This window comes from Galleria mellonella, unplaced genomic scaffold (assembly GCF_026898425.1).
Source record: "Galleria mellonella isolate WM207_F2 unplaced genomic scaffold, CSIRO_AGI_GalMel_v1 utg35, whole genome shotgun sequence".
In the NCBI taxonomy this organism is placed as follows: domain Eukaryota; kingdom Metazoa; phylum Arthropoda; class Insecta; order Lepidoptera; family Pyralidae; genus Galleria; species Galleria mellonella.
In genome coordinates this window covers 6,300,303-6,372,391 of record NW_026442082.1, presented here as the reverse complement: position 1 = coordinate 6,372,391, position 72,089 = coordinate 6,300,303, and the positions used below count along the sequence as shown (strand labels likewise).

General features: G+C 35.2%; 1 protein-coding gene and 1 long non-coding RNA gene across 2 annotated transcripts; one reads left to right on the top strand and one right to left on the bottom strand.

Annotated features, from left to right (window-relative positions):
* Nucleotides 1-12,478: 12,478 nt before the first annotated feature.
* On the bottom strand, nt 12,479-43,656 carry LOC113519377 (facilitated trehalose transporter Tret1-like). The gene is made up of 7 exons (XM_026904436.3): nt 43,512-43,656; nt 30,307-30,489; nt 28,762-28,844; nt 18,249-18,293; nt 16,911-17,071; nt 15,446-15,621; nt 12,479-14,066 (listed from the first exon to the last, which is right to left on the bottom strand). Coding segments are annotated over exons 1-7 (1,569 nt in total). The 5' UTR covers nt 43,513-43,656; the 3' UTR covers nt 12,479-13,146.
* Nucleotides 43,657-49,041: 5,385 nt separating this feature from the next.
* On the top strand, nt 49,042-51,655 carry LOC128201121 (uncharacterized). The gene is made up of 3 exons (XR_008253079.1): nt 49,042-49,192; nt 50,381-50,528; nt 50,965-51,655. It is a non-coding gene; the product is annotated as an uncharacterized LOC128201121 (long non-coding RNA).
* Nucleotides 51,656-72,089: the final 20,434 nt, after the last annotated feature.

The window sequence follows — 72,089 nt, the reverse complement described above, 5'->3', positions numbered from 1 at the left end:
GTAAAGATAATTTTATTTCACATCTACGTACGGAACCTTCGATGTGCGAGTTGAATTCGTACTTGACCGGTTTTTTATGGATGAAGACGAAATGGTAATCATACTTGTGCTGGTTTTATACGTTGGTGAGATACCAGTAAAGGGTGACAGGTGAGGCTGAAGTCAGGCCAATATTCAGGTCAGGTCATGTCAAGTCTGAACCTGACATGTTGCATGCAGTCAGTCTGTTTTACTGCATTTTAAACAATCCCTCGTTTCTTGGAACGACGTTTTACTCCTATTTAAATCTCATATTAATTTTGTCAAGTTTAACGCATTTTTTTATAATTCAATAAGCATAGGTTATACGGATACCGATCTGATATCCTATATATTGGGTTCCTCTGTACATTGATGGCGGAAAAATGGTCATTGCTCATTTCAATATCGCCCATATCGGTCAGATATGTTAAAAGTCTGTTATTCGATATTATTTTTTGAATTGCAGATTTCTAACATATTTATTATTGGACCAGTATATAGATATTGTAACTATAGTACATTACTGCAGCGGCCAGCAATTGAACGCATTGATGGACGAACGTGCAAATGTAGGCCGAGGCATACGTGAGTCCATCAATGCCTAGTTGTGGCCAAAGTTTGTATAACACTTTTCTCAAACAATGCGCGGAAATCAAAAACATAATTTTATTTTTTAAGTTCAATGACGAATAACGAACAATAATAATTTTTCACGCGCCATAATGATCCTTTGTTTTTTTTTTCAATAAACAGCTTTATATTTGCAAGCCAGTTCGAAATTTAAATAAAACTTTTTATTAGTTACCTCCTTGGTAGCCATGTTTCGAAGTAAAAGGTCATTCCATTTTTAAATTACAGGACAGATATGAGTTTACATATTAATTTATCTGGCCGCAAAACACGACAGATATGGATTTTCATACAACATTTGCCGGCCGCTTCCTGCATGTATCTGGTCAGTACGGCAATTTTAATTTATCTCGAAGAAGATTGTCAAAATAATGCTCACATTTTCAAGCATGTTTGAGAAAAATACATTTATTATAACTTTGTATGTTAGCACACTAGATTTATAACACTGATTTGGCTTTTGCTGTTATAATGTTGTAATTATTTTTAATGAATGAATAATGAAATTTTGATAGAATCTAGAAGTTTGTCTATAAGTGGGCCATTCCTTTATTTCTATTTCTGAAATCCACACCTACGTACGCTCACTACTGAGCAAAAAGATAGTATAGAATAATATGCTCTCTAAAAACCTGTTGCCAGCCTCCTCGTGTGTAATTTATCCGAGGACAGGATAAAATACGCATTAGAGAATAATATTAAAATGTTTATCCAACATTAGGAGGTAAAACAAATTAATTAGCACCAACACGCGAGCGAACACAAAAGAGTATTCGCCAGAGAAAAACAAATCTGGGGCCCTTTATCCCTTTATATTATCTGTCGCAGTCGTGACATATTTCGGCGGGAACAACATAAATATCAGAGAGGCCCGCCATTATAGTTCTCTGTCAAAGATTATGGAAATAGACGAGGCGCTGCGAAAAAAACTGATGAGTTTTTTTTTTGATGGGTGAAAATGGTACGGTAACCCCGCCTGCGCTAACGGGATACGCTGGCGGAGCACCAGTGAAGGGTGATAGGTGAGAATGAAAACAGGCCAGTTAGCCCATCATGATGAATTCATCAGGAATTAACCATGATAGTTTCTAGGTAGAACCGCGAGGACGTCTATCTGTTTGGGTATATTGCTAGCAATGGGATTCTCAGTCTCCATTACTAACAATCCCTTTCCCCCCAATACTGATGAGTTTGAATATATAGTACATTTTGCTATGCAGAAAAGATTTTACAATAGTGATCATATAAGTACTGCTGTCTGGTCCCGGCATAGAATAGGCCACCCCTTCCTTTCTCGTGGGTGTCGTAAGAGGCGAATAAGGGAGGGCGAGTCATTTTTATCACCATATCAGCTTTTAACTGTCCACTGCTGAACATAAGCCTTTTCTTTGGGGGGGTTTTGCCAGTAGTTACCACGCTTGGCAGGCAGGTTGGCAACCGCAGTTAGGCTTTAGATATGTTTTAAGAGGGACGCTGCTGCCCGTCTCTCGCCCTCCCTTAGTCGATTCTTACGATACGACGGAGGGTGAGTATATGTGTAATATTGTAGTAAGTCGATTACTAGAATATTACCAGAGGAAGACTTTGTACAAAAGTCGATTACTTGGGTACTTCTGTCCCATTCATGTTTCAACCGTGAAGCAGTTGTGTTTGCATGGCTGTGTTTCGGTTTGAAGGGTGGGATATGGCGTGAATTTACTGGGTACGGAGGAATAACACCTGAGTCCTCAGGAATGGCAACGCATGGGGGGTGTCTTGGGCGAAACAGTATACTCTGTTATGTCCACGGTACTGCTCATGTCTATAGGCGACGGTTACCACGTTCCATCAGGTAGACCGTTAGCTTGTTTGCCATTCTAAGTTGTAAAAAAAATATCCTTCGTCAATTTTTCATATAAAATTATTAGAGCTGTCAACCTTTCCACAAACAATTATGAGTGTCTGTAGACGTAATAAAACGTATTTACGTACACGTTTTAATTTAGACTCTTTCCACCAATCGACGTAGCATATCGGTTGTACACCAACAGTTTCGATCTAAGTATTGCCAAGTATTAGAATGTAATCTACCAGCTCATTTCGATTCTATTAAGATTCCCCGCAGTGCTCGTGTTCCGACCGCGTTTATTCTACTTTTATTCTCCCTCTGCACTTGTCTTATCTTTGTAATCGAGCTGGGTAACTCCAATAACCATTGATCCTAGCTATTCCGGCGGAGGTAGCACCCCTAGTTGTAGGCGCCGCGTCGGTGACGCAGCCCTATTCTGAATAGATAGAGTAAATAGTGAAATAAACAGAATCCCTTATAAGTGGCATGAGTGAGACACCGTGAAGGTTGAACTCTGTCTAGAGGTTATATCTTTTTTTTTTAAATAACAATAATTTGTTTTTTTTTATGGGTGATAATGAAATAGTAACCCCATCCGCGCTTTAACGAAAGTGATAACCGTCGCCTATAGACATGAGCAGTACCATGGACATAACAGAGTATACTGTTTCGTCCATAATACCCTCCATGCGTTGCCATTCCTGAGGACTCAGGTGTTATTCCTCTGTACCCTGTAAATTCACGCCATAACCCACCCTTCAAACCGAAACACAGCCATGCAAACACAACTGCTTCACGGTTGAAACACGAATGGGACAGAGGTGCCCAAGCAATCGACTTTTGTACGTCTCCCTCTGGTGCATAGGCTCATTAGCCAATTATTCCAAACACTCACAAGTCATAAGATATTATTCCGCATTTCTCTCTAGTTTAAGCAATTTTAATTCAAGAATAAGTCTACAGCGAAATGGAAAAACTATGAAATGTACACTGAAAAGTGAATGTATTATTTATGGTTATGGAAGAAACTAGGGTGTGACATCGTTACGGGGTCCCATTTGTCTCCCACTCTCTCGATCTGCAGACATTCCGAGAATTCGAATAGAAAATCATGGGACCAACCGCATTGCAGTAACATCGATAATATATTCAGGAGAAATAGTCGAGGAATATCCTTACTAATAATGTTTGAAAGTCAGTATGTTTGTTGCCCCTTGACGGTTTAAAGGCTCATATAATAATCATGGAATTTAGTACATACGTAGTATTTGAAATGAAGAGGCATATAGGATAATTAACAATATTCTACACACCGACGAAATCGTAGAAAAAGCTAGTATAGAATAAGAAAGAAAATCACAAGTACGATCGTAAATTTTTATGATTCTATCGCTGAGTTTGGATTGTCGGGTTCGGGACATATAAAAACAATTTGTCGATACAGCCAATCTTCAATTTCACTGGTTCAATAGAATATCCTAAAAAAAGAACGTTTATAATTTCGATTTCAATGTACAGGATATTATGTGATAGTATTCAGTCCTATAATTAAAGTTAAAATTTAGTTTGTCGATTATATTTCGTCACACTTTACTATTGCTGATCGCTTATTTCTTATCGCTCATCGTTTGTCGTCCATCACTAATCGTTCATTGCTCGTCGCTCATTGCTGGTTACTCAAAGCTCGTCAGAAGTCGATCACCGCTCATAGGCCGTCACTCATCACTAATCTTTCGATGCTTATCGTTCGTTGCTCATCGCACATCACTCGTATTTCATCATTTATCATTTATTTCTACAGAGACAAGTACTAACTAATGATTTACTGTCCACCCAGCACATTCACCCATCGCGGCGGAAATCAAGTGTGTTCCGGTTCCGGGCGATAAGCCGGTTGTCCCAACTGTAATGTCATTATCTGAACAGAAATATGCTTCAGTAAATATATTTTGTGGATCGCAGGCCATATGCACTAACGATGCAACATTCTGAAAGGGGGTGAAATTTCAAACACTTTGGTAGAGTTATAGTTATGAATGGTAAATAATTTAATTCAATTTGGTATTGTATTTTGATCAGATTTATTTTTGAAATGCATTAAATTTGACATGTTTAAAGTATTTATTATTTGAGAATTTGTTATGAGTGTTTTTAAGCTGTATTTTTACAGCCGATAGATTTATAGATTTTTAACAGAACATCAGCGTTATGTTCAAAAGACCATGGCATATAGCTGAGTAACACCATTTTAGTTTTTTTTCCCTTATTATTGTATTTTGTTCATTGTTAAATATTTTGGTAATTAAGTGTGAAATATTCATTTTTTCTTCCTTTGATGGCATTTTGCCATAGAATCACACTATTAATCTAATTTTCAATCTTGGACATCTATTGAGGATTCAGAGAACAAGCATCTAGGGTACAACACTCAGATCCGAGCTAATTTAGAAAACAAACTTTTCTATATTGGCTCGGGTCCGACCGAGAATCGAATCTGGGACCTCGTATGCACAAACTTGCCCACCACTGCGTCACGGAGGTAGTCATCGATTAAACTGAGAAATACAGATTTCTGTAAATCTGTATTGAATACATAGACGAAATTGGCCAGTTTGTACTCACGTAACCTAAACTTAAGTTTTTAAAAAAAATATAATATGGGTCTTGCATAATTGATTGCAGTGTGTCGACATAGAATTAATTCCCGTGGGTGTCGTAAGAGGTGACCAAGGAAACCTAAAGGTCGTGGGATGGGCAGCAGCGTTCTTCTTAAAATATTACCAAAAGTGCGGTTGTCAATCCACTTGTCAAGCGTGGCAAATACTGGCGAAACTTACCTTATGAGGAAGTCTATGCCTATGTTCAGCAGCGGACAGTTAACGGCTGAAAATAATAAAAATAATAATTTAATACCCTAACAATTCACATCATTGATTGATGATCAGTTTCAAAGATCCACCTATGAACTATTAAGATGCTCTCGATATCTACATATTCCTTTAGATCAGAGGGCCTACCATGAAGTGTTTTCTGAAATTTCGGAGCCAAAAGAAACACAAATTTGATGTTAAAATTACATAATACATGCCGTTTGGAAATATTAAAAATGTTAAAATATTGTTCCTTTGGACTTTTATGATAGGATGTATGATGAACGAAACGTTAAATTCCATTTATTGATCCGATTTTGGTATAAACAAAAAACACGACATTGAGTCCGAAATTTCGGAATTTCATTTCATGGTAGACCCGCAGATTAAAGAGCAGTGGTCGAAATTGATCAAAAAATGTACTCCAATTCTGAAGTTTACCAAAATTAGATGGAAATTACGTCGTTAAATCATAAGTAACCTCCTCATGATATCAGATAACAAATTATCACATCAGATGATTGATGGGCCGGCTCGTGCCGGGTCAATATCACCGCACGCCCTCCGGGCCGGTTAATTTAGACTACCCTCTTCGCGTCGCATTAAAATACAATTTAAACCTTCGTTTGGATAATTTAAATGTAACTTGGCAATGATTGCCACTGGAGTCGTCGGTTTGAATACTTTATATTCAGGTGAATTATTTTTATGGAATTTATTTAAATAAATTTATTGTATAAAATAAAATAAGGTCCAAAGGCGGACTTAATGCTAGCAGCATTCTTTACCAGTCAATCTTTGGGGTGTACAGTGAATGATGAACGCGGTACTTCATTATTGGGATAGGGAAAGAGAATAACAATTAATATAATAACCAGAGGGAGACTTTGTACTTAAGTCGTTTGCTTGGGTACCTCTGTCTCACTAGTGTTTCAACCGTAAAGCAGTTGTGTTTGCATGGCTGTGTTTCGGTTTGAAGGGTGAACCGAAACACAGCCATATGGCGTGAATTAACTGGGTACAGAAGAATAACACCTGTGTCCTCAGGAATGGCAACGCAATGGGGGGTATCATGGGCGAAACAGTATACTCTGTTATGTCCATGGTATTTTGCTCATGTCTATAGGCGACGGTTATCACTTTCCATCAGGTGGACTGTCAGCTTGTTTGCCATTCTAAGTTGTATAAAAAAAAAAAACTTGATTTTTTTTAATGGGTGATAATAGAATGGTAACCCCGCGTGCGCTATCGGTATACGCTGGCGGGGCACTAGTGAGAGATGATAGGTGAAGATGAAAAGGCAAGTCAGTTAGCCTATCGTGACGAGTTCAACGATAAATTAGTCACGATATTGATAGAAATGGGGACTAATCTCTCCTTTACTAACAATCTCTCCCCCTAGCGGTACTTGGTTATTGGAATAGGTTAAAGAAAATAACAAGTAATAATGTATACCTATATACAATAAATAATACATACATAAATATTAAGGAATATACATGTATTTATATAATTAAATAGATATATAAAATATAAGTAATGTATAAATAAATAAAATATAAAACATGAAGATTAGCTACTACTGTCGTAATAAGTGAGTGGTGAGTATGGACTCATCTTTTGAACATGAATCTATTTTGAATTTTTAAAATTTTTAATTACTTTTTCTTGTTATTTATAGCACATAGATGTAAAAATAGAATAATATAACTATTTTATTGATTTATTTAATACTTTATTGTACACATTAGTTATAAAAATATGACAGAGGTAAACAAAAGTACAAAGGCGAGCTTAACTCTGATAGAGTTTTCTTCCAGCAACACCCCAAGTGGAAAGGAGCATCAACTATATTTATATTTATTATGTACTCTAATAGGTACCTACAAAACAGATGTGTAATATAGATACATCATTTCTCAAAATGTTTCTAAGTATTTGGAAGTTCTTGGATACCTTCAGGCATTTTAGAATTCAAATAAATTAGATGTTATATTGTATTAATGGCAGTGTTCGTTATGTTCTTATTAAATTAATATTATTTATTACAATTGGATTACATTTTAAAACCTTTTTCTAAATTATTTTAGATTAAAGATAATTTAAGAATTTGTTTTTTATAAAACTTTAGATAGATAGATAGATACTCTTTATTGTTTCCTCCAAAAGATTACAATAGTAAACTTATTATAAATATAAACAATTACGAGAAATAATCACAGTAAGAAAACAATGGGCGACCTTATGGCTAAGAGCGATCTCTTCCAGGCAACCTTTGGATGGAGAGGAGTAATTATAAACAATTTGGTAGGAGGCACGATGAAAAATTTTGTTAGTTTTAGATATGGGAGATGTAATACATATAATAATATAAAAACACATACACACATACTTTAATCGTAGCAAACCAATTATTTTAATTTATAAACTAAAAGTAGGTAATTTTTGATGAAATTTTTATGAAACCGAATCTGAAAGTATATTTAGTCAAATAAAAAAAAACATATAGGTTTATAAACGACATTTATGTATGCGAGACGACGAGTTTCCTATCTTTTTTCTCTCTCCCTCGTCTCCTAATTTTTTTTAAGGCAGTTGAAAATGTAGAGTAACATTGCATTTCCATGACATTGTGTTTTATGTATATAATACATAGTTGTAAAATGTTAATTTTTCTGATATTATGCTCTTTCCTTGAAGTATTATTTTTATAACACATATTTTATCGACATTCCTCTGAATAAAAATGTTTGTGTAGGTAATCTGTATATATAAAATTAATGCCACTTTTCGTTGTAATTTTACAACTCAAGAACGGGCTCACCTATCCAAACCAAATGTTCAGGCTTTGTTCGGACTATTTAGTAGATGGTTTATGTGAAGTTCGCACAAAATCGGTCGAGCGGTTCTTCATTTATCACATTTTTAGTAACAAATGAATTCAATAAATGGCGGATCATTTTGTTAAGGGGGATTGTTGTGTCAAATTCAAACTTTTTTTAAGATGGGGATTGTGCTGTCAAATTGAAACTTTTTTCAGTGTTGACAGTACAAGCATATTGTTATGTCATTCATGCGGTCATTTCATTTTGGACGTGCTTCGATTAAAGCAAATTGTTAGCGATATTGATGTTAAAAATATAAGTTTTTATTATTTCACTTTATAGGTAACGAAGCACGTACCGGGCCGCTAGTATATTATATATATATGGTAACCCCGCCAGCGCTATCTATATACGCTGGAGGGGCCCCAATGAGGGATGACAGGTGAGAATGGATCAGGTCAGTTAGCCTATCGTGACAAATTTAACTATAAACCAATCACGATGGTTTCCAGGGGGAACCGTGCATCCCTATCTTAGTCGATCTAATAGGGTTGCTAATTTTCATCACTAACAATCCACGTATATGGGGGGAAAGGGATTGTTAGCAATGGAGTTTGACAGCCCCATTGCTAGCAATATGCCTTATTAGGTCGACCTCCACGTGGTTCCCCTGGAAACCATCGTGAACAATTCTTGTTGAATTCGTCTCGATGAGCTAACTGACCTACTTCATCCTCACCTATCATCCTTCACTGGTGTCCCGCCGGTGTATACCGATAGCGCGGGTGGGGTTACCATTCCATTATCATCCATTAAAAAAAACACGTATATAACATGTAACATACATATATTGGAGGGATTGTTACGTACAGTCGAACTTATTTATAACTTCCCAGTTTATCAAACTTCTATAAATAGAATCTGTGTATCCGATTAGGGAATTTTATACGAATAACAGACAGCTACAGTGACAGGATGAATGTATTGGAAATTGTGCCGGAAGTTCGTCCACTGGACAGTTCCACGTAACTCGGCATTCAATTGGTCCAATTCAACTCTACTGGATTACCTGAACGTGAAAAATGTCACGGCTGAATCCGAATAATTGGAGTTCTATGCAAATACGCACATTTGTATGGATTTATGAATGTTCACGCCCGGTGAGAATGTAGATAACTAGTTTTTACACGCGACTTCGTCCGCGAATCGATGTATGTTGATTGACTAAGCTAAATAGTTGGTTATGTGCTATTTAATTTTTTTTTTTAATATTTTTATTAAGGAATTTCGCGACTGGCTCTTGGCCACAATAGAATATCAGTGTTTTGCCCTTTTGAGGGCAAAACAATAAACTGAGTTGTGACCATTTTGTGTTACTATGGCACATGTATGAAATAAGGAAATTGTTGTTTTATATATTCTGCTTTTTTGTTTTTCATTCTTTTATCTCTTTTTACTGCGTATATCTGTAATATTTGTATGTTTGTATTGTTATTTGTGTGCTATAAGTAATGCAAATAAGTAATTTATTCTATCTATCTATGCCCATTTTTATTCCATATAATAATAAAAAAATGTTAATTTACTATTGCCTTACCCACTTCTATCTGAAAGGCTGTCTGTAAAAGATTGCTCTAGCGATAAGACCAGTTTTTGTACCTTTATGTATATATTTTAATCTGTACTTTATGCTACTATATTTCACTTGAATTTTTTAATTTTTATTATATATTTTTATGTTTTCTTTTTTATACAACTTAGAATGGCAAACAAGCTGACGGTCCACCTGATGGAAAGTGGTAACCGTCGCCTATAGACATGAGCAGTACCATCAGCAAAACAGAGTATACTGTTTCGCCCATGATACCCCCCATGCGTTGCCATTCCTGAGGACTCAGGTGTTATTCCTCTGTACCCTGTAAATTCACGCCATATCCCATTCTTCAAACCGAAACACAGCCATGCAAATACAGCTGCTTCAGGGTTGAAACACGAATGGGACAGAGGTACCAAAGCAATCGACTTTTGTACAAAGGGTTCCCTCTGGAAACCATCATGTTTAATTCTTGTCGAATTCTTCATGGTGGGTCGACTAACGTGCATTTATTCTCACCTATCATCTTTAACTGGTGCCTCGTCGGTGTATGATGGGGTTACCAAAACTTCCTTTACCATCAGACTGGCCATATGCTTGTTCGCCACCATAGCTGTATAAAAAAAAATATGCCACGATTCACGTAAAACTTTCTTGTGGTTGAAATTATGTCAATAATTTAAATTATTAAATATTTATTTTTTAATTTTATCAAAACGAGATCCGTTCGTTTGTGTTATGAAATCTTGGTATTTTAATTAAATAATTAAACTTAATGCTAAGTACTTAGAGCGATTGAAGACGGTGTTCGAAAGCTTAAGGGGTTTTTAATTTCGTGTCCCTTGCTTAAACACCTAGAATCCCATCTGATGCCCGACTGAATTAACTAACCGAATTCAAACTGTACTCTTGAGTACTTTGTTACGTACTTACAACACTAGTTGATACTTGTCAAACCGGAATACACAGTATATATACGTTATATAGCTTATATATATTATATTTTTATCGTAAAGCAGTTGCTTGCATGGCTGTGTTTCGGTTTGAAGGGTGGGATATGGCAGTGAATTTACAGGGTACAGAGGAATAACACCTGAGTTCCCAATGAATGGCAACGCATGGAGGGTATCATGGGCGAAACAATATACTCTGTTATGTCCATAGTACTACTTACGTTTATAGGCTACGGTTACCACTTTCCATCAGGTGGGCCGTCAGATTGTTTGCCATTCTAATTTGTTTAAAAAAAATACAAAATAAACTAAAGAATTATGAAGAAAAAATCAAAGCCTTTCCTTTCTCAATACCGATTTAAAATCATACCGATAGGCATCTACGGAATCGCGTTATTATTATAGTCACGTAGCGTACACCCGCGCCTTCACGTTACGGCCCTGCTTATCCTCCCAAGATAGCGGCGCGATGCTTGTTTTTCCCATTACTTTTGGTAATTTCCCTAAATATGGCTTACAGCCTGCTTCCAGCCTTTTTGCCTTTCCATATTGCTGTACGTTTCCTGTACGTTTAATGTACGTAAAATATTAACGTAACTTTATATATTAACGTACATATGTGTGATAATTTAAGACTGTAACAGAAAAAAAGAGACTCTACTTTTGACAAAATTAGGCAATAATAATGACAAGTCATTATTATTTTCTAATTTTACAAGTGATTACAAGTAATCACTATTATTATTTTAATAACGGTGATATGTTTTGTGAACACATTTGAAATTAGAATGCGGTTACGTCTTGTAAAAAAGTAAAATTCAAATTGTTGTGAAACAAATTCTACAGATTGACGGTTTCGCATTCTAGCAAATAAATTTCATTTCTATTCATTTTTAAATTGTAGACACATTATTTCAAAAATAATGTGTCTACCAAAAACTTGTCATTCATCGGTGTGTTTAATCAGTTTTAAAACAAGAATAGCGAGGTCGCTAGTCTATATTATTTTTGGCGGGATTAAAATGGCTATTTTTGTTTACGTAGCAAAATATATTTGTACTTTCTTCTATAAATGACAATTTAAATAAATTACAATTATATAAAATAGATTACAAGGGTGAGCGTAGTTATATCAAATAATCTTCTTATTTCTTGAAAAAATTTACACCCACGTTTAATCCGATTAATGTTTCGGTCCGGCTCGAAGGATCAAAAATTACGACACTATTGACGTGAAAAACACCATAGACACCAGGAGTGGAATTATATGAACGCTGCCGTAGATGTAACATTATTTGATAAGCGAACTTCGTCCCAGATCTTATCATTTATCAGCAAACGAGATCACGGCCAGTCGTTTATTTACATAGTAAAAATAATAAAAAATAATTTGTGTGATTCCTACCGTGCCGTTAATGTTTATCAATAGTTCTCGCTTTCCAGTTGATTAATTGAAATTTCTCACCAATTTTTACACTGCTAATAATACAAAGCAGGTGTGCTGCCGGCCTTTTAAGGAATATGCTCTTTTCTTGAAGGTTATGTTGTCACTCAAATTACATTGTCAAATTACATTGCTAATAATCACTTTCCCCCCAAAGAAGAGGGATTCTGTTGCCTATCTCTCCACCATAAGCCCCCTTAGTTGCCTCTTACGGCACTCATGAGAAAGGAAGTGGTGGCCTGTTCTATACCAGGACCACGTGGCTGATGATGAAGTACGAATAATGGTGTTTAATAAGTTAAAGCAATGAGAATAATTTTCAATGTTTTGTATTTTTTATTTATTTTTAAGTGTTTTTTTTAGTAAACTTGACCAATTTTATGTATAAAAATAAATATCTAAGTACATAATATATTAAAAGTATAATAATTTCTTTATTAAAATGTTGATAAATATGATTAGCCTTTTCAATGTCTTAATTAATTAAATCTAAATAACATATTACAACAACTAGATTAACAACGATTAGAATCAAAATTTCTGTAATTCTAACACTAAATAGGTATACCCATTGGTATATAGAAACAAAGAGTTGGAGAAAAAATGGCATATACAATAATTTTTCTTGAAATAAATTTAATTTTCGAATACTCATTTTTCATAGACAAAAATGTCGAAATTATTTTTCTATACGCTGCAACTTTTTTTAAAATATGAAACGCCTAGACACAAAGCTTGATATTTACGATAATTTACTTTTGTTCCGTTCCACGAAAACTACTTATTTCTTTTAATTTTTAATCGAAAACACTTTATAAGTGTCACTTTGGGAATGTGTATGTAAGGTTTGTTTATACCTATGGGTACGCCTCTGTTTTTTAAACTAGTCCAATTTGAAGTAATGTTTCACAGTCGCTGAATGCAGATAAAATACTGATCTCAAAATTTTGACTCGAATCTTTCACATTTGCATCCGTACAATCAAGTGGTGGAAACACTTTTTAATTCAATGATGTGTACATGACTTTTCTGGCCGTCGAGTTCTCTGTGGATCTCCTCTACGCTCTTGCCTTTCGTTTCTGGCACGAAGATGTAAACAAATATAGCTCCAAACATACAGATTATTGCAAAGTACCACAACGTCCAACCTGGTTTGACTTGGTCCACCAGATTTTGGTAAAGCTTCGTCGCTCCAAAGGCGAGGAACCAGTGAACACCGGCTGTTATAGCTGTGGCCCGCCTTGTCACATTCTTAGGAAATATCTCCCTCAACATCAGCCATGGTATCGGTCCTACACCAGTCGCGTAAACGCTCACAAACAAACACAGACAAAACAATGGCACCCATGGATTATTCTCCCATATATTTGATGCTCTCAAATGGTAGTAAGTTGCAAGTAATCCTAAACTGATTGACATCATAGTAAACGAGAGAACTAGTAAAATTCGTCTTTTGATTTGTTTTAAAAGCATAGTTGAGAAATAAGTGGAGGACACCAAGCAAAATCCTAAAATAATTGCAGCGCTCGGCAAATTCATAGTGATGGAGAAAGTTTTAAAGATTTTTCTAGCATAGAATAGAACGGGATAGATGCCGCTCATCTGTTGGAATATCATTAGACTAAAAGACACAATCAGGGCTTTAACTGTTGCTTTTGTACTAAACAATTCTTTGAAAGTGACTTTCGCAATGTTCCTCAAATTTTCCTTGAGAGCCTTGAATTCCGATTCTACATCATTGTCGATGCCTCTGTAATATCTCAGAGCAGCTTTGGCTTCGTTATATTTTCCTTGGGACATCAGATAAACCGGTGATTCCGGGAGGAAAATGAACGCAACGAAAAATCCTACGGGGACGCTTGCACAGAGGAAGGACAGCCACGATGGATTTAATATCATACCTGAAACAAATAAATCATCATTAAATTACAAATATCATACCAAGCTTGCCCGGATCTTACCAGAGGAAGACTTTGTACAAAAGTCGCTTGCTTGGGTGCCTCTGCTCTATTCGTGTTTCTACCGTGAAGGAGTTGTGTTTGTATGGCTGTGTTTCGGTTTGAAGGGTGGGTTTGAATATGGCGTGAATTTATAGGGTACAGAGGAATAACACCTGAGTCCTCATTAATAGCAATGCATGGGATTACAATGGGCGAAAAAGTATACTCTGTTATGTTCACGATACTGCTCATGTCTATAGGCGACGGTTACCACTTTCCATCAGGTGGACCGTCAGCTTGTTTGCCATTCTAAGTTGCATAAAAAAAATCCACACTATGCCGGAACCAGTTTTCTCATCAGCTAAGCTATCACTTCACGGTACATTAATTATTTTGATAACTAAATAGATTAATTAATTAACAGAAAAAAAAACTTCTTTTATTCCATAAATATAAATGCATCTACAAGTCTTCCTTGCTCAATGTTGTAAATTTAAATTTAAAATCAGAGAGACTTGCAATAAATTTTATACTCCTTAATTAAAAATTTTCACGTAAAGAATAAAACGCAGGCTGCTAGAGCAGACTGTTGGCGTAGTAATTATCGTGTTTCTGCTTAAGAAATAGAAGGAGTATTCTTGCCTGTTCATTAAATAACTGCTGGTAATGATTTGTTTATTAAAAACCAACGTTCTCTATTAGATACGGATTCTTGTCGTTGAGAGTAGAATATGGCCTATTGGTATTTCGTCAGATGGTTTAACTGAGATAAATGTTAGACAAATCCATTGGTAGATAGACTTGTATATGATAAATTACAAGACAAAGAATGTTGTATTTTGTAAAGTCAGTGTGAGGTGTTGCTATTTTGAAAATTAAGATCTAAGACTTCGTATCCACAATTTACTAATTTTAAATCATTAAACGTAATTTCTTGTAGGGAGTCAGTGAATAACCGTTCCTTATGTCAGTATATAGGGAAGGTTTATATTCAGCAGTGGACTACTGATGATTCGAATAATGGTAACAATGGTATAAATAATGATGATAATAGAAGAACATCTCAGACGGTTGGGATTCTGAGGCAGCTCACTCCCGGGAAAGATGCAGAAAGCGGTGCTCTTAGATTCTGCCCGCATTGTACGCCGGTTTCTCTCCCTGGGGCCCTGAACCCCGGCCGACTGTGCTTCTGCCGGGGGTTATTTTGCCATCTCCTCTCCTTAAGAGGGGAGATGTGAATTTGTGTAAATATTAATAATGATAATAATAATGCTGAGGAAAAGTATGACCGTGAAGATAATGATGGTAGGAAGATAATTTAAGTATCGATCATAACTTACCAACGATATATCCAAAGAGGATTCCACAGGTCAAATGGACGTGGTAAAAATTAGCCAGAGTAGGTAAAAGTTGCTTCTCAGCAATGTCTTCCACATAAGGCGGGATGCCGACACTGAAAGCACCAACAGCGACGCCCCCAACAAACCGACCGACGTAAAGACCGTACGCATTGGGCCTGCAAATAACATAACGACTTATTATTGTGTACTGTATTACCAAAGGGAGACTGTACAAAAGTCGTTTGCTTGAGTGTCTCTATTCCATTCGTGTTTCAATCGTAAAGCAGTTGTGTTTGCACAGGTTGTTTTGGTTTGAAGAATGAGATATGGCAGTGAATTTACAGGATACAGAGGCATAATAACTTAGTCCTCAGGAATGGCAACGCATAGGGTGTATCATGGGCGAAACAGTATACTCTGTTATGTTCATGGTACTGCTCATGTCTAAAGGCGACGGTTACCACTTTCCATCAGGTGGGCCGTCAGCTTGTTTGCCATTCTAAGTTGTATAAAAAAATAAATAAATAAAATTGTTGAGACTAATTGAAATTGAATATTGAAGATATTTTTACTACGAATATCACCTAATATGTATTTAAAGCTTACTTTTATTAATTTTGTTGGAATGACAAATTGTATTTGACGTGAGTTTTAAAGATAAAAATTAAATTTATTGCGAGTCCGACTATCTTTGAATTGCACTGACACGTAGCAATAAATTATATGAGTATTAATATAATAAAATACTGTATATAAGTCAGGATTATAGTCAGTAAATTTTACATAAAAATTGACACAATTAATACCGTCGCGTACACTATGAAGCGATAGACGCCACCACTTACTCACTTTTGCTTTTACGTCTCAAAGGATTATTTTTTAAAATTTGATTTGGATCGAGGCAATGGTTCATTCATATACAATTGTATTTTTATAATATGTCTCAAATAAAGTTTAAAAATCAAGCTTGTTTATATCAAAATGACCTTAATACCATTTGCTGAAGATTTCAGCACTTAACAAATATTTTGTCCTTGTAAAACATCATGTGTATATTAAACATAATGTCTGGTTGATCAAGAATCATCTGTCTGAATCAAGGTGCTAAAAGGTAAAAAAACCTGCTTAGGGTTTCCCAAGAGATTACAGCACGGGGTTTTTAAAAGAGTGGTAAAAAGGTTTCTGCAGGCAACAGGCGTGTAATACCCCCGGTATTGCAGGCGTTCATAGGTTATGGTAACCGTTTATCATCAGGTGGGCCGTATACTTGTTTGTTACCTCAGTGGTATAAAAAAATAAACAAAAGAGATCGATTTTACATTTATAATGTAAACAATTGATAATGAAGCAGATTTCTCACTAAAGAACGGAACAAGTCTCAATTTTGAGTTTCTTTCGTTCTTACAAATGTAATTTATTCTTCTAGTTGCCTGTGGACCTAAAGAAATTAATTATAAGTACTTACGTCGATGCAATAAGAGTCCAAGACACCACCAATGGTAACGCGAGGTACAGCAATGTCTTCTTCCTGCCAAAACTCTCCGATATCAGTCCAGTTGGCACCGCGCCAAACAGCGCCCCCAGACATAGAAGCGACGCCGTCCATGACGCTTCTGACTCTGTTAACTGAACAAATGTAATTATTTGTTTATTGCTACCCATGCTTAGAGGGCTTACCATGAAATGTTTTCCGAAATTGCGTACCCGAACGAAATACAAATTTGATGTTAAAATTACATAATATTGTATATACCGTTGAAAATATTAAAAAATGTTAAAATATCATTCCTTTAGTATTTTATGGTAAGATTTTTGATTAATGAAATGTTAAGCTCCATTTACTGGGCCGATTTCGGTACGGACAAAAACACGAAGTTGAGTCTGAAAGCTCGGAATTTCATTGCACAGTAGACCCCAGATTCCAGCGTCTGAATTTTTAAGTGTCTTAAAAAGGGAGACAGTCTTTTGATTATAAAAATGAATGGGCATCACAGTGTATTCTGTGATACCTTTGGTGCTTTGATATATACCAATATACTACAGAGACTTTGTACAAAACTCGATTGCTTGGGTACCTCTGTCTCATTCGTGTTTCAACCGTGAAGCAGTTGTGTTTGCATGGCTGTGATTCGGTTTGAAGGGTGGGATATGGCGTGAATTTATAGGGTACAGAGGAATAACATCTGAGTCCTCAGGAATGGCAACGTATGGGGGGTATCATGGGCGAAACAGTATACTCTGTTATGTCCATGGTACTGCTCATGTCTATAGACGACGGTTACCACTTTCAATCAGGTGGGCCGTCAGCTTGTTTACCATTCTAAGTTGTATAAAAAAAATTAGCACTTTACATCAAAGCGGTGATCAGCTTATTTGTCATTTCAAGTCGGAAAGTATCAAATTCTTATAACTAATCTGTATAGAGAAAGAACGAGGGATGGGCAGTAGCGTCCCTCTTAAAACATCTGTGAAAGTCTAAAAGCGGTTGCGAACCCGCCTGTCAAGGATTAAAACTTTTTTTTACAACACAGGGGGCCAACGAGCATGCGGCTCACCTGATGGTAAGTGACTACTGCCGCCCATGATCACCTACAACACCAACGACATCGCAGGTGTGCTGCCGGCCTTTTAAAAAGAAATATGATCTTTTCTTGAAGGTTATGTTGTCGTATCTGTTCGGAAATGCTGCTGCTGGAAGTTAATTCTACTTCTGGCAAAAATCCTCTTTATGGGGAAGGTTTATAAGTTCAACAGTGGACAGTTAACGGCTGAAATATAATAATAATATAGAAAATAGACTTACTGTGAATCTGTGTGTGACATTCGCTTCTGCGCTGATGTTATCGTCCTGCAATTAAAATAGACATAAATAAATGAATATATTTATATCACTATATAGTATAAAACAAAGTCGCTCTCGCTGTCTGTCCGTCCCTATGTATGCTTAAATCATTAAAATTATGCAACGGCTTTCGAAGCGGTTTTTTTTTAATAGATAGAGTGATTCAAGAGGAAGGTTTATATGTATAATACGTGCATAATATAGTAGAGAAACACTGATAATTTTAGAGATTTCTAACGTGATGCGATGTACACCCGTGCGAAGCCGGGGCGGGTTGCTAGTATAGTATATGTATCTATGTAATATTTCATTATATCATTTAATATTTTATTTAACTGTATATTTGTTTTTGTATGCTAAATATATTAATAGTTGTAGCACTTCAGCTGCCCGCTAACAACATACTTTCTCATTGTATTGGGTTGACTGGAAGAGTATGTAATTTACAAGTGCAATAAAGAATATATATATATATATATATATATATATATATATATATATATATATATATATATATATATATATATATACGACTGTAATCCTTCATGGAGTAGATAGATAGATAGATGCTCTTTATTGTTCCCTCCATAAGATTACAATAGTAAACCTATTATAAATATAAACAATTACAAGAAATAATCACAAAACGGAGAATAAAAATGAGAAAACAATGGGCGACCTTATCGCTAAGAGCGATAGTAATAGTCATAGGTATTAATTTGGAGGTGTTAAAATGAAGTGGTAACTCCGCTTGCGTTACTGATAGCGATCTGTGTTACTTACATTCACAACTCATCTCATTATTAAATTTAAAATTTTAATGAAATTTATACTAAATTTTATTTCGAAAGAAGGCGTTTTATGTTTCGCGCAAAAAAACTACGACAAATTAAAAACTTCATTCTTTTGAAATCGATTAAGGAAGAGAGAGAGAGAGACTTTAATCAGACGTGTATACTACTAGGTGATAGGTAAACTTGAATTAACCGTTGCCACCCCAGTGTTGTTTGCGTCAACAAAGTTAAATACTGTTTAAGTTTGCACATCGTGTGCTAACTTGGCAAGTTTGATCACAGTTGGACGTCCGTTTGCACAGTGGTTTATCGTTCTATGTTGATTTTGAATGCAACTACTGTAAGGTACAATTAAATAGTTTAAATAAATACACACATTTATATCGGACACGTTTGCGTCTCATTGGGGTAAGCAGAAATAATTAAACGCCAAATTCTCTGATTCAAACAGACCTCTTTTGCTTCCTCCACATTCATCAATTTATTCATACATGCTCGTTGGTTACGGGTACTTTTAATTTACATACATACAAACATATCTGTCACGCCTGTCTCCTATAAGGGTAGGCAGAAACAATGGAACGCCAAATGCTTCGATTCAAACAAACCTCTTTCGCTTCTTCCACATTCATACACACTCGCCTGTTACAGGTACTTTTAATTTGACCCTTCTTCAGCACGTCGCCTATTTGGTCAACATACGTCCGTCTAGGGCGACCCCTACCGACATCTCCATTCATTCTTGCTCGATAAATCTCTTTCGTAATTCTTCTTTCATCCATCCTCTCCAAATGATACTTTGAATTTATATTGTATTATGGCTCCCTTACTCCCTTAATCATCTCTTGCGACAGCCACGGGAAAGGAAGGGGTGACCCATTCTATACCAGGGCATACACGGCGATTTTTACACTTCACTATTTATTTTACTTCAAGTTTAGGACGATTAATGGATTAATAGAATATGATACAGTATGCAGACCTAGATTTTTGACGTGATCAGGTGTTGGGCGTAATGACAAGTGTCGTCAGCAGTTTTACAAGCGGTTCCAGTATTGCCAGAGTTATAAATTTTGAACTCTGGAACTGCTTGAATTCCTAGGTGACGGAGCCACGTGCGGGTACGGGGCTATGTTCAAAGAGATAAGGCTTGATTGTAAGGACTTGAAGAGTATTAAGAGGCACACTTTATTATTCCTTGCCGTGTGGTCCCGGCAAAAAATAGGCCACCCCTTCCTTTCCCGTGGGTGTCGTAAGAGGCGAATAAGGGAGGGCGAGGGATGGGCAGCAGCGTCCATCTTAAAACTTGAGATATCAAAATCACGTATTGGGATCAAGTGAAAATTGAATTTAATAATTAATTATAAATGCACGAAACCTTCTGTGTGTAAGCGCAACTTTTCTTCGTATGAACAAATTTGATCATTTAAATCCATTGTTCAAAAATCTATGTAAATGTATACGTTTGTGAATGACAAATATGTTTTATTTGGAACGAAACAAAGAGCCAAAGCCATCAGAAAACAATTGAAAAGACATTTGTTCCGTACCGTAACAGTGTTTGGGTTGACTCAGCGGAACAGACCAAGCAACATAGATAATCCGGTATATGTCATCCGGCGCACGTCAGCGTCATTTTAGCTGACGGTTGGTATTCGATCTCTTAGTTTATTGACTTGATTGAGTCAATGAATGAATGAAAAATGAAATTTATTTACTAAATAGCAGATTCTTAATATACATTACAATTGTCCAGCAATATTTACCATTACATAGGTGTGTAAATGATTTTTTTTACAATTACTAAAATAATAATTTGGAGATAAATAATGGTTTAAGGTTAAGTTTGTTTACTTTTTTTTGTCATATTTTCTAACGAAATTTTCTTCAAATACGAATGTATTTGATTATACTTTAATAGCACACATAGAAAACATTTTAATAAAGATAAAGAATAAATTTATTACCTCTTTCTAGTTGAATTGTCATTTCCCTTGATTCGCAATCTTAACTTTTTACTTTTTAAATTTAACTGTGGGATCTTAAAGTCAATAAACTAAATTTCTAAAGTAGGTAGTATATTTATTTATTTTAATATTTATTATATAATATATGTATTATAATAAGTAAGTAGGTACATATTTATGTATGCACATACGAAGTCTGTACGACGAAGTCTGTAAAAAAAAGTATGTACGAAATAGCGGGCGAGAGCTAGTAATTATTATAGTTTTTTTTTCTTTCAATACATTTTATGCATATAATATTTTTGACAAATTTTGAATCAATTTTGCCATTTTTTTTTATCGAAAGGATTTACTCTCATTTATTTGTTTGTATCGTAAACATTACGTTATATTCGTATGCTTTATTTGAAATTAGACAAGGAGTTTTATCATTTCATATAATTAATATTTAAGGAACATGTACAATAAATTTAATAATAAAGTCTAATAAAACATAAGGAATAAAATAAAAAAATAATTATTGAATTGTTTCATTCCAATCGTCATTTATGTCGCATCGTATGTTCGTATTTGTATTTTCTTTTTTATTTCATTTTATGAACAACTAGTTGTTGCCCGCGGTTCTGCACGCGTAGTGTCGTATTTCGCCTTTGAGTTGAAATTTTCAAAAGTCCTCTTTCGGTGGATAATTTTTTCCTTCATATTCATATTAACTGTCCACTGTTTAACATAGGCCCCACCAGAAGGGAGATTTGTCAGTAGTTGCCACGCTTGGCAGTCGGGTTAGTAACTGCAGTTAGGCTTTGACGATGTTTTAAGAGGGACGCTGCTGGTCATACCTTGACCATTATCTCCCCTTAGTAGCTTCTTATGACACCCATGGGAAAGGAAGGGCTTACTTTATAAAATAAACTTATGTACTAAATTTCAGCTTTCTAGACTTAGTAGTTTTGGTTGAGCATTGTTACTGGCTGAGCCAGGATAATTTTTTTTTTATGCAACTTAGAATGGCAAACAAGCTGACGACCGATAGACATGAGCAGTACCATGGACATAACAGTAAGTAACAGTATACTGTTTCGCCCATGATAGCCCCCATGCGTTACCATTCTTGAGGACTCAGGTGTTATTCCTCTGTACCCAGTAAATTCCCGCCATATCCCACCCATCAAACCGAAACACAGCCATGCAAACACAACTGCTTCACGGTTGAAACACGAATGGGAAAGAGGTACCCAAGCAATCGACTATAAATATTCATAAAAATGTTTATATATACCGGTATGTGCCACATAGATATTTTCCTTTCTTTTTCTGCTCTTTTTTTCTTTTCATTTTTTTCTGGTGTATATATAAATATATAAAACCTATTTTTTCGAATTAATAAGCATTTAATTAAATTTTTCTTTGTATAAATATTTTCGTTATATTATTGTTAATATTAAAAAAAAAAAAAGAATGATCGATCAATGCAACGGACAATATTTAATTTTTATTAATAAGTATTCATCACCATCACAGCAGTGGCTATCTGTTCACCGCTGAACATAGGCCTCCCCGTAGACTGGAGGAATCCTCCTGGGTTTCTCCAGTCTACGGGGAGGCTTATCTTGGCCACCTACACACATCTGCATGCACGTAACTATTAGTTACACAGAACCCTGCAACTATAAATAACAAGAGCAATATGAACGGCGTTGCATATCGTACAATAATTTCAAGTTGTACTCTTATAAATTACTGTAGGTACACCATTAAAATGTACCACCACCACCTGCATTGCGCCTCTACCAACTACAACAATATCCAACTTTAAAGTTTAGTTATAAAGTTGAAAGTGGCATAACAAGGTTTATTAATAGTACTGCAATAACTCAGCCCCAGTGTATGTCACTACGCTAAAGTTTGTCGAACTTCGAAAAACTTGAAGCAGCTCGGTTGCCGAGTTAACTTGAACTATGTCTTTGTTCGACAATTAAAGTTATTTGTTCTGGCTTACTTAAATGAAGCTAAATAAGGATTTATACTGTTTACTCGCTTGTAAATATTGTTTTAGACAAGCCCATTATTTATTTAAACTTTAAACGTACAGTAAAATTCTATGTACATTTGGCGGACTTTACACCGGACGGTGTTCTCTACCAGTCAACCATTGGGCGAACCGAGAAATACGTAGGCGGTGCAATTTTAAATAGAGAAAATAGTAATGCAATACTTGATAAATTCATATAATATAAACATACACATAATATATTAAATAAATAAATATATGGGGTTCTTCGAAAGGGGGGTAAAGAGGTTTCTTCAGGGTCGGCAACGCGCGCGTAATAATGGCTTACCATCAGGTGGGTCGTATGCTTGTTTGCCACCTCAGTGGTATAAAAAAAACATACATATATATATTAATAAATACAAAAAATATTACTATATAAAACAGTTAAATAAAACAACTGCAATAGAAGAGCAAATAGTAAATCTATGACTCAAACAGAGTAACCAGCAGGAGATGCTTAAAGGCAAAGTGATTGTTCTAAGAAATAGGTAAGCAATTTGTGTTTAAAAGCTGGCTTGCTTATGGTAGATCTTATGTCTAGCGGGAGTGTGTTCCAGTGTTTAATAGCTTGAACAGTGAAGGAGTAAGATACTTGTATATTTAGTGCGACAATTTTTAAATGTTATATTTACGATTATTGTAAATGTGAAAGTGAGTTTGTTTGTTACCTTATAGCGTCTTAATAGTTTAACCAATCGCTGTGAAATTTGATATGCACGTAATATAATATATGGAATGGAGAGGAAAACAGGCTACTCTTTATCCTGGTCAGTGAACATATCCCGGTCACGCGGGCAAAGTTGCGAGTAAAAGTTAGTAGTATATTATATATTTTTGGATAAAATATTAAAATAGAATATATTGGAGGGGAAATCCTTTTTATTCTTAACTAACGTCCCGTCCCGGCTTCGCTTTACGACACCAATGATAATGGAAGGGGTGGTCCATTCTATGCCGGGACCGCACGGAATTAATATTAACTGTTTGTATCGTATTATAAAATCTTTATTGTATACTAGCAGCCCATCCCGGCTTCGCACGGGTGGGCATTATTACATTTTAAAAAGTGGCCATTAAGGCTGCACACGCGACGGAAACTTAAAAATGGGGTAACTTCTCCCGTTTTCTCAACATTTCCCTTCACTGCTCTGCTCCTATTGATCGTAGCGTGATGAAAAGTATACTATAACCTGCCCAGGAGTATGAAGAATAATTGTACCAAATTTCGTTAAAATCCGTCGAGTGGTTTTTTTCTATAACGAACATACAGACAGATAGACAAAAATTTTACTGATTGCATTTTTGGCATCAGTATCGATCACTAATCACCCCCTGATAGTTATTTTGGAAATATATTTCATGTACAGAATTGATCTCTCTACAGATTTATTATAAGTATAGATAGATAATAATAATAATATACTTTATTACTCAGACTACAATTTGGTCCATTTTGTTAGCAACAGTTTCCTTACAAACTGTGTTAGTAAAACAAAAAAAAAAAAACAAAAAAAAGTGCACCATTCAACTAAAGCAATTCATTTCAATTAAAAATATTAGTTGTTATTTAACAGTTTTATATAAAACTCATATTTTTATACAATTACGTCAAATTTTGAAACGTTTTTTTTTGGGATTTATTTTTCTCGCGATCGCAACACCCGTTTTTATTTCCGAAGCAGAATCTTTTTTTGACAGACAATTCCGCGTTCTAAATTTGAATCTTTTAAAAGTCTACAAAATATTTCGTTGTTATTTTTTGTGCATTTTATTTTATTATATAATTAATGTGAAAGTTTGAAAGGTGTTTAGATGTTTGTATGTTTGTTATTTAATAACGCTTGTATGGCTGAATGGATTTAAATGGAATATGGTACGCGGGTAGGTTATATCTAAGGTTATATCCTTAACACATGGGATACTTTATATACTGATTCACACGAGTAAAGCTGCGGGAACACGGGCGTAACAGAGTATACTGTTTCGCCCATGATACCCCCCATGCGTTGCTATTCCTGAGAACTCAGGTGTTATTCCTCTGTACCCAGTAAATTCACGACATATCCCACCCTTCAAACCAAAACACAGTCATGCAAACACAACTGCTTCACGGTTGAAACACGAATGGGACAGAGGTACTCAAGCAATCGATTTTTGTACAAAGTCTCCCTCTGGTAAAAGCTTTATTCGTGTGATTAAAGTTAATACAATGGTGTTTAATAATAAGTTATCTTTTGGCTATGTAAATAATAGTCTTACATGGTTGAATGCAAAAGTTTAAGTTACTCAGCAAGCTTGGAGAGGGCTATGCTCGGAGTTTATTTGCGTGATAGTATCGGAAATGGGAATATCCGTAAAAGAACCAAAGTAGGGCAAATTGGCTAGCCACATATCTCGACGAACCGACCAACCATGGGGAAGAAAGGTTCTTAAGTGGCGACCTCGTACGGGCAAATGCTGTGTAAGACAACCACCTCTAAAGAGAGTGACTACTTTAAATGCATTGCAGGGAGTCGAAGGATCCAAATAGCTCAGGACCATTCTTTATGGCAGTCTATGGGAGAGATGATGAAGACGATGACCTAAGTAAACAGCTAATGTTAATGATGGTGATCTATCTCCCAAACCACCGCCCTAGTTACGGGACTGCCGTGATCCTTGGGGATCAATTCACAGTTCGCATTATTCATAATAATGCTAGTGAATTAAAATAATACTCCGTCGAGAACGCAAGCTTCAATTCGAAGTCAAGTCCCGTATTCTGGAATGCTTAAAATTTATCCATTGCTAACTTTAACCACGGAATATTTAGTTAGTTTAATCCTTACCAATATTGCTTTGCATTATTTTGAATTTCAATAAATATTATTATTATTGCAAACTAGCTTTTACCTGCGACTTCTTTCGCATGATTGGGACAAAATATCACCTTCACCTTTATATAATACGTGCACATTCATTGTCATCGTCATTGACATCATATCAGCTTCTAACTGTCCACTTCTGAATATAAGCCTCCCTTAGGGGGGGGGGAGGGGGGATGCCTGTAGTTGTCACGCTTGGTATTTTTTTTATACAATTTAGAATGGCAAACAAGCTGACGGCCCACCTGATGGAAAGTGGTAACCGTCGTCTATAGACATGAGCAGTACCATGGACAGAACAGAGTATACTGTTTCGCCTTGCATTACCATTCCTGAGGACTCAGGTGGTATTCCTCTGTACCCAGTAAATTCACGCCATATCCCACCCTTCAAACCGAAACACAGCCATGCAAACACAACTGCTTCACGGTTGAAACACGAATGGGACAGAGGTATCCAAGCAATCGACTTTTCTACAAAGTCTCCCTCTGGCATGGCGGGTTGGCAACGGCAGTTTGTTTTTGGGTGATATTTTAAGAGAAACGCTGCTGTCCATCCCTCGCCCTCCCTTAGTAGGCTCTTATGACACATATGACGCATTCGAGTATTCTGACACTTCCCTATGGTTGACTAGGAGAGAATGCTGTTAGCATTAAGTCCGCCATGTACACATATATGTACTAAGTAATAAATAAATAAATACGGGAAGAAAGGCTATGTGGGTGGGAGGAGCACACGGCTTAGGTATTACTGTGTAAATAAATAAATATGTAAATAAAAAAAAGCTAGTGTTTTTAAAAAGCAAATCACAATTAAATATAACAAAAATATGTTATAGAAGACGTTCAAAGAATTATATTAGTTATATAAAAATGTTAACTAAAATAACAATATCTGTATATATAAGACTTAATTCCCGAAAGGCTAGTCAGTTACACATAAGGCATTTAGTAACCCACATTCATGATAAATAAATTAATTAGCTAATTAATTGATTGATACTCTTTGGGGAGAATCAACAGAATAATAAAGCAAAGCAAAACAAAAACGCCCCTTTTCGGACACACGTTTCATATTAGTGTATCTCCCTAGACATACCACGAACAACTTCTAAGATTGTTCCTATCGAAGTTTCCCGAAACGTGTCAATGTCAGAATTGACTGTCAATTTTCAAAAACAATTAAATATATATATTTATTTAAATTTTTTTGAAAAATTTTCAAAAACAAATTTAAATGATTCAAAGTGACAGCGAACTAGAAATTTAAGTTTGCAATATGATAGATATTTATTTATTTATTTATTTATGCTTTATTGACCACATTACAAAAAAATGTCTGGTACAAAAGGCGGACTTAATACTATATAGCATTCTCTCCCAGTCAACCTTTGGCAAAACAGAAATTTTAACATGCGGTGAAAAAAATTACAACACATACAATAGAGATTATATAAATATACATACATGAATATATTAAACAAATATTACATAAATATACAAATATGTAATAAAAATATATATATACAAATATAAATATACATATATAAATATACCTACTTATAGATTATATACGATAACACAAATAAACAACGATAGAGATCAAAAGTGATGATGATGAAGGTGAACTGCTTTCACAGTTTTTTCCAAAGATATTCGTAGACTTTTCTCTTAAAAATAAATTTGTTAGAAATTTGTCTTATGTCCATGGGTAGCGCATTCATCATGATTCAGCATGGGTAGATATCAGCTATCATCAGATATATATAATCGAAAATTTGGATTTCAATAAAAAAAAAGGGTTTGAAAATTTCAAGGACAAAATATAAGTATGTTTATAATTACTCCTCTCCATCTAAAGGTTGCCTGGAAGAGATCGCTTTTAGCGATAAGGCCGCCCATTGTTTTCTCATTGTGATTATTTCTTGTAATTGTTTATAATTATAATAAGTTTACTATTGTAATCTTTTAGAGGAAACAATAAAGAGTATCTATCTATATGTAGTTCATTATTAATAGCATATTTATATAAATAAATACTCGCAAATGCCACATAATTACACCAATAATCTGAAGCCAGAATAACCTGTATTATAAGAAATCAGCCTACTAAGATCCAGAGACTCAACTCAGACCATACAGAAGTCAGCTAATTCGGAAAATTTCGTTTTATAATTTCGTAAATTGATTATGCATCAATTTATATGTTATTTCGACGTTTCACATTATCATTATTTTCGTTTATCGTGGTTTTTAAGAAGTTCCCAAAGAGGGCTTGACGTCAGGCAGGTGGCCGGTCGTAAAACTAAAAACCAAATCTTTTTGTAACATGGATAAAATCATATTACGCCGACCCCAAATGATTGGGACAAGGGTAGGAAGATGATGATCGCGGTTTTTAAGAAAAACTTACTTTTTGTGTTTAGGGGGGATGAACAAGCATATGGCCCAACTAGTGTTATGCCCAAAAAGTGTTTGCAGATTTTGTCACAGTGAGGAAGGAACGCCGCAGCACTGAATGTGTGGCTGTAGCCCACTCATAAATAAACGATATATCTCCTTTAGAAAACACACTCTACATCCTGAGAAGATAAAAAACATCGCTACAAAAAACATCCTAAATCAATGATAGGAATTAGCAGCGATCTTTAAAAAAAGGCGAGCACAAAAGATCTTGGAAAGGTCGCAGTGCCACAGGTTTTTCTGCTTGAAAAAGTCCGTCTCTCAATAATCATAATAAGGGGAGGGGAAATTCGATGGGACACAGGGTACCTGGGATGAAGCCGACATCACTCACCTCCAACGGTTCTGTCGTCAACAGGGGCAGCGCTGCCGATGACCACGCGATGCAAGCGCCAGCCGCAAACGCTCCCAAGTTCACTGAATCAAATAATAGTTAAAATATAATAATTAGTTAATAGTTAAAATCAATCATTATTGAATGAATGAATGAATGAGTTTACTTTATTTGCATTATACAATATAGGAAATAAACAAGACAATTAATAAATATAACCTTACAATTGTATAAGTATAATAATTAATTAATTATTAATTATATAAAATTAATTATAATAAATAATTATTATAAAAATAATAATAGTTATTACTACAAATTTAGAAATTAGGTAGATGCCATACCAGAGGGAGACTTTGTACAAAAGTCGATTGATTGGGTACCTCTGTTTCATTCGTGTTTCTATCGTGAAGCAGTTGTATTTGCATGACTGTGTTTCGGTTTGAAGGGTAGGATATGGCGTGAATGGAGTACATAGGAATAACATCTGAGTCCTCAGGAATGGCAACGCATGGGGGGTATCATGGGCGAAACAGTATACTCTGTTATGTCCATGGTACTGCTTATGTCTATAGGCGACGGTTACCATTTTCCATCAGGTGGGCCGTCAGCTTGTTTGCCATTTTAAGTTGTATAAAAAAAAGATGTAAAAAATAAATTAAAAATATATGGTTGATACTGAATAACAGCCATATTGGATCAATATCCACATTGGATTATTGAATCCAATATGGTCCAATATAGTATGGACCATATTAGATTCTAATATGCTTGGCAGGGGGGAAAGGGATTGTTAGTAATGGAGACTGAGAATCCCATTGCTAGCAATATACCCAACCAGGTCGACCTCCTCGCGGTTCTCCCTGGAAACTATCATGGTTAATTCCTGATGAATTCATCATGATGGGCTAACTGGCCTGTTTTCATTCTCATCTATCACCCTTCACTGGTGCTCCGCCAGCGTATCCCGTTAGCGCAGGCGGGGTTACGATACTATATACCATAATATACCATACATGCTTGGCAAAATGTGGGCATGTCGAGTTCATCACAATGGTAACAGTCGTAATATCTTTGACTAACACACTTCAGTTGGACAACGTTTGACTGCGACCTAGAGATCCCAAGTTCGAATCCCAGCCTAAATTTTTTCATACCACAAAGGTGGTAAACAAGGATACAGTCTATCTGATAGTAAACGGCTACTGTAGCCTATGGACGCCTATAATACTATTCTAAGGGTATCACGTGCGCGTTGCCGACCCTTAAGAAATTTTAATATGCCCTTTTTGCAGAACCCCATGCTGTAGTCTTTAGGGAAAGCCTCAACAGGATGTTCATTTCATAACCTACTCCAAAGACTACGGTAACTCCGTTTACCATAGGACTTGCTTTACATATATACTTGTTTGCTACCAATGTAGTATAAAAAAAGTATAAATTTTTCTGTTGGTTGTACTAAATGATTCTTTCTGTTTTTATAATACTGAGGTCATCAAATGATGATGGATGATGATGATGATATACAATTAAACACAGTCTCACCTATACCGGTCGCAATGTACTGGGTGGTGATACCAGACATGTCCCGCTTTATGTCTGGCACTGTTTCGATCCGATGCAGTTGTTTTGGTCGGCCATTCTTTTCCGGTATTTCTGGAGGGCTAGGAGTGTCTAAGGAGCCCTCTTCTACGTCCACACTCGAAGAGCTGGCTGGTTGGTCTGGCACTAAAAAAAATTTACAGATATTATATTATTTAAATTTATGTAAATTAATATTATTTATTTATTATATTTATATATAAATTTTGTCAGTTAAGTTTACTAATTATAAAAAGTAGTCGTGTTATCAAAATAGTTTAAAATTGGTGAATTTATGTTTTTTTTTTTGTTGGATGAAAATGGATTGGTAACCCCGCCCGCGCTAACGCTATACGTTGGCGGAGCACCAGTTAGCCCATCATGATGAATTCATCATGAAGAATCAATCATGATAGTTTCCAGGGGGAACCGCGTGGAGGTCGACCTGGTTAGGTATATTGCTAGTAAAAGGATTTTTAGTATCCATTACTACCAATCCCTTTCCCCCCGAATTTATGGTTTAGGTATCACTACATAGTATAAAATAAAGTCGCTGTCGCTGTCTGTCCGTCCATATGTATGCTTAAATCTTTAAAACTACGCAACGGATTTTGAAGCGGCTTTTTTTAATAGATATAGTATATAGTGATTCAAGAGGAAGGTTTATATATATAATATAGTAGAGAAACACTGATAATTTTGGAGATATCTAATGTGATGAGATGTAGTGTGCACCCGTGCGAAGCCGGGCCGGGTCGCTAGTTTAAGCATAAATAAGTGCGTAGAAAACTACATAAAAAAAAAAACAGAAAAAATAAACCAGATAAAATACATCAAAGAAAAATGAGACATGCCGCCGCCCATGATCACCCGCAACACCGACGGCATTGCAGGTGTGCTGCCGGCCTTTTAAAAGGGAATATGCTTTTTTCTTGAAGGTTACGTTGTCAGCCGTTGCGATGAACAAAGAGAATAATATAATTTGTTTATTTAAATATATTATTTAATATAATTGATATAATATTTATATTTAGTTTATATTTATTTAATATTATTATAAATATTATAATTAATTATTTTATTTATAGAATTTAATTGTTCTTATAAACAAGTGTAGTTTATTTATATTATATTCATTATATCAATGAATACTGATAAATATGGATAAAGCGGTCAAGATCATGTCAGATACGCAGTAGGTAATACATGCATTATTTATTTATTTATTTGAAAATTACTCACTACACTTTACAGTCTCCCAAAACGTGTAGTGAGCCATAGGTTTATTTTACAAACTTACAAACACTTATAGTTGGTTTCAGTAGCTATATTTATTTACTGCAGTTTAAGTAAACTGTAGTAATAAATAGCTTACTAAATGTATAGACTTGGGGGGAAAGGGATTGTTAGTAATGGAGACTGAGAATCCCATTGCTAGCAATATACCCAACCAGGTCGACCTCCACGCGGTTCCTCCTGGAAACTATCAAGGTTAATTCCTGATGAATTCATCGTGATGGGCTAACTGGCCTGTTTTCATTCTCATCTATCACCCTACACTGGTGCTCCGCCAGCGTATCCCGTTAGCGCAGGCGGGGTAACCATACCATTTTCACCCATAAAAAAAAATGTATAGACTATACTACCCCTGACTACTCTGATTAGTAGTTCTAGTCGTGAGTATATCTTTTTTAATTCACTCGACATTTAAAAAGAGCTGCTTTGAATGAAACTGTTTTTCAAATTATTTGGAAAAGCAAGTATATTAAAGTAAGTATATATTTACATTATTACATGTATCACATCTCCATTTTTTAAAATAATAGAATTAACATCATGCCTCCGATCAAACTGTTTATAATTACTCCTCTCCATCTAAAGGTTGCCTGGAAGGGATCGCTTTTAGCGATAAGGTTGCCCATTGTTTTCTCATTGTGATTATTTCTTGTAATTGTTTATATTTATAATAAGTTTACTATTGCAATCTTTTGGAGGAAACAATAAAGAGTATCTGTCTATCTTTCTATATTTTTCAAATAAAATAAAATTGGACATAATTTAAAATGTGGAAACGTGTGTATTAAACAATTGGTTATTTGATTAGCATTATTTTGTTTAATTCCGCTACCATTAGTATGTGTAGTAAAAGTATTACAGGCCTGAAGATGACTCGTTTAGAGGTGAAACAAGTATTGCAAAACGTGCGTGAACAAAATAGCAGCCGGAGATTGATGGCTAATACGTAAGGCCGTGGAATTTCTGGTAGTAGAGGTGGTCAACCTTGGAGTGTTGGCAGTCACACACATACTAACGGTAGCGGAATTAAACAAAATAATACTAATCAAATGACCTAACAAATATGATTTTTTGCAAGATAACACTTCGTTCAGTAAAATATTAAGTACCTAATTTTGTTTCGCAATAAGTTGGATTTTGCTTGACAAAGAAAAACTACTACATATTTCAATCGCCACAAGACTAATATTTTTTTATTTTATTTATTTATTTATGGCAACAAACAGTCATTTACAAAATAATTAACAACAATATAATATGGAAGGAACATGGGAGTAAATACCATTAATTATTTACCATAATCATAAAAAAATGATTTACCATAATCAGTGACGTAATATAGTCATAAAAATCTGATGAATCAAAAACGAACCCTACTTTTAGAAGTCATAAGAACAGAAGAGAGTTAATGAAGAGTTATGTTTCTGTTGTTTACTTAATTAAAAAAAAAATGTTTGTATATTGTGTAAATATTTCGTAATTTTACGATTATCTATAGAGAACAATAACTCTGACCGCGTCCATATCTACATGTCACGGCAACAAATTCAACGTCAGCACGATAGAGGTAAACGCACACTACTCCGAGACGACGATGCGAATCGTTAAAAGATTTCCAATTGTTATCGAATAATAATAAATGTATGTTATATATGTTTTTTAAATAATTCATACAATATACCTATTTAGATATGTCACGGCAACAAATTTAACGTCAGCACGATACAGGTGAACGTACACTATTCTGAGACGACGATGCGAATAAAAGCGTTAAAAGATTTCGAATTGTTATCGAATAATAAATAAATGATATGTTTTTTAAATATATTTTTTTTTCAATGGAATTCGAATGGGACAGAGTTACCCAAACAAACGATTTTTGTACAAAGTCTCCCTCAATTTATTCAATATACCTATTTAGATCTATCAACTTTTTTGCCTCGTAAGGTTTATTTAGATATTGTTAGTAGTTAGTTGGTTTTTACGTTACACCTACTATTCTTTATTGTACACAAACATAATGTTGAGACCCTACTATCTAGGGAAGTTTTATACAAGATTAATTTATACCTTCAAGTAAATAGCAAAATTATTTTTAGCATAGTCTTTGTAGACAGTAATTCAAACTGAATGAAGTACGCAAGTGCTATGCGATCATGATTTGTAATTTAATTTGATATAATCGTTTTGTTTAAAGCTAATAGATGTTCGAGAATAATTATTTTTTATTGATCACACTGCAAAAAAAAATTTAGTACAAAAGGCGGATTTAATATTATTCATCTCTCAGTTAACTTTTGAAAAAAACAGAAATGTAATTATGTGGTGAAAAATAATGAAAATAGCTAGAGGTAATAGTTACAGACGTAACTATATTGACTGTCAAATAATATAATATATATAAAGACTGTCAAATAATTTAATATATATATATATATATATATATATATATATATATAACATACATACACGATAATGTATCGTGATACAAATAATAATAATGTATAATAAATATATGTTATCAGATATTTTCATTGTGTCTATTCGTGTGGTCTATTCGGCGTGGATAAGTGTGCATGCACCTTAACCCGCCACTGGTTTTACGTATCTAGATATAATGAAATATTGTGTAACAATTTATTTGATTTATAAGTTTACTATTGGAGTCTGTTTTTATGGGCCAACGGAATTTTATGCTATTTATATTTGGTTCGCGGTCTCGGTATTGGGGTATTTAAAGTAATTCTCCAAGGGAATTTTCTTTTATGCAACTTAGAATAGCAAACAATCTGACGTCGGACGTAACTATCCCCTATAGATATATACAGTACCATGAACATAACAGAGTATACGGTTGCGCCCGTGATACCCTCCATGCGTTGCCATTCCTGAGGATTCGGGTGTTATGCCTCTGTACCATGTAAATTCATTGCTATATCCCACCTTTCAAACCGAAACACAGCTATGCAAACACAACTTCACTCCACGGTAGAAACACGAATGGGACACAGGTACCCAGGCAAACGACTTTTGTAACTCTGGTAACAGCTGAGCTTTTGCCCATAGCTGACAGCTCCGCGCACATCCTAGGGTGGGCACAAGACAATTTTAGGGTGGGCACGATTCACTTGTCCCCTATTTAAATACGATTTTGAGGATCGCTTATAGGCTATTTTTTCTCTTGTAATATATCGCGGTCAAGTGGACAAAGTCGCGGGTAAAAGCTAGTATCTTTATAAATACGAGTCTCTAAACACGCTTGAGCAATGTAACATTTTTTTTTAAAAACTGTCGAAGTCCGAAGAAGGTATTTATGAAGAGAAAAATTGGAAAAGTTGTCCGGAAAAGCGCGAAGCCCCATTTTCCTCTTCCCATACAAAACTGGTCTTGGCTGTCAATTCAAACATGTCGAATAGCTTTTAACAGAACGACATCTGTCGGATCAAACAGTTAGTTCTTTTTTATACCACGGAGCTGGCAAACAAGCATATAGCTCGTCTGAGGGTTAGCAGTCACTGTCTGCCTATTGACGTCTCTAACACTGTAGTTGACTTTGAAGAAACTTTAATATAATATAATAACCTTTTTGAACGACCCCATACTGTAGTCTCTAATAAAAATTTCATATACATTGGTGAGAATTTAATTTACGTATTCTGTCCACTTCTGTTCGTATCTGTCTATCTTATATATTTATATATTCTTTATTGCACTTGTAAATTACATATAATATAGCATTTATAAATATTGTGAGCAAGGGTGGACTTATCTCTGACAGAGATCTCTTCCAGTCAACCCAATACAATGAGAAAGTATGTTGTTAGCGGGCAGCTGAAGTGCTACAACTATTAATATATTTAGCATACAAAAACAAATATACAGTTAAATAAAATATTAAAATATATAATGAAATATTACATAGATACATATACTATGAATAAATATAATAGCTACCTACTTATACAATGGATGTTAAAATAAATGAATATACTACCTACAATAGAAATTTAGTTGAATGATTTTAAGGTTTGACAGTTCAATTATAAAAAGAAAAAATTAAGATTATGACTCAAACGAAAGAAAATGTAATTTCAACCTGTTTTATGTATTATTCTTATATATTTATACATAACATCTCTTGCACACATGTGTCCTTGAGTTATGTATTTAGGGCCTACTGAAAATCAGTGTCGTAGCTTCACACTTGAAACTGGGACATATGCTGAGTTAGGTCCTTTGCACAAACACTGCTACATTCATTTTCTTTCTTTCTTTCTTTATTCTTTATTGTACACAAAAGGTTATTGAAATGTAAAAACAAACATAATAGTGCACAAGGGCGAGCTTATCTCCAATAGAGATTTCTTCCAGCAAACCCAATATGAGAAAACTGACAGTTCATTAGTAGTTACAGTCGTACATGTGTACCAATTGACTTAAATGTTATAGTTAAAAATAAATAAATAAAATATCTTTACAATTGAAAAGACCGATAGGTATAAATAAAAAAATATATATAAGTAAATACATATAAATAGATATATGTATACTATATATATAATACATAAATATAATAAGTACGTACATCAGCATTGTGAGAGGTAATAATTCTTCAGACGTGTTTTGTTTATTATATGTTTCTCTTTTTATTCTAAATTCAAAGTAAAATAGTAATGTCATTATATAATTGTATAATCTTCATTATCATGTAGTTTTGTTATATGTAACATGTATAATTTATATTATTTTTCTTAAAGAGCGATTGTATCTAATTAATTATTGAAATGATATTATTTAAATGAAAAGTTTGTTTAGTGTATGTGTAAATGAATAAATAAAATAAAATAAGTAGCTGTATATATATATATATATATATATATATATATATACACAACCATAATTAGGCTTTGGTGATGTTTTAAGAGGGACGCTGCTACCCATCCTTCGAACATAAAGTAGACTTAGTCGCCTTTTACGAAACGCATGGGAGAAACGAGTGGCTCATTCTATACCGGGACCCCACGGCGAAACGTCTTGAAAACCACACATACAAAATATTCGTTCCATGAATCATTGCAATCCCAACTAAACGTAATAAGCAGTATCATAGCAATAGATCTGAACTCCAAATATATCTTCATTCACTTGTTGTATGGGATAATTATGGATATGACTCCGCGAGTAGTTCATGAATTATTTCTTGGGTGGAGCTTATTCAATCACTCCGCTCTGTACGCAATAACAGCAAGAAGACAACAATCAGGTACGCACACAATAAGACATTGGTTGACTCGTCTGACAAATGGGGGAGATTTATTTATAATAACATGTGATCATAATATTTCTACCACAATGACACTTCGTTTATACATTTTACAAAAAATATATATATATATATATATATATATATATATATATATATATATATATATATATATATATATATATATATATATATATATACTAGAGGGAGACTTTGTACAAAAGTCGATTGCTTGGGTACCTCTGTCCCATTCGTGTTTCAACCGTGAAGCAGCTGTGTTTACATAGCTGTGCTTTAATTTGAAGGGTGGGATATGGCAATAAATTTACAGGGTATAGAGGAATAACACCTGAGTCCTCAGGAATGGCAACGCATGGGGGATATCATGGGCGAAACAGTATACTCTGTTATGTCCATGGTACTGTTTATGTCTGTAGGCGACGGTTACCACTTTCCATCAGGTCGCCCCTCAGCTTGTTTGCCATTTTAAGTTGTATAAAAAAAAATATTAGCGTATCGTTACATTGATTTGTTTTAATTATGAGACAAACCGACGGAATAAATATTGATATATATATATATATATATATAGTATAATTACGACTAGATATGTTTGTCATAATTCAATAAAAACTAATGAATTTTTTTACTGTAGAAAAAAAACAAACAGGTTTTTTGTTACCTCAATGCCTACTCGTTTTTACGTTCTCAAAGTTACTCGACTACTTCAGATACGTAGATGTATGTATATTATTTGATAATAACATATGTTTTTAACAAAAAATTTACTAAGAGAATTAATTAATTTGATATCTAATTTGCTGTTAATTTTTCACGTCATACCATCCACGGATTCATGGAAAGAAGGGGAATTCAATTCAATTATTTATTGCTATTTCATGTTGTAACGATATAGACTTTAAGCATTAGATGTACAGTATCAACATGAACCCTGGAAGGGCATAGCAATCACATTAATAATACATTATTTTTACAACACAAGGGGTAAACGAGCATGCAGCTCACCTGATGGTAAGTGACTACCGCCGCCCATGATCACCCACAACACCAAAAGCATTGCAAGTGTACTGCCGGCCTTTTAAAAAGGAATATACTCTTTTCTTGAAGGTTATGTTGTCGTATCGGTTCGGAAATACTGCTGCTGGAAGTTGATTCCAAAGAGTGGTTGTGCGTAGAAGAAAGTGCCTTGAAAAACGCACCGTGCGTTTTTCAAGACCGCCGCTCGTCCGGATGATTGGGATGATGTTACATAAAATGTTGCATAAGATGTTACATAAAATACACAGCTTCATTTTTATATTATACATGCAAGAAAGCTTTCGAATAGCGATCTCGTGTAGACAAACGTAGTATAGGATGGTCCCTCACTAGATGGTTAAAAACGTAAAAAGCAACTAAGGGACCTTATGGTGGAGGAGTGGGACACAGCGTCCCTCTTAAAATATCGAGTGCAATTTTTTTTCATTCTTTCACCTATAAAAAGCTTTGCCGTGTGGTCCCGGTATAGAATAGGCCACCCCTTCCTTTTCCGTGGATGTCGTAAGATGCGACTAAGGGAGGGCAAAAACTGGGCAACAGCGTCTCTCTTAAAATATTACTAACTGCGGTTGCCAATCCGCACACCAAGCGTGGCAACTACTGGCAAAACCCCCCTTAATGAAAAGGCTAGGTTCAACAGTAAACTTTTTTTTAATAGGTGATAATGAAATGCTACCAGTGAAGGATGATAGGTGAGGACAAAGCAGGTCAGTTGGCCCATCGTAACGAATGCAACAAGAATTGTTCACGATGGCTTCCAGAGGGAACCACGTGGAGATCGACTTAATAGGGCATATTGCTAGCAATGGGGCTGTCAAACTCCATTGCTAACTATCCCTTTCCACCCAACAGTGGACAGTTAACGGATGGTTCGATATGAAGATCTTTCTACATTATTGTATGTAAATTAGTAACATTAACCTAACAGTAAAGTTTAGGTTTCTGTTTGTATGGAATTAAGTCGTTATTGTTTTAGGATGCTCGGTAGCCAATTAGTAACGCATATAAATATTTACACGAAATTATAAATTCCTATTCAGTATTGACATAACAGTTATAACGGAGTTTACTGAAAAATTAATACTCTTGTTTTAAGTTAAATTAATAAGAGAAATAAATACAAACTGTTTAAATGAATAATATTATTTCACAAATAAAAACTTGCTATGCTGACTAAGGGAGGATGAGGACTGACCAGCAGCGTCCATCTTAAAACATCTCTAAAGTATGACTGCGGTTGCCAACTTTAACTTTTTAATACTTTTACTAAAATTATAATGGAAACAGAGGGAGACTGTACAAAAGTCGATTGCTTGGGTACCTCTGTCCCATTCGTGTTTCAACCGTGAAGCAGTTGTGTTTGCATGGCTGTGTTTCGGTTTGAAGGGTGGGATATGGCGTGAATTTACTGGGCACAGAGGAATAACACCTGAGTCCTCAGGAATGGCAAAGCATGGGCGGTATCATGGGCGAAACAGTATACTCTGTTATGTCCATGGTACTGCTCGTGTCTATAGGCGACGGTTACCACTTTCCATCAGGTGTTGGGTGTGTGTTTGTTTGCCATTCTAAGTTGTATAAAAAAAAAGAAAACATTTTTTGTGTAAACCAATACTTAGATACAAATGAAAGTTATTAATAAAGACATGAATCATTACATTTTAATAAATAGTTAATAATAATATAATAAAAAATATTCGTAAAAAAATCTATTGCTCTTTATTTTTGTATTTAATCTTAGAAAAAATTTCTCCCATGTACTAAGTAATGAATGTAGGGTAACTTTATACACGCACACATATACAAAAATGTTAAACTGTTTTTATCGAAATATTAGAGAAGTACATTTTGTTTCAAAAGAAAAAAGGGGGGAAAATAGTGGTTAGTAGTGGTTGTGACAACCAAGATATTTTACGTTATATTAAATGAAATAAAAAATAAAACGCGGTATTACGTGTTTGTAAGTGTTACTTGTCAAACAGCTGTCTGCGACACCGTCTGCCATCAATTCTACACACACAACACTAACGTACATTGAGACTATGCAACTTATATTAACATCATGCGAGAAGTATAAAAAATTAAATTTACACTTGATGTCTTTAATATTATCCATATACATCGGTGGGATTAAAAATTTTGTTTCCTAAAAAAAACGGATATTGACCTGTCCCCATTGAATAGTGCCTAATGATTTTGATTTATTTATAATATTAAAAATTGTTTTAAAAATATATATATTTGAATTATTATCACTTCTTGTTAACAAACAATATTGTCTCGGACGCTAAATCTTACATTGAGATTTTCCTATTATCGTAATAAGATTGTACGGGTCAAGGCGTTATTTATTTTGATACTATCTTAGAATCATTCTAGAAACTTCAATAATATACAAAAAATAATAATATTTGAAATATATTAATATTTTTTTAAAGAAAGTATAGGAACGCAATACGTGTGGATTTACACTGAGTTAGTATGATTTCAAATGATTTAGTAGTAAATTTCAAACGAGATAGATCAATGCTGACCGTTTACTGTAAATGTGTAATTTTGAGTAGTAGTAGTGCACAGATAGAAAAGTTCTTGAATGGTGATCGCATATAGGCAAACGTAGTGTAAGACTAGATGGAATGACAATCTCAAAAACATTGCAAGCATTGTCAGTGGATGCAGGTGGCACAGGACCGTTCCTTATGGCTTATATTATTCTTTATGTCCCATCTATGGAGGAGGTCTATGTCCAATAGTGGATGGATAATGGTTGAAATGATGATAATGACGTAGTGCATGTGTGTGAGAATTATCTTAAAAATTCTCGTTGTAGAGTACTTATACCGATGTGTGACAACGTTGGAATTATCGGTATTAAAATAAAAAAAAAATATTGAATAATTTTTAATATTTGTCATTTTTCATTTAAAAACTGCTCCGACAGCGAATTAAACTTTTAAGCAAAGAATAAATTGCACATAAATCAACTTTTTTGTTTATTTTTACTTTTGAACTTCTTTGCCATTGAAATTTAAAATGATACTACTAATCATATAGCAAGATTAAATTTTTAGTTCCCTATCACAGCGCCGTTAGATAATCGATCTGAAATAATGTACAATGCATCTTCAAATATTTAGATTATATCGGATAATTGCCTGTTCATAGGAATAAATCGAAAAATGAATGAATGAGTATACTTTATTTGTATTATACGATATAGGAAATAAGCAAGACAATTTACAAACACAACGATACAATTGTATAAGTACAGTAAGGCGGTCTTATTGCTGAGAGCAATCTTTTCCGGATAACTATAGGGTAATGGACTAATTGATGTACAAGTAGGTATCGTTATGCACAAACTTGGCAAGAAGATGGCATAACTTAACTAAAAAAGTCAATAGATTTTTAATGTCGTAAAGTTTACTATATAGAAAGCTTGTAGGGGTTGATCCAATGGTGGGATCTAAAAAAATTCCCAACGACAACATTTTTTGTATTTCTCTTAATAACTAGATTATATATGTTTAGATTAACTTTAAAATGTTCTCAAAAACCGCAAACGTGCTGTCGGTTGACATGTTATTTATTTATTTATTCATTAGCACATATATGTGTACATGGCGGACTTAATGCTAAAAAGCATTCTCTCCCAGTCAACCATAGGGAAGTGTCAGAATACTCAAATGCGGTACTAGTAATTATTGATATACATACATACTAAAATTACATATATAAATCAATAAATAAATAACAAATATACGTACACATATATTACATATACTATATTATACACGAAATTGAGAATAATATAAAGTACTTATTTTATTCAAAATTAAAACGAATAAAGATTTTGTTGCACAAAAAAAAACCGCCTTCAATTACAGCAAAACCAATAAATTTTGATTTTAAAATTAAACTACTGAAACGATTTGATAAAATTTATATGGTAATAAACTGTAAGTATATCTAATAATATATATAAAAAGAAAATCCTAATCGGTTTAGAACTGACGGAGGTGAAAAACATAAAAAAAATAACGAATTGAACCCCTTCTTTTTGAAACAGATAAAAAAAAAAAATGTCAACAATATTAAAATCCGCCATTTTCGGTGTCGCATGTAACAACTTCAATTTTGACATTCTATTTAAATACCTACAGCACATACTGAAATATCGCATATATGTACCTATATTTATATATACAATAAGGTACACCCACAGCTTGACAATTAGTAATAATACACTTATTAAATGTGTTTTGGCAGAAATATCCATAAAGATGATACACTAATGTTCAACACAAATCAAAATTAAAATTCTATTAACAAATAACTCCCAATATCAGATCATACGGTACACCTACTAATTTTCTACACTAAAAAATTATATATTTATTATAAGTACTAATATTATAAAGGTAAAAGTAATTTTGTTTTATTGTTTGTTATTTTATAACACTTTAGAGCTTAACCAATCATTATGAAATTTGGTATACATGTACTATATGAACTTAGATCTTAGTGTCTCTATATATATATGCTTCGAGAAAAGCGGATCAACTTTTTCATACAATTTTGCGTGATAAATAGTTATGAGTGATTTCTACATAACTTCTATATTTATTTTGTCTTATAATTTATGCATCTCTTTAATGCGTAAAAATACATGTTATTTAATAAACAATTAAATATAGTTACGTCAAAATACATTATGTGCGTAAGTATATAGAACATTGATAAAAAAATGAGTCAGCTAACTTGACAATTAGTTGACAAAAAGTTGACCCGTTTTTGAGACTCGATACTCTATTTATATAATATAAGTATATGAGATAGAGTACGATATAGGATACTTTACATTCCGGTTTGTAAAAATGTTCCAGATAAGTGGACGAAGTCATGATTAGAAGCTAGCGTAATTATTTAGATGTAATCATATTAAAGTACTAACTTTCTTACCCTAGTAAATTAAAATAATACACTCATTGCTGTTTAAAAGCAAAAAATATATCTATAAAGACCTTGAACACTAATCAACATCAAAATTAATAAATCACACGCATCAAAAACCCAATATTGAGATAACAAAATACACCTAATAGCCTTCTAGATTAAAATAATAATACACTTATAAATATTTTTTGGCAGAAATATGCATAAGACGGTGGTACATTCGACATTTATCAATATCAAAATTATCAAAACACACGCATCAAAAACCCAATATACAGATAATAAAATACACCTAATAGCTTTCAAGATCATAATAATAATACACTAATAAATATTTTTTGGCAGAAATATACATAAGACTGTGGTACATTCAACACTAATTAATATGAAAATCAACAAATCACAAGCATCAAAGACCCAATATACAGATAACAAAATACACCTAATAGCCTTCAAGATCAAAATAATAATACACTAATAAATATTTTTTGGCAGAAATATGCATAAGACGGTGGTACATTCAACACTAATTAATATCGACAAATCACTCGTATCGGAAACCAAAACGATATACAAGATAATAAGGTACACCTACTTGTGCAAATCCAATCGCAGCCACAGAATGTTTACACACAGACAATAAGAGAGTCAATATGTATTTCGCCCGCCACAGTTCGAGTAGTACAATCTCGATAGTAGGTCCCGCCGTCGGGAGACGCAGAATGTCTATCCGGGGTTATCAATTGTGGGTCGCTATTTTGCAACTGTTTTAAAAGCAGCAGGTTTATCTGTTCGATTGTATTTTTAAATATATTCTATTAGCAATTTTTTACTTTTTTTTTCTATTATTTTGTGTTGGTAAAAATATTTAATACTGTATCCTGCTCGAAGGACAAAAAAGCCTTTTAAGTAAAACGTTAATTTATTTATGAATGGCAAATTAGCTAACCATCCAACTGATACGAAGTAGTAACCATCGCCTATAGATATCACAGAATATACTGTGCTGTCCATATTACCTCTTATATACCGGTGGCATTTCTGAGCACTATAGTGTAATTTCTCTTATGTTCAAATTTTACTTCTATATTCAGATGTGGCAATGAAATGACCCTCAAACCGAAATACAGCTATGTAAATATAGCTACATCACGACAGAAGCCAAGTAGGGCATAGAAACCTATGTTTTTGCACAAATTTATGTTTTATAAGAGACTTAGAAGTAATATACGCGAGAAATTAGGTAAAATACCTACTCATGTGGAAATATGTGCGGGTAGAAGGATATATTTATGTCTCGGAAGTGGACACAAGACGTAGCGCTCTCAGTTTACTCGTGACCACGGTCAGAGTAAGCCGGTCGAAACGTAGAGATAAAAATTTTACATTAAAATAATTTTCAAATGAATAAAAACATTTCTCAATAAGCTAATTGTAAATTTTTCTGTTTGTTAAATTGGAAAATAGGAAAAACAATATTTTATAAATAACAATAATACACACATTATTACATACGTAATAATGTGTGTATTATTACATTGCCACACTAATACATATGTCACAAATAAGAAATGTGTATCTATGTACATTGTTAGCTATGTATAATTTTAGTGTATACTGTAGCATACAGAGCTTGAAGTAATGTTTAGCTTATGCTAATCAATTTGAAAGATAATATTTAGGTTAAGTTTCTAACATATTGGTCTCAAGACCAATATGTATTTATGTGTGTCAGTTTTTATTTATTTATGTATTAATGTTATATTATTATTTATGTACTTTCATTATTTACATATGTAGGTATACAGAGCTGTTTTTATTGTATTATATATTAAATTTTTAACTGGGTATTATTTAGTTTAATTGTACGGTTATTGCCCTTGTGCATTCTACAGTTTTCATTCAGCTTCTCAAAGGTTGACTGTAAGAGATCCCTTTATGGGATAAGTACGCCATTGTATATTAAATCATTTAATGTATTCAATATGAATTGTGTACAATAAAGATTTTACAATACAATACAATGTTAGAAACTTTGAAACACGATTGTTGAAAGATTGTTTTACTATGTAGCTCAACTTTGAAGTTTTGCTCGTGTTGGTTCTCATCATCATCACCATATCAGCCATTATCGGACCACTGTTGAACATAAGCCTCCTCCTTGGGGGGTTTTGCCAGTGGTCGCAATGCTTTGCAGGTAGATTGGCAACCGCAGTTAGGCTTTAGAGATGTTTTAAGAGGGACACTGCTGCCCATCCCTCGCCCTCCCTTAGTCGCCTATTACGACACTCACGGGAAAGGAAGGGGTGGTCTATTCTATGCCGGGACCATACTGACGTGAATTGCGTACCATAGCAATAAAATTAAATCTTCAAAAAGGGTGTAATAAGATATCTTCAAGAGTAGCAACTAGCACTTGCTACGTTTTGCGTTGCTGGCATATGATTATAGTAACGGTGTACCAAAGAAGGGCCTTATTCAAGTTCTCCATCAAAGTACGGCCGCTTTCTAGCATCATACGGCTCGCCATCGACAGGGAGTTCACCCTCATAGCCTACAGCCTAAATGGTCGCCTACAACGCGGTTTCAGAGATATTTTTTCCCACGAACATTCAGGTTATGTAAATAATTTCCCAAGTGACTACAGCATGGGGTTCTTTAAAAGGGGGGTAAAGTGGTTTCTTCAGGGTCGGCAACGTGCGCGTAATACCTCTGGTTTTGCAGGCGTTCATAGGTTACGGTAACCGCTTACCATCAGGTGGGCCGTATGCTTGTTTGCTACCTCGGTGGTATAAAAAAAAGTACTTTAAAAAGTTCTCTCCGCTTGGATGTCATATTTAAAATACTGTAAACTGTTTTGAAGTCGGTTAAAACTGATTACCAGCCCACAATTTTGTAACTCCTGGCCGCGATAGCCCCCATTCATCTCATAACCTCTCACATATCGGTCTACGAGCTTGACACCCATAATTGTTGATAACGGGTTGTCTTTGCGCCATCTTAGCGAGATAAACAGATTTATCCAATGTAATTATTACATCGCGTCCACAATAAAGATGATAATAATAAAAAAATATGCTCACGATGATAATTTTTTTGTGGGGTAGGCAGAGGTACTCGACTCTTGCCGTTATGGTGAATGTAGAACTTGGCATGCATATTTTTCGGCAAGAATATCCACTTAGGAAGGCAAAAAGTATAAAGTAACATTTAGTGGATTTTACAAAAAAAAATATATAAAGAATAGGCTTCTGTGTTTCGGTTTGAAGGGTGGGATATGGCAGTAAATTTATAGGGTACAGAAGAATAACACCTGTGTTTTCCGGAATGGCAATGCATGGGTGGTATCATAGGCGAAACAGTATACTCTGTTATGTCTATAGTACTGCTCATGTTTATAGGCGACGACTACCACTTTCCATCAGGTGGGCTGTCAGCTTGTCTGTCATTCGAAGTTGTACAAAACAAAAAACTTGAATTTGTATTTAATGTGTATTAATAATGGTGGAGGAAGGGGCAGCATCGTACCTTTTCAAATGTCACCAAAGCCTAACTGCTATTACCGGCTGGAAAGGGATTGTTAGTAATGGAGTCTGACTGACCCATTGCCAGCAACACACCCTATCAGGTCGGCTTCCACGCGGTTCCCCCTGGAAATCATCGTGGTTAATTCTAGTAAAATTCAACGCGCCGGGCTGGGGGAAAAGGGATTATTATTAGCGGAAACTAAGAATCCCATTGCTAGCAATATACCCAACCAAGTCGAGTCTCCTCGCAATTCCCCCTGGAAACTATCATGGGTAATTCCTGATGAATTCATCATGATGGATTAACTGGCCTGTTTTCATACTCATCTATCATTCTTCACTGGTGCCCCGCCAGCGTATACCGTTAGCGCAGGCGGGGTTACCATACCATTTTCATGCATTCAAAAAAAAACACCATGGGCTAATTGATGATGTTTCGCCCATGATACCTCCCATGCGTTGCCATTTCTGAGGACTCAGACGTTATTCCTCTGTACCCTGTAAATTCACACACACAAATACAGCCATGCAAACACAACTGCTTCACTGTTGAAACACGAATGGGACAGAGGTGTCCAGGCAAACGACTTTTGTACAAAGTCTCCCTCTGGTAAAGTCATCTTTATTTAAAAAAGATTTGTTTACAAGCTCTTTAAAACCATTAATTTTATAATTCTACTACTTAGTTCGGAATGTGTTATTTGCTGATAACAATCCGCAAGAAACTCAACAGCTGGTGTGAATTTACTGAGTACAGAGGAATAACACCCGAGTCCTCAGGGATGGCAACGCATGCGGGGTATCATGGGCGAAACAGTATACTCTGTTATATCCATGGTACTGCTCATGTCTATAGGCGACGACCATTTTCTATCAGATGGGCCGTCAGCTTGTTTCCCATTCTAAGTTGTATGAAAAAATAAAAAATAAAAAAACGGTACTGTTTTAGTTATTGAAGTTATTAGTTACCATTTTTCTTCACTGAAGCCATTAGCTTGTTTGCTTTTCTAAGAGTCATAAAAAAAATTGCAAATTGAAATAAATTAATTTGATATTTATATATAATATATGTTATGTAATAAAACCCGCAGGCGCCACCTCTTGAACCTGATAGCGATACAAATTCGCGATTAAAATATAAAATAACAATAACAATTGTATTAAATATAAATAACTCGTCTATCTTGCATATGTGGAAACATGCAAGGCAGTCTCCGGTTTTATATCCTGGGATTTTGATAAGTCTATACAAAAATATGTTGTTTTGCCAACATTATATATATATATATATATATATATATATATATATATATATATATATATATGTAATCTTAGTATGTATATGTTTATATATGTAATTTTAGTATGTATATATTTTTTTTTTTACAACACAGGGGGCAAACGAGCATGCGGCTCACCTGATGGTAAGTGACTACCGCCGCCCATGGTCACCCACAACACCTACGGCATTGCAGGTATGCTGCCGGCCTTTTAAAAAGGAATATGCTCTTTTCTTGAAGGTTATGTTGTCGTATCGGTTCGGAAATACTGCTGCTAGAAGTTGATTCCAAAGAGTGGTTGTGCGTGGAAGAAAGTGAAAGAAGTATATATCAATAATTACTAGTACTGCATTCGAGTATTCAGACACTTCCCTACAGTTGACTGGGAGAGAATGCTTTTAGCATTAAGTCCGCCATGTACACATATATGTACTAATGAATTAATAAATAAAGGTACTGTACACCGAAGATTATTGGAAATACGGTGGTTTTAGTACGAAATATGGTAGAAACATATATTTATTTATTTATAGGATCACCAACATAAGATATAGCGAAGCATTTCAATACGTTACACTAGTGGATTAGGTTTAACTGTTCTTACATTAAGAGGCAACCACAGCATGCTTTGTGTTTGGAAATTTTGAAATGGAATTAAATTATTAAATATTACCAAATTAATAAAGATATTAATAATATAAACAAATGATAGAAAAAATAACAATAGCATTGTTATCTTGTTTAAACTATTATTACAAAGAGAAAAGATTAAGTTAAAAGAGATAAGGTTGACTGTGAGAGAATGTTTTTGGTATGAAGTCCATTTTATGCACAAACATGTACTGAAGAATTTTTTTTTATTTGTAATGGATAAATAAAAAAAAAAATAACTTACATTAAAAATTCTATCACCTATAGCAGTGTTTATCAACGTGTGGGTCGCGACCCTCTAGGAGGTAGCGAAGTCTCTATAGGGGGTCGCGAAAACTACCTCAGTAAAAAAAAACAAAGTTATACAATAGATTTATTAAGAACTAGCGTCCCGACCCGACCGAGGTAGCCAAGCAATCGACTTTTGTACAAAGTCTCCCTCTGTATTTCCCACTCCCACTTTCTCAACCCAAAATAATGCTTTCAAAGCTATTTAGAAAAATTTCATGATTTAATTTAAAAAAATAGTTTTATATGTAATCATTTATATTAAAATGCATAGGCATTTTATTTAGATAAAAAAATTAACATGTAATTAATTATACTAAAAAAAAATATATATTGATAAAAACGGTTTGCGCTTCTACCACGCAACACACATTACGTAGTGGGGATATTTAGAGCGGCTACGCCGCTGCGGCGGCCGCGCGAGACATTTTATTAAGCGACTTTTAAGAGTACGAGATTCTCAATTCATCTGTATGTATTTTTGTGTCTTACATAACCATAACACCGTACGTAACAACGATAAAAGTCAGGTATGTAGGTACTTATGTTAATTGTCCACTGCTAAACTATTCCCTTAAGGGGAGATTTGCCAGTAGTTGCCACGTTTGGCAGGCTTGGTTTTTTTTTCAATTGATGATAATGGAATGGTAACCCTGCCAGCGCTAACGGTATATGCTGGCGGGGCACCAGTGAGGGGTGATAGGCGAAGATGAATGGGCAGGTCAGTTAGCCCATCGTAATGAATACACCTGGAATTAGGCATGATGGTTTCCAGGGGGAATTACGTTGAGGTTGACTTGATAGGGTATATTGCTAGCAATGGGACTGATAGTCCGTATTACTAACAATGCCATTTCCCCCTTGGCAGGCAGGTTGTCAACCGCAGTTAGGATCAGGTCGACCTCCATGCAGTTGCCCCTGGAAACCATCGCGGTTAATTCTAGTGGAATTTGCCACTATGGGCTAATTGACCTGCCTTTTCATCTTCACCTATCATCCCTCACTGGTGTCCCGCCAGCGCATTACGATAGCGCAGGCAGGGTTACCATTCTATTATCAACCATTAAAAAAAACCGCAGTTAGGCTTTGATGTTTTAAGAGGGACGCTGCTTCTCATCTCTCTACCATTAGGTTCCCTTATGTATATAGGTACTGTATACCTGTATTCGCGTCGTGTTGAGTCCCGGAAATAAATTTAAATATTACATCATTACCGAAGCCATGTTGATAATTTATTTGAAATAGGATTTATTTCAATGTTAGGCTTAAATTTACCTTGTGACCATAGAAGCTTCTATTATATCACACTCGATTTCGCGTTCTGAATTCAAATATTTCAAACGTGTTCGTAACGTTTCTACGAGACGTCTTGTCGTTTATCGATACGTTATATTTATTTTGAAATAAGAATAGTAAGACAAATAATAAATATCATCCTGTCATTAATGAAATGGTTGTTTAAGTTATTTACTTTTATTGCGCGCGGTCCGCCATTTTGTTTTTCACCCATAGACAATAATAAAATGTAGGAGCCTACACTAGGTTTTACGTCACATCTAGGGTTGCCAATTTTAGTGCACGGGTTACAAATGTCTAAAAAATTAATCAAATTAAAAAAACAAATGTTCCAGATTTTACGTTCCAGGCAAGTACAGAAAAGTGAAAAGTCATAAAAAATAAATTTGCAAATTTAATAAATAATACGTTTTTTTTTTCAGGACACATTCTTTAAGGTGAAGAAACGGGACGTCCCGGCTTTTGTGGTATAGTTGGTAAGCCTGGCGTGTCGTATGATCATCGTATGATTTAAGACTGATGTCCAAGAACATAAGAGGGAGCGGGTATGTGAGCAAATCTTAAATCGAGGTAAAAAACTAAAACCTTATGTCAGTTTATGTTATATATCAAATTTGTATAGTAAAATATATAAATGTATAAGTAGCAGCGGTATTTAAAAATAAAATCTGTTTTATTAAAACAATCCTGTCTATAATAAAAAATAAGAAATTTATCAAAAAACACTAGCAATTATTGTTTATTTATCGATCTACATCTCTATGATGTAGATCGATAAATAAACTATGTACTTTACATTATAGTCTATGTACTTTCTATTTTGGTTATAGGTTTGGACAATTTACTGCTTTAAAGCTTTGCTAAGCCGAAATCAATTTCGCGCCGAAATTGGCCGAATACAATATCAATCTTTACCCGAAAAAAAAAAAAACCTAAACCCTTCAACTTAAAGATTGAAGGAAACAATTTTTAATGAAATAATCTTAAAATTTTAAATTCTTTACAGAAAGCCGTGTAGGTCCTGGCATTGAATCTTTCACCACCCTTTCTCTTTCCATGAGTGTTTTAAGAAGCGACTAAGGGAGAGCGAGCGATGGGCAGCAGCGTCCCTCTTAAAATATCTCTAAAAGCTGAACTGTGGTTATCAACTCGCCTACCAAGCGTGGTAGCTACTGGCAAAACTCCTCTTATTTGGTAAAAAATATGTCCAGCAGTGGACAGTGAAATGAAGATGAATTTTAAAATGAAAAATTGGTATGAACGAGTGCAGTATTCTGATTTATACTAGAAGGCATTGTTATCACAAAATGTAGAAAAAGTTTGTTTTTTTTTTATGCAACTTAGAATGGCAAACAAGCTGACGGCCCACCTGATGGAAAGCGGTAACCGTCGCCTATAGACATGTGCAGTACCATGGACATAACAGAGCATACTGTTTCGCCCATGATACCCCCCATGCGTTGCCATTCCTGAGGACTCAGGTGTTATTCCTCTGTACCCTGTAAATTCACGCCATATCCCACCCTTCAAACCGAAACACAGCCATGCAAACACAACTGCTTCACGGTTGAAACACGAATGGGACATTTCAGGAGCAATCGACTTTTGTACAAAGTCTCCCTCTGGTGAAAGTAATACTAAATCTATAATACTATTAATATTCCATCTAATTATTTGCGTACAATTGACACATTCGTCTAGACAGCTAATGTTAGAAACATATCTATGTACATAAATAAGATAATTAGGGCTAATTAATCGGGAGGGTATCGTAATAACCTTATAGATACTACTATGTGTATGTTTTATTCAACAATAATATTAGACTGTTAACACAATGGTGAATTGTGTTTTTAAACGAATTCCGAAATAGAAATGTTAAAATAATAAATTCTAATATACGCTACGTGATTACTTTTTTTTTTACAACAGGGGGCAAACGAGCATGCGGATCACCTGACGGTAAGTGACTACCGCCGCCCATGATCACCCACAACACCAGCGGCATTGCAGGTGTGCTAAACTTACCTGTATACTTGGCTGATATTGAATTGATTTTAAAATTATTTTTGTAATCCATTTCAACAATTTGCATATAGTGTTCATGAAACTGCACAGTTTGTCCTGTTTGCATTTTAAATACTCATGAAACTGCACTTTTTAAATGCCGTTGCTTATTTACGAGTAATATATATATATATATATATATATATATATATATATATATATATATATATATATATATATAGATTTCAATTATGGCATAACTATATACTTTGCTTTATTTATTTATCAATATATATAATAAAATCGTAATTGGTTGCTGTCTGTACATGGAAGATATATAAGAAAAACTATTGTAGGGTAGGAAACAATGATTTTTAAAATTATTGTCTGTTTGTACATTTGTGCGCGCTAATCTCAAACGGCTTAATCGATTTGAACGCGATTTTCACTAATGCGTTGCGATTTACTCGACTTAACATTCAGTGTTTGATTTATTACAATCAGTTCATAAATAAAGAAGTTATATCAATCTAAAGAATCACATATAAAATGCTTTAAAATGACCGATCAGTTGAATTGGCTGTAACTTGCCTTTAAAGTCGAATAGCTGACTCTCTGTTTCTACCAAAAATCTAATTAATAACTCCAACTACGATTAATAAGTAAAATACTTCTCGTATGTGCAATATATTTTAAATTTAAATTTTTTGTATGATGTTTTTCTAATAATGCTGAGAGACGCCTCTTTTACAAGAAGCTTGAATACGAATTTATATGTCTCTAGTTTCAAATAGACAAACTCCCATTATAAACTTTCAATTGTCTATTACTCACCAAGGGTGTACTTTACTGGATGAATTTTGAAATACCCTTTCTTGTCCTTTATCTACAATACAAAACGTTTACTGTGTAAATTTGGGTTAAGAACTTTAGTAGTTTGTTATGCGACGACGAGCCAGTTAGGTGTTCTCATTACAAGTACCTATTAATATTATAATTGTAAAAGTTTGTAAAGAAATAACGATTTTACAAATTTTAATGAAATATAAATATTTTATTTTTTATTTATTTATTAAATACAAAAAATTTACAACAGCGAGTACATTGGACCACGCACTAGGCGAACCTGTATCGCGGGAGTCCATACGAGATTTCCAAGACACGGTGATTTACAAATATAAATTAAATTAAAATACTAAGCCAGTTTTACGAAAGCAACAAGTTAGAATGAAGTGCTTCGTGAAGACATGCGCATAAAACTGAAAATTATGTAAATACTCTAATATTACATAAACAAATACATACAATTAAATATACTAAATACATACACTACTATATACGAATATCAATAAATGGTATATAATATTAATTCTGTGTAATGGTATGTAATATCACAGACCATAATACTCCTAAATTATTAAAAAAGCACGATCCGCGTCTATTAATCTTGGATAGGGCAATGAAATTAGTCGTGTGGTCTCGGCATAGAATAGACCACTCTTTCCGTTCCCATGGATGTTGTAAGTGTATATAATTAAAAGCAGAACAAGGATAAGATAGGTAGAACCGTGAAGCAGTTGTGTTTGCATGACTGTGTTTCGGTTTGAAGGGTGGGATATGGCGTGAATTTACAGGGTACAGAGGAATAACACCTGAGTCCTCAGGAATGGCAACGCATGGGTGGTATCATAGGCGAAACAGTATACTCTGTTATGTCCATGGTACTGCTCACGTCTATAGGCGACGGTTACCACTTTCCATGAGGTGGTCCGTAAGTTTGTTTGCCATTCTAAGTTGTATATAAAAAAAATAGATAATTTAAGAGCATCACACTAAAGAGAAGATTGGTAACTTTTTTTATATCACAAAGGTGGTTAATAGGCATGCCGCTCGTCTGCTGGTAAACAGTCATTATAACCTATGGACGCCTGCAACACTAGGGGTGTCGCGAGCACGTTGCCGACACTGAAGAAACCTTAATAGATCCTTATTGAAGAATCCTATACTGTAGTTTCCAGGAACAATCTCGACTGGGGGCATATTTTACAGCCTGAGTGTTCGCAGTAGAAGACTTCTCTGAAACTGCACTGTACGCGACTGATTAGGTTCAAGCTTGTAAGGATGAATTCCCTGTCGATGGTGAGCACGTGTGATTTCAAAAGGTGGTTGTTGGCATTTTTTTGAGCAAATTCTCATACAATAGACAAGCACATTTGGTGATTCAAATAATGTGGATTTTCTGCACTATTTTGCATTTTCTCGGCTCTGATCTTTTTTGATCTTTTAAATCATGCAACGAAGTTTGATATAGGATTCAGTTAAGTTAGATATTTTTTTACTGAAGTTTTGTATGTACAATTTGCACCTGTGCGAAGTCGGGACAGGTCGCTAGTTATACAATGAAAATGAAAATTAAAAGAAATAAAGTATATCGTAATAATAAATGTATGTTGTACCCGACCCTTACCTCTCGACGTCCCTTATCTAAGGTACGCAACAAAACTTTAACAGCGCTTAGGAAGCATAGATGTATAAAATAATAGTGAAATGCCAAATAAGCGTAGTACATTTACAGTGTGGTCCAGGTCACTACGTCCTGTAAGTGTCGTAAGAGGCGACTAAGGGAGGGCGAGTGTTGGGCAGCAGCGTTCCTCTTAAAACATCTCTAAAGCCAAACTGTGGTTGCCAATCCGCCTGTCAATAGTGGCAACTACTGGCAAAACCTTCTAATGTTCAGCAGTGGACAGTTAAAGGCTGATATGATGAGGATGACGGACATAAATAGCAACATGGACGTCACAGAAGACGCTGACTCACACTACTTCTTAGGCGTAGCTATTCCTTAGGATTATGTTGTTATTCCGTACCGTGTAATTTCACTGCTCTATCCTACCTTACAAATCGAAATACAGTCGTGCTTGCACAGCTTTACGGTTGAATTACGTTATTAATTAACATGTTTCTACGGCAACTCAGCAGACGACTGCAGAATATTGACGACTTTTGCACAGTTTCCGTTGGAAAATGATAATGATTATGTAATAAATTACCTGACTGTGTAACTGTTTTTTTAAACAACTTAGAAGTGCAAATAAGCTGACGGCCCACCTGATGGAAAGTGGTAATCGTCGCGTATAGACATGAGCAGTGGCATGGACATAACAGCTTAACAGAGTTACTGTTTCGTCCATGATATCCCCATTCGTTGTCATTTCTGAGGACTTAGGTGTTATTCCTCTGTACCCTGTAAATTCACTGCCATATCCCACCCTTCAAACTGTAACACAACCATGCAAACACAGCTGTTTCACGGTTGAAACATGAATGGGACAGAGGTACCCAAGCAAACGGCTTTTGTATAAAGTCTGAATTTACATGGTACAGAGGAATAACACCTGAGTCCTCAGGAATGGCAGCACATGGACGGTATCATGAGCGAAACAATATACTCTGTTATGTCCATGGTACTGCTCATGTCTATAGGCGAGGGTTGCCATTTTCCATCAGGAGGACCGTCAGTTTGCTTTTCTAAGTTGAATAATAAAAAGACATTATTATTATTATATAGAAAACACTATGTTCTCGAAATTAGAGTAAAATATGACAAATTAATTGAAACTAGACTTCTAAATTTGTAAGTTATGAACAAAATTATCTGTAGCAGTATTCCCTTTCAAGTCTTGTTATTTCTAGTGCTTTACAGCGATGGTACCATTATCTATGGAGACAAAAAACTACACACCCACCGAAGCGAGTTATCCGGAATTGCGTAAAGATAACCAGACAAGACCAAGTTTAACGACCACGCAGTTATCTCGCATATTTTTTCTCAAATCTACGCCCATATTTTTTCCGTCAATACATTTTTATAGAATACAAGCTCCTTTCCCGTAGCTCTGACCGCACGAACCCGTTATCTTTTTTGCCCTTGGGATTTCCGTAAATCCGTTCTAAGTGTTCACTTATGTTGAAGGAGTGTGGGTACAAAATATCATATTTCTAGATTCAGCAATTTCGGTAAATGTGTCGATCAGACAGTCGGTTTTTCCCTTTATACCTATTGATTATTAGGAACACGGAGAGAAAGTAGATTACATATTGAAGATAGTATTTTTTTTAAGTCAAATATGGTATAGAAATTATATGAAATTATTTATATATATATATATATATATATATATATATATATATATATATATATATATATATAAATTATATTAGGATATGGAGACACGACACTCTCGTCTTTTGGAAGTTGCAGTATATTTTTACGATCATACATCGTAAGTAGTTTGTATTCACACTAATTAGATAGATCGATAGATAGATACTCTTTATTGTTTCCTTCAAAAAATTACAATAGTAAACTTATTATAAATATAAACAATTACAAGAAATAATCACAATGAGAAAACAATGGGCGACCTTATCGCTAAAAGCGATATTTAATTTGGTGGGAGGCACAATGAAAAATTCTGTTAATTCTAAATATGTGATACATGTATTAATATTAATATATATCCCTACTCATTATTATATATGTATATTTAATTTAATTATTTTATATATTTTAGTTTATTTTATTTAAAACTTTTTGAAAAAAAGCAACAGTTGCGTTTTTTGCCAGTTCTTCTCGGTTAAAATTGCGTTGTGAATGGGCGGTTATGGAAAAATGTCTATTCAAAAATGCTTAAATCTCAGTTTACTCGAATAAAAATATTTCTTTCCTTCTTTTCCTAGTTACAAGTTTATCACTTTCCATTTGATAAGTTTGTTTGCTATTTAAAGTTGCATAGAAAAATGCTTAATGGAAACAACTTTTAATATAAAAATGAGAAAAATCACACACATAGTATATGGTAAAGAAAATCATTCAAAGGGATATGAGTAACTTTGTATGGATCAGTGGCATCATTGTTTTTTGTAGCAGTCATTGTGAATTTTATTGTTACTTAATATTAGTAATAGATACTATTTTAAGTAAATATAACCATTTATTTTTTACATAAATAATATCGGAAGTAAGATTTTTTTTATACAATTTAGAATGGCAAACAAGCTGACGGCCCACCTGATGGAAAGTGGTAACCGTCGCCTATAGACATGAGCAGTACCATGGACATAATAGAGTATACTGTTTCGCCCATGATACCTTCCATACGTTGCCATTCCTGAGGACTTAGCTATTATTTTTCTGCACCCTGTAAATTCACTGCCATATCCCACCCTTCAAACCGAAACACAATCATGCGAACATAACTGCTTTATAGTAAAAACACGAATAAGACAGAGGTGCTTAAGCAAACTACTTTTTTACAAAGTCTCCCTTAGAAAATTCGTTGAAGAGTACTTGAAATATCTTACTCACTTAGTAGTTTTTTTTTTGTGCTATGCACTGGATTTGAGTTCCGTTTGCGTTTTTGGTGTACGCTCGCACATGCCAAGGTTTGCAGCTGGTTGACTTATAATACGGATAATGGATTTGGGCTTCAACATTGAGTGGGTACTGAGAGTACTCAGATAGTAGTTACTGCCTGTAAATTCAATGTTTACCCGATCTCGTAAGTTCAATGTGTTTTTGCGCAACAAACATGACCACAGTGATAAGGTAAGGCGATGTTTTAATAATATTCTTGGAGCGTGATAATTATTGCTATCAATAATATCAATAAATTAATAACTTTTCGCTCGATAGCGGCCATCTTGTTTCTGATAAACTTTTCCATGCAACCTTCAAGCGATGTGACACTCTCATATCAATGAATATTTGTAAATCACAAAAACTGCAACATATTGGGTACGTACAACATTTTGCAATAACATAAGGTCAGGGTGTCACGTCGCGTGAGACTAAACAATCTTAACATATAAACAGATTTATTGACTTATTGTATATATATATACATATGTAACGTATATGTATCGCTGCGTTCATTGAAGTTTAGATATACAAAAATATATTGCAGTTTGATAGTATGCATGAGTGGACCTAGTAATATTTTATATCCGATATGACGAAGTGTTTCCATTTATTATAAACTCTGATATGTTCGGGTCAGATATTGCAAATCAACATTTTAATTAGTTCTTATTATTGAATTTATCTGAAACTTTGTATGTATGTAAACCTTACAGTTAATATAGTTGTAAGTGAGGCGAGGGCTGGGCAGCAGCGTTCCTCTTAAAACATAGGGAGATACACCAGAGGGAGACTTTGTACAAAAGTCGATTGCTTGGCTACCTCTGTCCCATTCGTGTTTCAACCGTGAAGCAGTTGTGTTTGCATGGCTGTGTTTCGGTTTGAAGGGTGGGATATGGCGTGAATTTACTGGGTACACAGGAATAACACCTGAGTCCTCAGGAATGGCAACGCATGGGGGGTATCATGGGCGAAACAGTATACTCTGTTATGTCCATGGTACTGCACATGTCTATAGGCGACGGTTACCACTTTCTATCAGGTGGACCGTCAGCTTGTTTGCCATTCTAAGTTTAGATTTATAATAACTTTAACTAGAAAGTTAATAATTTTCACAATAAGTAGGTTGTCGTTTTAATTAGAATAAAACTCAAATTCTTTGGTGCAATTCAGCACTTAAAGATAATTTAGAATGTCATTGGTTGTAAGCGAATGCGACCATTATTTGCGATTTATCATATAAGGAAAAGAAGATAAATTGTAATATATAATTTTTAATAACTTTTTTTTTATTACCGAGTGTGACAAACAAGCTGATAACTCGCCTAAAGGAAAGTGGCGACCGGTGCCTTGTTGATAGGCATAAACGGCATCATGCATGCAGTATTCTTAAAAAAAAAATGACTATTCAAAAGTGCTTTAAAAGAGCAAGCTGTCGTCTTCTTGTTTGTCTGGTTAGCATACTTATTTCTTCAGATATCTAAAAAAATTTATAACTTTGTGTTTTACGTATACATGTGAGCAGTATTTATTTATATATGTGTAGGTATTTATATGCATGTATGCATATGTGTATATGTATGTGTGTATATATATAAATAATAAGTAGGGATATATATTTACATTATCTCCATATTTAGAAATAATAGAATTTTCATCGCGTGCCAACATGCCAAGCGTGGCAACTACTGGCAAAACTCCCCCAAGGGGGAGACTTATGTTCAGCAGTGGACAGTTAAAGGCTGATACGATAATGATGACTGTTTCTATAAAGGACATGTTTAGATTGATTAGTAATTTATTACAAGTGTAAATAAAAAAATTTAATAAGTTCATATTAAGTCTGAATAGCCTATTTTAAAATGTAAACAAAAAATATAAAAATCTATTATAAGATTTTCTTCTGTCGGTCAGTTTGCTTTAATATTTCTTTTGTATGTAAATACGTGAGTTGTAAATCTTGTATGAGAGTTCAGTATATTTTTATGAATACCTTAGAGATTTGTACAATACAATGCAGTCTGTGTGGTGATGCAGTAAAGATCTCCAAAAGTTCCAGGTTTTTAATTCGTTTGTTTTTTTACAACTTAGACAATGCGCTACGCCGCGCAATTGCGCCAACTCCCTCATTGCGTTTTTTTTGTTCATGGGTGAAGATGGAATGGTACCCCGCCTGCGCTATCGGTATACACTGCCGGCGCACGAGTGAAGGGTGACAGGTGAGGATGAAGGCAGGCCAGTTGGCCCATAGTGATCAAATGAACAAGAATTACATTATGGTTTCTAGAGGGAACCGCGTGGAGGTCGACCTGATAGGGTGTATTGTTAGTAATGGGGCTGTTAAATCTCATTACTAGCAATCCCTTTCCCTCCACCTCACTGCGTTGGATATGTCAAGTCATTTCTTCAAAATGAGTTGGCGCATAAAGCAGTGACGGGAAATTGTTGGAGACTCATTTCACATGGGTTTTAGACTTAGAGATATGTGCCTAATATTTATAACTTATATAGGCATGTAAATGCAGTAAAATCAGAATAGAAGTAGTATTAATTTAACCACAATAAAGTGGGAAAGGCATGGAAACTGAGTCACTTTGTAATAATTTTTTCTTCTTATCTGAAAAGATATAGATTGGTCGCATATAAATTTTATCAAAAGTGGTTTAGTAATTGTGAAATAGATAACTGGTTTTGTCACAATTAAAATAATTGTTCAAATTATTGCATCTGTTAAAATAAAATATATGTAAATAAATATATCGTGCCCTTCTAGAAGTTAATAGAAGCTAATTAAAGACTTAATTATGCGCCTCTTGTAAATCCAGAATATTGTTTTCTATATCGTTGCTCTGTTTACAATGCTTATCTTATCATATTAGGCTTGTCGTCCATTTTGTGTTGCGACAACACCCCCGCCCTGACCTTAAAATCAAAGCAATAAACACCTTTGATAACTTGTATTCGTGTAAATATGTATATATATATATATATATATATATATATATATATATATATATATATATATATATATATATATATATATATATATATATACTGCATTTAATCTATCTTAACTACTATACTATTGAGATTATAAAATATTAATTACCAGTTAAATTAATAACAATCTTATTTTTGAAGTTGGTTGATAACACTAAATACCTTCAGAGATAATCATTCAGCGCCATCTATCCACAGTAAAGCGAAACTCGGATATTTTTTGTTCTGTATATCCTAAAGGGAAAGGCAAAGGGCTCGACTCATACAGCTCATGTCTATCGTATGGTTGACAACTGGTAGGTATAGTTAAAGACTTTTTACTGTTTTTTTTTTTGTTCTGATTAAACACGATTTTTTTTTAAATAAAATACAGCCTTAAATACTGATAATGTTGTTTTCTACAGGTGAAACAATTTTAAAAATCGCTTAATTATTTTTTGAGATTATTAATCGTAAACTTCTAGACAAAAAAAAAAAGAATTTATCATATTGATTTATAAGTACTCGTAACTAGTGACCCGCTCCGGCTTCGCACAGGTGCACATTACATCACATCACATTAGAAACCTCTAAATTTACCAGTGTTCCTCTACTATATTATGCATGTATTATACATATAAACCTTCCTCTTGAATCACTCTATCTATTAAAAAAACTGCTTCATAATCCGTTGTGTAGTTTTAAAGATTTAAGCATACATAGGGACGGACAGACAGCGACAGCGACTTTGTTTTATACTATGTAGTGATTAGTAAAAGTAGGAATTATGAGGTAATAATCAAATAAAAAAAAAATATGTACAACCGAATTTAGAACTTATTTCTTTTTTGTCTTTTTTTTTACAACACAGGGGGTAAACGAGTATGCGGCTCACCTGATGGTAAGTGACTACCGCCGCCCATGATCACCCATAACACCAGCGGCATTGCAGGTGTGCTGCCGGCTTCGTTGAAAGAGTTATTTGAGTCGGTTGAAAAGTGAAATCTCTCCTCTTTTAATACAAGTTTACACATATAAAACACCCAGATCAATATAAACAGCCATCATTATCATACCAGTCGTTAATTTTCCAAATTTTAAAAAGTCTCCCACTATGGGGAGGGGGGGGGGGGTTCGCCAGTAGTTGCCACGCTAAATAGCCATATCATATGAATATTTGTATTGCACGGGGATCGAACCCTCTGCCTCAAGTACCCACATAGTAATTGACAAATAAACAGTGGCTTTAATCCTGACAAAACACACCAATTAACGACGAAACGCTTCGTAGATATAACATTGAAAATATTTGAATTTAGAACGGAATTGCGTGTGTATAATACAATTTTGTTTAGCAAACTGCGGTTATTTGCTCTGCAAAGAAACGCAGGAGTTTCCTCTAAATTAAGCCGTGTTGATTCGCAATAAGAATCAAATTATCAATATCAAATACAGAATTGGCAGTGTTTTTTTTTTATACAACTTAGAATGGCAAACAAGCTGACGGCCCACCTGATGGAAAGTGGTAACCATCGCCTATAGACATGAGCAGTACCGTGGACATAACAGAGTATACCGTTTCGTCCATGATACCCACAATGCACTTAACCCATTAGAAGTCACTGTACTCGATTGAGTACAGGCATATATTTAAGTGCCAGTTACAGATCGCGTAAAGTTATCGTAGCCTACCTTGTTATTTTACTTTATCAATCAACTGTTCAAGTGTATTGACGAATATTACGAGGGTAGTGTGATTTTTTATGATAAAAAGTGTAAGTTGAAGTTGTATTATCGAGACACTGTGGAGGTAAGTTCATTATTTTAGTTATTTTCTAATAATTACTGTTTATAAGTTGATTTTTTTCATTTCATTAGTATAAAATACGTATCAGGATTAGTTATAAACAATAATGCAATCATTACTTGTAACTGAAATAAAACAAGAGCCATGTAAATGTTGGTGTACTCGGTTGAGTACAGTGACAACATAAGTAAGTAAAATAACCGTTTTTTTTAGGGTCCTAACAATAAAAAAAAGCATTTTACAACTCGAACGAGCTACAAGAGGCTTGAAGAAGCGATTGAAGCTGTTTTAGAAGAAAACGATAAGGGTGAATATGACTTGGCGATCATCCCACCTGATCCAAGTGCGGTGACAGATGAGGAGGAAGGCACTGATGAGGATATGGCGACATGTCCCATACCGCAAGACGTACCTGGTACTATGGAGATATTTACATACCGAAAGGATAGCGATACGTAAGACAGCTCGTACGACAATAGTGATGAAAAACCGCTGGTGTTAAAAAGAATGTGACTAGATTCTACTCGGATCGGGCTCGAATTTGAAGTTCGAATTGGCACTTCGAATTCGAACCCGATCTAGCGAAAGTGTTCCCCTACATACTCTTTGCCGGCCAAGAAACTATTATATTATTATTGAAGTCCATGACAGGAAGAGTACTATTTATGAACAGCTGAAAGGCCTCAATTCTGTACAAATATTGGAAAAAAATATTGATAATGATATAATTGATATGATTATAGAAAACACAGCCAATTATACACTCATCAACATAATAGACATGAATTTCGACTGGATTCCTCTGATTTAGAAAAAGTTCTTAGGCTTAGCACAAAGGATATGGAAAAGAAAGAACATGCCACTTATGAGTACAGGTTTGACAAAACAGGTGAACTTTTATTGGTAAGGTGGAAAGATAGCAGTGTATGTATCATGGTAACTAACTAGGATACCATTGAATCGCTAGAAACAGTCAAGTGATGGTGTTGAATAAAGAAGGAAAAGATGGACATGGCGATGGCACGTTTATTCCAAACGTAGAACAAAAATATGGGAGGTGTGGATGAGCTGGACCAGTCTGTTTCATTATATAGAATTGCTGTTTCTAAAAAGTGGTGGTGGGTGTTGTTCACTTACATGTTAGACGTAGCTAATGCTAATGCCTGGCGATTACATGTGATGAGTAACGATGATCCTATGGATCAACTCATGTTTCGTCGTCACATCGCACGATATTATTTACGCCAAGGTGATCAAAGAGATCGCGTCAGGCAGCATCAATAGTCTGTGGTCTTTCCCAAGATGAAGTTGGACACTATCCTACTAAAATTAAAAACAGCTGCGGTGTGTCCTTTGTCATTCAAGAGTGCATTGGCAGTGTAAAAAGTGCCTAAAAACACTTTGTGTCGAAAAAGCGTGTTTGGAAATATTTCATACATAGAGGTGGTCAGTGTACTCAATTGAGTACACCCCCATAGTTTCGCGAAAATTACTATATTTGAATTTTTTTTCGTATTTTGTGTTTCGATGCTCTTATTTTAGTATGAAAATAAAGAAAATTTAAAAAAAGAAGCAGTACTTTTTATTTGACTTCTAATGGGTTAAAAACTAAGAACAAGGAATTACATAAATGGAATAATAAAATAAAAACTGTTAATCATACCGTCGCCTCCTTTCTTCTTATGCAAATATAATAAGTAAAAAGAAGACGAAAGATATACCATCAGTTGCTATTTTTCTCAATTCGTATCAGGTTAATGTATAAAAAATATTATAATCCTACCAAATTCAGATACAATCTGCTTGCATACTTTTTACATAAACTGTGTCGAATATATAATGTAGTAATGTAAATGAACAAAAATTTTTCTGAAATTTAGGGACAGATCCAAACACACCTTTAATGTTAAAGTTACATAATAAATATCGTTTAAAAATATTAAAAAAATGTTAAAATATCGTTTCTTTTTGGACTTCTACGGTAGAATGTATGACGAACGAAGCGTTATTTACTGCACCGATTTCGGTGTGAACAAAAACACGATATTGAGTAGATCCCCAGGATTCCCTAGTCAATGCCATCACAATGATCAAATCATCGATGATCCTTCAGCCAGCGGTACCCTAAGTGCCGGGATCGATGTTTAAACGCTCCCATAAACCGTATAGCGTACTGAAAAAGGACGAAGTAAGGGTTTTATTTCTGCGGCTCGGAATCTGCCCTAATCGGCTTTACTTAGCGAAGTCTCGTAAGGAGTATTAAGGAAACTTTCCTTTTGTTGTATTCGTACATATTATTTGTAAGCATCGCCGTTTGTAGGTATTAGTATTTAGTATTCACGATTGTTCGATACAATGATGTTTGTTTATCTTTGGACTTGTGTCACTTTTATCTGACTATTGGAGAAAGGAAAGCTTACATGGCTGTGCTAGCACGGTTTGAAGGGTTTTTTTATGGATGATAATGGAATGGTGACCCATATCAAATAGGTGAGCTATCGGTATACACTGGCGGGGCACTAGTGATAAATGGAGATGGATGAAAAGGCAGGCCAGTTAGCCCATTGTGACGAATTCAACGATAAATTAGTCAGGATGGTTTCCAGGGGGAACCGCGTGGAAGTCAACCTGATGGGGTATATTGATAGCAATGGGGACTAACCTCTCAATTACTAACAATCTCTCCCCCTTCGATTTGAAGGATATGGCAGTAAATTTACAGGGTACAGAAGAATAACACTTCAGTCCTCAGAAATGGCAACGCATGGGGGTATCATGGGCGAAACAGTATACTCTGTTATGTTTATAGTACTGCTCATGTCTATAGGCGACGGTTACCTCTTTTTATCAGGTGGGCCGTCAGCTTGTTTGCTGTTCTGTTGTGTTAAATAAGGTTTTTATTTTGTCAATCAATTGCGTGTTTTGTTTGCGAAGAGCATTTTTAGTGGTAGGGCTTGACTCTGTCACTAAAAAAATATATATAATATGTCTTCCGCCATATTGGGATCAAGTTAGCCAACTATTATTTAAAAGCACTAGCTTGTACTCCTCTCTTTCCTCTACTCTTGAGGACTATTACAGGTGTGACAACGTATAAGGGGTACCTCTGGGGGGAAAAGGGATTATTAGTAATGGAGACTAAAAATCCCATTACTAGCAATATACCCAACCAGGTCGACCTCCTCGTGGTTCCCCCTGGAAACTATCATGGTTAATTGCTGATGAATTCATCATGATGAGCTAACTGGCCTGTTTTCATTCTCATCGATCACCCTTCACTGGTGCTCCGCCAGCGTAACCCGTTTGCGCAGGCGGGGTTACCATTCCATTTGCACCCATAAAAAAAAGGGGTACCTCGGGAGTTACAGCGCTTTCTGTTTTGCCCATACAACTGGTCTTTTCTGTAGAAGATTATTATTTATTATAAAATAGTTCATTAGATTGTTCATTATTTCATTTTATATAAAAAGTAATGGTTTATAATATTTATTTATTTATTACATCCACTGGGTGAGCCTTAAAGTCTTCCAATACGCTCACCCAGGAAAGCATGAGTACAATAACATATAAAAATGGAATATTACACATATATAACAAGAATAATATAAAAATACTTAAACAAAAACGTCTGAACACAAATACTCTGTGGTCACTCGACGAAACTCCAGCAAGTTGGAGGCAAATACATCCAATTGCGGATACTGGCTCAAAATATCATTATATATATGTAAGATACGATGGATACTTTATAACACCTTGCAGTTGTAAATACAAGAAGATATATTTTAAATGCCGGCTGTAATGCTTGGTTGATGTAACACCATCGCCTACATTCCACCGTTTGATATGCTAAAATAGTTTCGGTGGGATATTTTTCTCTACTGTTGATTTCCCCGAGGATTGAACCTTGGGCCCTTCAGTTTATGTGTGTTTGATATTCGGCATTCGTGTAAAAATATGACGTAGTTTCAGCAGCTTGTAACTTTTTACTTTTACTTTGTAAATATTACGTGGTTTGATTTTGGAAAATGTGTTGGTCAGTTTTATCTGACTTTAAAAAGGAGGAATCATAATTGTCCTGTGTTTTTTTGTGTGTTAAAATATAATTTAATTTTTTTTTTGCAATTTAGAATCTTAATAAAACTGACGGCCTATGTGATGGAAAATTGGAACCGTCATCTGTGAACAGCACCATGGCCATATGGCCCATTGAAATACCATAATCCTCAGAAATACATGTCAGTACATATGTACTTTTACTATAACTTTTTTTTAATGGGTGAGAAAGAAATCATCGCTATCAGTATATGCTGGTGGGGCACCAGTGACAGATGATAGACAGTTACGTCATAGTGACGAATTCCACAAGAATTAACCATAATGGTTTCCAGGCGGAACCGCATGAAGGTCAATTTGACAGGGTAATATTGCTAGCAATAGGGCTGTTAGAACTCATTACTACCAATCACTTTTCCCCGGTCTATGGTGTTATGTTATCCTTACCTTGTATTATCACTGTTATATCCCACTCTATCAATTGAAATACTGCCATGCAACCATAATTACCGGGGGAGGAAAGGATTGTTAGTGATGCGGACTATCCGTCCCATTTTTAACAATATACCCTATTAGGTCGACCTCCACGTGGTTTCCCTTGGACATTATCGTGTTGATTTCTAGATATATTCATCATGATGGGATAACCGACCTGCCTTTTTATCCTCGTTTACCATCCATTACCGATGCTCCAGCAGCGTATACCGTAAGCGCAAGCAGCGGTACTGATCCATTATCATCCATTTGAAAAAAAAAACATAATTACCTAGCAGCAAAAATACGGGAGTATATGTATTTTATAACATACACAACAAAATATGATAAATTTCAGATGCTTCTTACTTTTGATATCAATTCAAATGATCGTAATTCACTTTTTAGTGGACGTGTGTATATATATTAAGCTCAGAATGATAACAGTTTAATTAAGTCGTAATTTACAAACAGGTTCCAGTAGCAAGAGAAATAAAGGTATCCAACTTGTAGCCAGAGAATAGAACGTATTTACATCCAAAAGGGGCGTACTTTCAAAGTACGCGGCTGCCGTCTAACACCTGCTTTTCATTTAGAGAAAGCGGACGAAAAAACTTACTTCCCGGGAGATTTTTCTAGAATTTTGATGAGCTGCTTCTTGAACATCAGATGCACTGTGGACTAGGATGGTAAACTATGGGGAATTTATATTTTTTTTATAGTAAAATTTGCTGGTTATCTATCAGAGTGTTAATTTTAAACTTTCTCTTTATTGACACATATTTTAAATACACTATTGGAACTTGACGCAACTCAATTGCAGGTGAATAGTGCCTACCAGTATATAGACCTAATTTTTATTGCTAAATTCCAAGTTGAATGCATCACATTGTGGTCACGACAGAAATCAGCGACATATTCTTTTAGCAGAATGCGCAGTTTTCACATTGTTATTATTATTGTTTAGATCTACCCTATACAGTGAGCTCCCTGCCACAGTTTTCCCAAGAGACTACAGCGTGGGGCTCTTCAAAAGGGCGGTAAAGAGTTTTCGTCAGGGTCGGTAACGCGCGCGTAATACTTCTGGTATTGCAGGTGTTTATAGGCTACGGTAACCACTTACCATCAGATGGGCCGAATGCTGGTTTGCCACCTTAGTGGTATAAAAAAAACACACCGCATTCACAGTATCTATGTTGCGTTTAAACAAATTATCGCCTGTTTTAAGTGTGTTAATCGCTCGCTGGGTTCCATGCTGTTGAAAGCCTATGTCTATATTCTTTATTTTTTTTTCGGATATTTTAAATACACAAAGGAATTAACGCGACATCAAAGCTTTTACAGGTACCTATAGATATATCTGCTTCTTTATTGGCAAGGTTCGACATGAATTGCACCAGGTCACGATCACGACTGGACTGAAGTGAGCGGCGTCTTCGTCAGCTCGCGTAGTCTATTCGGGTACTCTCATACTGTCACCATTATTAACTAGAGCCAGCTTACACATCTACTTACCTGTAAAGTCTTTACCATCGCGTTATGGTCCGATTTTGTATTTAAAATCTATTTTTAGGATGTTCCTATTACTTCACGTACAGTGAAGGATAATAGTGATGCTCAGTTGATAAAATTATTGGTACATGCAGCTCAACCCAGTGATTAAATAAATATACAGTGATCCTGATTTATTTGTGTATAAATTTTTGACTATTGCTATAAGTTCTTTGACCCCTTTCGACTATGATTCGTTTTATACGAGCCACCATAGATACAGTCTATCTTTTTAAACGGTTTTATTTAGCTCGACCTGTACGGTATTTATTTATTTGGGTCAAAATTAGAAATTGGAATTTAAGCACCTTCCCGTTGTCAGATTGGTCTGAAATTTGGTACACACATTTAATTTAGATGACAATACAATATAATAAAATCAATAACATTATAAATCTAAGATGGCCGCCGATACAAAATGGCGGATTACATATTTTTCCTTAACCCCCGCAATATGGGTATCAAATGAAAGGGCTATACTAGTAAAACACGATGATTATGTCAAAATTTAAAATTCAAGATGGACGCCGTTCCAATATGGCGGACTAGGTACATATTTTTCCACAACCACCACAATATGGGTATCAAATTATAGGACTACACTGAGACACCCAGACACTAGACACTCAGACGCTAGACCCTCAGACACTAGACACTCAGACACCCAGACCCTAGACACACAGACACTAGACACTCGGATACAAGACACTCAGACACTAGACACTAGGACACTAGACACTCAGACACTAGACACTCGACACTCGACACTCGACACTCGACACTCGACACTCGACACTCGACACTCGACACTCGACACTCGACACTCGACACTCGACACTCGACACTCGACACTCGACACTCAGACACTAAACACCAGATACTCGACACTCGACACTCAGACACTAAACACCAGACACTAGACACTCAGACACTCGACACTCAGACACTAGACACTAGACACTCGACACTAGACACTCGACACTCGACACTCGACACTCGACACTCGACACTCGACACTCGACACTCGACACTCGACACTCGACACTCGACGACACTCGACACTCGACACTCGGCACTCGACACTCGACACTCGACGACACTCGACACTCGACACTCGACACTCGACACTCAGACACTAAACACTAGACACTCGACACTCGACACTCGACACTCGACACTCGACACTCGACACTCAGATACTAAGCACTAGACACTAGACACTCCGACACTCGGATACAAGACACTCAGACACTAGACTCTTAGACACTTGACACTCCGACACCCAGACACTAGACACTCAGACACTAGACACTCGAAACTCGACACTCGACACTTGACACTCGACACTCGACACTCGACACTCGACACTCGACACTTGACACTTGACACTCGACACTCGACACTCGACACTCGACACTCAGACACTAGACACTCAGACACTCAGACACCCAGACACTAGACACTCAGACACTAGACACTTGGATACAAGACACTCAGACACTAGACTCTTAGACACTTGACACTCAGACACCCAGACGTTAGACACTCAGACACTAGACACTCGACACTCGACACTCGACACTTGACACTCGACACTCGACACTCGACACTCGATACTCGACACTCGACACTTAGACACTAGACACTCAGACACCCAGACACTAGACACTCAGACACTAGACACTCGGATACAAGACACTCAGACACTAGACTCTCAGACACTTGACACTCAGACACCCAGACACTAGACACTCTGACACTAGACACTCGACACTCAGATACTAAACACTAGACACTAGACACTCCGACACTCGGATACAAGACACTCAGACACTAGACTCTTAGACACTTGACACTCAGACACCCAGACACTAGACACTCAGACACTAGACACTCGAAACTCGACACTCAAAACTCGACACTTGACACTCGACACTCGACACTCGACACTCGACACTCGACACTCGACACTCGACACTCGACACTCAGACACTAGACACTCAGATACTCAGACACCCAGACACTAGACACTCAGACACTAGACACTTGGATACAAGACACTCAGATACTAGACTCTCAGCTATTTGACACTCAGACACCCAGACACTAGACACTCAGACACTAGACACTCAGACACTAGACACTCAGACACTAGACATTCGAAACTCGACACTCGACACTCAGACACTAGACACTCAGATACTCAGACACCCAGACACTAGACACTCAGACACTAGACACTTGGATACAAGACACTCAGATACTAGACTCTCAGACATTTGACACTCAGACACCCAGACACTAGACACTCAGACACTAGACACTCAGACACTAGACACTCAGACACTAGACATTCGAAACTCGACACTCGACACTTGACACTCGACACTCGACACTCGACACTCGACACTCCACACTCGACACTCGACACTCGACACTCGACACTCGACAATTAGACACTAGATACTCAGACTCCCAGACACTAGACACTCGGATACAAGACACTCAGACACTAGACACTCAGACACTCAGACACCCAGACACTAGACACTCAGACACTAGACACTTGGATACAAGACACTCAGACACTAGACTCTCAGACACTTGACTCTCAGACACCCAGACACTATAATAAGTATATATATATATATATATATATATATATATATATATATATATATAATAGGTTAAAACGTGCCGAGGACTGTATGGCATTAGGGTGGATAAAAATGTAATGTCGTAAGCGCTTCCCCCTCAAGATTGGGCGCATCTTGTTGTATATTAAGCCTTGCCCCTTTACTGGACTGCGGGGGGGGGGGTCGACCGTCAAAATGCCCCTTAATCGTGGGAACAACATGGTAACAATAAACAAAAAATACCAACAAATATAATTAAGACTGGAGGCTTACCATCAGTACTTAAAATATTTGTAGGTGCAAAAGTAATGTTGCGGTCCAACATTGACGTTACAAAAGGATTGGTAAATGACGCTATAGGCCACATTACAGAAATTTTTTGGCCTCAGTTCCGTCGAACCCATATGTAAGAAACAGATATATCATCAGTTTTAATTAACTTTGGCACAGACGGCATGCACGTTATTTACCCTAAAGCCATACAGTTTCCAGCAAAATTCAATTATGGTACGGCTGAAAAAAGGATGTTGCCCTTAGTTTTGTCATGAGCATTCACCGTCCATAAAATGCAGGGCAGCACCGTCGACCGTGCAGTAGTATATTTGGGCTCAAAATGGTTTGAGGAAGGACAAGCATACGTGGCTCTAAGTCGAGTCAAGGCTCTGGAAGGGCTATGTATTGATGAATTAGATTGTACTAAATTATCAGGTAAGAAACCATGTAATAATGATGCACTGAACGAATTAAATAGAATGAGGAATATTCGGTAAACAATTTCACTAAATACTAAAAACAAGAAAATAAAAATCGGTAAAAAAACTTTTAAGTTAAACGGTTTTATTTTATGTGCACTGAAAACTACAAAATAAATAAATAGTTACTTACCTATCAACCTACGTAGGTGATCTCGGTCATTAATATCTCTGATGGTAGTGGTTGTCATAACATGAACCATGTCAGCGGCCGAAAGGCAGTTCATGAGAGAACACTAACACCAGGGTTTGCTTGGTAGGTAAACTAAGCAGCCCACACTATAACAAGTAGGTATTTTGACCTTCTAGTTCAGAAATATTTTAGTACTAGGCAGAATAGCTTTTAGGCATATTAGACTAAAATAAAAACGTGGGGCCCATTAACTATTGCTGTATTACTTTCTACTATACTAAGTGTGGATTGCATCGACTTATTATAATCGTCATCAT

What these genes read in the sequence shown, in the direction of transcription:
- LOC113519377 (XM_026904436.3), bottom strand. An exon ending in ATGTCACACACAGATTCACA is followed by an intron (nt 17,072 to 18,248) that starts GTAAGTCTATTT and finishes ACATTTGTTCAG; the next exon opens with TTAACAGAGTCAGAAGCGTC. An exon ending in TGGACTCTTATTGCATCGAC is followed by an intron (nt 15,622 to 16,910) that starts GTAAGTACTTAT and finishes TGTTATTTGCAG; the next exon opens with GCCCAATGCGTACGGTCTTT.